The sequence below is a fragment of the Megalops cyprinoides genome, chromosome 2 (assembly GCF_013368585.1).
Source record: "Megalops cyprinoides isolate fMegCyp1 chromosome 2, fMegCyp1.pri, whole genome shotgun sequence".
Classification (NCBI taxonomy): Eukaryota; Metazoa; Chordata; class Actinopteri; order Elopiformes; family Megalopidae; genus Megalops; species Megalops cyprinoides.
The window spans coordinates 13,084,526-13,156,614 of NC_050584.1; the positions used below are offsets into that span (position 1 = coordinate 13,084,526).

General features: G+C 37.1%; 1 protein-coding gene across 1 annotated transcript; it reads right to left on the reverse strand.

Annotated features, from left to right (window-relative positions):
* Positions 1–11,014: 11,014 nt before the first annotated feature.
* vstm2a (V-set and transmembrane domain containing 2A) lies at positions 11,015–54,729 on the reverse strand. Its single transcript, XM_036522377.1, has 5 exons — positions 54,419–54,729; positions 53,012–53,178; positions 20,922–20,972; positions 20,243–20,579; positions 11,015–11,320 (listed from the first exon to the last, which is right to left on the reverse strand). The coding sequence occupies exons 1-5, from the start codon at positions 54,495–54,497 to the stop codon at positions 11,244–11,246; spliced, it is 711 nt and encodes a 236-aa protein (XP_036378270.1). The 5' UTR covers positions 54,498–54,729; the 3' UTR covers positions 11,015–11,243.
* Between the last annotated feature and the right edge of the window lie 17,360 nt (positions 54,730–72,089).

The window sequence follows — 72,089 nt, forward strand, 5'->3', positions numbered from 1 at the left end:
GAGATTAGTTGTATCTTCCAGAGGTGTAAATAGCATGGAATTCAGACAGAAGCAGTATAGGTTCCTCATATCTGAGGAGAAATGTGTATGAAGAACTCAATAACGCATAAGACATAATTTACAACTGCAATACTTTACACTTAAAAATGAAAAGACTGCAACTGTCTCATGGTTAAGATCTACTTCTCCATTAAATTTCATTTTCCATAATCTCTTCTTATGTATATACTGTAGAATTTCTTCTATTTCTTCCTGATTTAATGAGATATTCATGATGGAGTAATTTTCATTAGTAGTAACTTCAGATTTTTTTTCTTACTCTACATCCATCTACCAAACCTTACAGAGGCCAATTCAAAAGCTCTCTGACTTTGACCATAATGATGTATTCTAGGCCTAGTAACAAATTTCTTCTATGTTTTAATTCCTTTTAAATCTCAGAAAACAGGAAACCTTCAGAGGCCCCTTTTAGCTCTGGAAGCAGCCATTAAACTTCCAAAAAGCAGAATGCTGGTACAGATTTGTTCTGTTGGATAAAATACATTTGTGTACAATATGACTTTGTTCTATGCTATTAATGTTAGGGTATAACTTGTTTTTATTGTTTTATTTCCAGTTCCCAGTTCCAGTTTCTGTATATTTTTGCACCTACTGCGTTTATGCTACAAAGACTATTTTGTAAAAACAAGGCACAACATCTCTTTACTTTGTGAAAATGTGCCAGTGTTGATACATTTGGCTTGCCTATTTGGATTAGATTAGAAACTGAAAATGAATTGAAAGTTCATTACAAATGTGAGGGAATTACTGTATGGGGAAAGACAGGGAGAGAAATCTTTCCTTCAGTTGTCACTGTTCATGTGGAATGTCATGGAATTTGACCAACCTGGCAAGCTTTGTAGACTGGCTGAGATTGACACCTGGGGCTCACCCGGCACTTCCCTTGAAGGACACTCAAGGGAGTGTAGCAAGTGCCTTCGACTGAACGTTCACTGATCACCTTCAGGGGCACCAGGCGGGCATGCTGCCGGTTACTTCATCTTTTGGAAGTCTTCTAGCAAAGTGTTCAGCTAAAATGTATAGTTTCCAGGTTTGTCAGAGTGAAAAAACTGTTCACACTTACCATCATCACTCAAATCCAGGAAAAGTCTATCATTTATGCATTCTTCTCCTTCTTCAATGATCCTGTTGTCAGCACTGTTATAGCAACCATATGCTGCTTTTGTGAGAACATAGTATATGTATAGCAAGTCACATGAACAATGTATATAAATATTTTTCCTGATAAATCAGTACATAAAGATTTGCAGAAATAAATTTAACATGTTTTATTCAACTTACAATTTGAAGAGAATCTCATTCTTAAACTTGACGTGTCACATCAAAATTGCTGATATGTTTTAGTAGAAATAAGATACAATTCAGCTTTACTAGACTGTTGAACACCACTTATTTACATTTTTAGGTATAAACTATATTTTTGAACTATGACATACCATAAAGACCCAGAATTTTGGTTTACCTTGGAAAAAACTCATGCAGTTACATTTAAAACAGATACAAATTCACACATTTCACAATACCATCCAAGGACATTCATTTTAATAAACATTTACAATTTTATTTACATTTACATTTATTTATTTAGCAGGCGTTTTTATCCAAAGCGACGTACAAAAGTGCATACAGTAAGTATAGCGACAGTATGGGGACAGGATGTGTACAGTTCCACAATGAGACAGTAGTTCTCAGCTGAGAGCAAGGTCTGTTTGAGGACACAGTACTATCAGATTTGTACAACTACAGCGTATAGGGCAACTAATACGATACACCTTCAAACAGCAAACTTCAACAACTTCAAACAGCGCAATGAGTGTCAGGGTAAAGGTGGCGACAGGAAACAATTTAAAAAGCGCAGCAATTTACGACAGCACTGACTGTGGTTATATACTTCAGTGATATATTTTTCATCACTAAATGGTTAACCGGTCTGGTGTGATGGTTTAAACACAATAAATCAATGGCTTATCAGCCATAACCAAATCTAAAGGAATGGATTACCTCAATTGTCTTATCTTTAAAAGTTGTACTGATTGTCTGCTGTTCATATTTTTTCAGTAGGATATGTTGTGAAGCTTCATATTGTCTTGAATAGTTTTACTGGAAAGTAAATTTAGTAATCTTTGAAACTAATCATAAAATATCCCTTGTCATATGAATTGGAAAATGATTATTAAACGTCTTGGAATTTTCTGCACACCAAAGTGGTTTTTAATCTTAATTATCTATAGTGCTGGACTTGTGGACTTGTGTTTGTTTTTAATTTGCAGTCTCTGAATTGGGCTAAAACTAAACCATTCAGTACTGATGATGGATATTTTGTGGGTGGAGATATATTGTTGAAATAAAGAAAACAATTTAATTTAAATTAATTTAGCATAGTTTCCCCATTTCATTTTAAGGCATGTTCCATATGTTTATGGTGCATTTTGCTTCAGTAAACTATTGGAATACATGAAAATGCGCACTAAAAAAGTTTGCCTTGCAATTTATTGTCCTGGCTCCAACAGCTCTACATGTCATCACCTTGCACTTTCTAATGGGCATTACTGTATGTCAGGAAGACAATATGTCAGTAAAGAGATTCCCCAGGATTCTTCATGAACCATCTATAGCTCTACAATCTAATAATTGGTAGCTCCTACTGTAAAATGATAACACACATGTGACTGTGTGTGTGTGTGTATGCGGCGGGGGTCATGTCGCAAGGATAAAATCACTACAACTGACACAATATATAAAAAAATAGGGTGATCCTTTTAAATCTATGTATTTGTGGCATTCTTTTTCTTACAATATGCTAAAGCAAAACTGCCACTTTTCTTTAAATGAAAAAAAATGCTATCTTTGCAATGACTGCAGCCTCATTATGATCCATGACTTTCTTCACCTTTATATATCACAACAGACATAGACTGTGTTGTACCCTAAGGAAAATAATTCAGATCTACTAGTCTTACAGAAATTGTCTTTATTGAACTTTAACTGTACATTTTCTCTTTATAACAACATTAAAACATGTCCTGAAAGAACATATTGCAGGTCACTCATGAACTTAGGCAAGTGATAAAATGATTTCCATTTCTCATTCATACAGCACATAGCAGAGCACATTTCTTTTTCCAAACAGAACAGTTCAAGCAACAAAAATGAATCTGCACAACACTCACAGATAGGCTTTTGTTGCTACCGAACATTTCTCTCGCACCAACATCAGTCATTATGAAATAGATGCTTCTGTTCTGTAACAGCAGTGACTCCTTTGCTTTCTTTATGAGAAAAAAAAATCAGAATTTAAATTGAGTTACATCCATGGCTTTGTACGTATTCCGAATTGAATTTCATCTTCTTGGTAATGTCAAAGGGTGTTTGGGTGTTGTACTCATGAATGCAATACCACAGCTGTGCATTTAGTCAGCTAAAGAAATAAAATGTGATGTTGAGTGTAAAAACTAAAAAATACTTTTTGGATATACAAAATAATAGAAACACCAGCTGAAAAGGACTTGTGTTTTTAAATAACTAAATCACTTTTATTAAAAAGGAGTCTATGCATGTTTCATATTAATCTTAATACTAATTACCAACGTCTTTGTGCTATAAAAGATAAAAAAAATCAAAACCTTTAAGATGTTTTTGAAACTTTAAAATCAAAACTTTAAGATGTGAGTTTCTAAAGAGACATGAGGGATCAAACAGATTTTGAAATAGGTCAATTAACTGGTGCCCAAATTGCAGGGGCATCAGTCACAGACATGAAAAAACTACTGAATGTGTCACAGAGAACAGTGTCAAAAATTATGACCGCAAAGGCCAAACAAGAAAAAACTGCCATTACACCAACTGCCATTTGGAAGCCACGTTAACGAAGGCCAATGAACAACAATGCATAAGCCTGTGTATTGAGCACATATCCTGGACTTCTGACGAGTGGAATAAAGTAATATAGTCATCTTTTACTCTTTTTCCTACATCTGGATGGATTTATGTCTGAAGAAAGCTAAAGACGGCCTTCAACCCACAACGCCTGTTCTTAACTGACAAACATGGTAGTGGATATGTGTGGGCAGCCATCTTGTGGGAGTCATTGGGTCTGCTTATCACTCTGGAAGATAGAATTACGAATCCGTTTTATATACCAATTGCATCCCATGGTGCAAACATTGTTTCCTCAAGATGTTCCCATATACCAAAAGTATAATGCCCTCTTACACACTGCCAAATGGATTTCATCAGCACCAGACTGAATGCCTTCTATGGCCTCCCCAATCACTAGATTTAAGTGTCTTTGAACCATTATGGGTGGGTCTGGAAGGTAGATTCCCACCTCCTTCATCTCTCAACGAACTGGAGGGTTTCCTTCTTGAAGAACGGATCAATATCCCAATAGAGGCGGTTCAAAACCTGTACATCCCAACTCCTTATATAATAAATGTTCATATATTGTGTGGTGTTTCCATTATTTTGGCTAACTCCTGTATATGGTATTTAACCAAACAATTTTATCTGAATGCAGTAACCAGTAATGCAGTAATTTTATGACTGATAGTTCAAAATGCTATCTAGAAATTTAACAACCGCTACAGAAAACAGGAAGCTGTGAAATTATTCAAATACTACATTGATATTGTCATTATAACGCAAAGTGTCACACTATTCTGACAATTATTTTCACGCGGTATATACAAAAGAAAAAAAATATATAATCCAAATTCTCAAAAAAAAAAAAAAAACCAAAGCAGTCACAGATCTTGAAAATAACTGTACAGCTAAAGTGTGTAAGTTCATTCATCATTTGTACAAGTTAACATAAATGTTAAAACATCTTAATTACATTAAGTAAAAAATGTGCATTTATGACACTCTCTGAAATATGTTCAGTGTAATATGCAATTCAGTTTTCACTGGTTTTCACTGATGTTATGTTTGGAAAGTGGTGTCCATACTTTTGATGGAGATTTCATCCACTGTAGACTGAGATGAGAGAAAAAATTAAAACCCAGATAAAAGAGCTCACATTAGCATGGATTCAGATCCTTCATTGAGCTTCTTTTTGATTATCATCTTGGAAAATGATATGCTTGGATTGTGAGACCGAAGCTGCTCTGTGTGGATGCTCTGGTTGTTGATTACAAAAAAAAAAAAAAAAACACTGTGGCATTGCCACCAGTATGCCATCTATTCTTCAAAATGGAGTTGAGAAAAACAGACAGGGGTTAAGCCAGAAAAAAGCAGGTTTACAACAGATGCTGATTCAGCTGTTGAAAGTGCTCTTGAAGCTATGGATCATAACGTAGTCATCTGAACATGACAAAAAACTTCAGTAACACCATCACTACAAATACATATATATTTCTGCCTGTTAACATTTTATAAAAAGAAATAATCATACATGCAATTGACATCCTTTACAAATTTACAGTAATATGTACAGTAAAGAAGTTTGTACTCAGCCACACTGCACAGTGAATCCATAGAAAAGTGCATGCAGAGATTTTATGTGTCTTAAAGTCCATGTCTTGTATGAATCGTCTTCTGAGTATACTTGGCAATTTCTCACTATAAAAGTTGTCAAAAATGGAAACAATGTAATTTGCTCTTCAAAAAGGAAATGGGCCTTACTGTATTACGATCCATGAACCCATGCCAAAGCCATGTTTTATGCTTGTGTCACATCTTCTGCTTTCAAATGAACTTCCTTTCCAATGAATTTCCATTCTATTATGCCATTGATTTCTGTTTATTGTACTTTGACAATTATTTTTCTTCTATGGCATCGCTGTGTGATGAGACGAATGCAAATTTATTCTAACAATCACACCATTTACTGAGGGGTGACATCACTTTGGTTATGTACCTATGTGCCTCACAGAACAGACACCAATTGCTCACTACCTGGCTGACATCCCGCTCCTCTTGAGCCCCAATCAGTGGTTTATGAGTAACGGCTATAAGGCTCTGATCAGAAATATGATCTCTACAATGAGAAATGGCCTCTTCTCTCAAAACACAGCACTGCAGACACACACCCCAATTTACAGGGAGTGGCTTACTGATAGCGCATCTACCAACAAAAGTTGACAGCACCTGCACCAAGATTCACAGTAGCCAGTTACAAGTTCTATAAATGGCTGGAACCCTCCTTACATTCTGGGCATAATCTGTCAGACTAATAGCGTGAGCTCCTACCATGCCTACCAGGGATGCTACAATATACTAGATTCAGATTCTCATATATAAAAATATACAGCTGATGTGAAGTCATGCTGTTGCTGTTCAGATTTTAAGCATACAGATGCTCTAGCCTCCAGCTGTATTGTACCTATTAACAATTGTATTCACTGTATTCAAATGAATTTGAATTAGTATCCTCATCGTCGTATATATTTTTAATATTTGTTATATTTGTTTTATATTCTGGACATTCTGGAGCACTAAGATGTAAACCACATGTAAAGTTTGACATAAATAGGAAATTAAGTATTTTGAAAAAAGTATTGTTCTTTGACAGTTTAAAAGTCAATAAAACCATGTTAAAATATGATAAGTGATCATGTGTATCACAATATATGCAAGACTGTTACAAGAAATTAGAAAACAAAGATATTGGTAAAGATTTCTACATCACATTCTATGCCCAGTTGGCTGTCTTTGGTTGAACAAATGTCTGACAAAATCATACCCTTGTTAGTAATGATAAACCGGCTTATATGAATGAAGGGGAAGATGGTGGTAAAGGGACTGAAATATCAGTTTTGTTGAAAATGAATTTCAAAGACTCTCCTTAGAGTCACAATCATAGCAGTAGTGTAATGTAGTGTTTCTGTATGAGACACCTACCTCAGGCACACATAGAGTTTAAACCAATGTTAATGGATCCCCCAGAGTGGCCAGTTTACAAGTAAGATTCTTCAAGACAGAGTTACCACTTCATTGAACACAACTATATTTTACATTACTTCTCAAAGTGTAAATTCAATGTATGAAATATCAAGTATATACACCTTTCTGCAGAGGCACTTTACCAAAGTGAAAAATGGAAGGGAGTTGTTATGAAGAACTCTGTTCAATCTGACCACAATATGCTTGTTTGTCTTTAATTTTGAACTAAGTAAAAAATCAAATCAAGTGTTTTCATTTATCACACATTAGCGACCAGGAAACACTTCATTTTGTGTAAGAAGGGAAACAACACCTGCTTAAATCCCTTCCTCCAAGTTAAGGACACAGTAAAATGATTAGACTGAGTAGAAAATGAAACAAAAGCTCACAGACAAGAAGTTAATTTGTAAAGTCTGCTGCCATGCTTGACAGTAATTTTGCGTACACCCATTACTAGTACCACTTCAGAATGGATTACATATAAGCATTAATAACTGCACTGCAGAAGGACCCCAAGACAAGGCTAGAATGTGCACTGTTCTGAGCCATATTCTACCATATTTTCTATGTAGTACAATCCATTTGTGACGGTGGACCATATAGTTATAGCCATTATTAATTTTACATGATTTATTTGCTTAGCAGTTGCCCTTATCTAAGGCTGGTTTCAAATTATGTATGTGCATAAAACAAAAGAAAGGAATTGGATTTGTTCCCCGGACAACTGAGATGAAATACCTTGATGAAGGAGAGGCTATACCAGTGTGCCAAGTGGAGTTCAAACCCACATCTGTCAGGTCCTCGGTCCTGTGCCCAAACACTAATCCCCACAATGTGGCACATCATGTACATGAAGGGGAGCCATAGGTTTCTTGCTATATTTCCCTATCATTTACTCGGAAATATACTTCCAACCTCACAACTTATGGTCTCTGCAAGCCATACAGAGTGTAAAGGGTCTCAATGGCCTTGCAACATATACAGTGTTGCACTCAAAAGCAAACACTTCAGTTTCCTTTGCTGTATACAGCATACACGGTTAGCTGTTTACCTGAAATGACTCAACATTTTCAATGATTGTCAAAGCATCATGTAAATCAGCAGTAATGGCAAAACTTGCAACTGTCTTTGGACGAATTTAGGACGTGCAAATGAAACAGAATTTTAACACTTCACAATCTTTCAAAAAAAGTAAAATATTTAAGTAAAATTTTTGCCCAACTCAATGACATGCTATCAGTGTAATGTTCCATGGGGACAGGACTTATAACTGAACTTGGGGCTGTACTATGGAAGTAGTGCTGGGCGGTATACCGGTTCATCTGGTATACTGGTTTTAATTTCCCATGCGGTATGAATTTTTCATATACCGCCATACCGTAGCATAGCTGAAACAACTCACGTTGTAGCTGTCGCAAGCACACAAACTACAGACAATCTGCGTTTTAACCGAATACGAAGCGGAATTTTGCACCACGTCACAGCAAGCATTTTTGATTGCCAACGCTGCTGGCAAGTTGCTGAAGAGAGGGGGGCGTGGCTTCTAGCCCTACTTGAAGGTGATTGGCTTTCGCCAGGTGAAATTTTCGCTCGGGTTGAACATTTTTTAACTCAAGCCAAACGTTGCTAACGCTCATTTCGCGTCGCTGGCAGTTTTGCCGCGATTAACTCCGCCCATTTGCCTCCTGCCATTACCTTTTCATGCATTCAGCCGGGTTTCAAATGCAGATTGTCTGAAAGTAATGATAGATTTAAAGGTAGTGTTTCCGCTTCCCCTGTTTCCAGCTCACCAGCTGCCACTGTGTAAGACTAATAATTGTACGTTTACAAAATTACACTGCTGAACAGCATACTGGGTACAGCTTGCAAGCTAGCCAGGTAGCTTAACAGTCTATTAACAGCTGGCAGAGGCTCCGTCGCTACGGTAGATAAAGAACAGAAAACAGAGATGGAGGATGAAGAAAGTCAGACAGGAGTTGGAATGTTTTATATGTTAAATGGAGAACCATTTAAATACTTGAATACCTTGGCTTGAAGGATAACATATTGTGAATTAATATTAAGCTTGTTTCTTACTTGTGCAGTAGAACGTTTGAGAAATATCTCTGAATACTTAAACACTTTGAGTATTTTAGGTCAGTTTATAATATTTATAACTTAAAATCTTAAAATATTTTGTTTTGAAAAGGAAGCAATGTTGAGGTTCCGTTTTTACTACGTTGCAGTTTGCACAATAACAAATTGTTTACATTCTGCAACTGTTTCATGCATACTGATTCCGTCATATATTTTATCATTTTGTGGGGCCAAGCAGACCCTAAAAAATCGTGATATACCGTGAAACCGCCACAATCTTAAAAACTACCATGATACAAATTTTTGGTCATACCGCCCAGCACTATATGGAAGAAACTCCAGTCTACAAATCCTACCTTATCTTTGATCTGTCTTATCACATATGGTCAAGACAGGTGGTTCCTGACTTCAATGTTAGTACAGTGTTGCTCTCTCTCTCTCATCCACCCTATCCTAAGCAATTCAAGAATATCCTGTTAGAATCTTATTTGTAACACACCCCAATTTGTCTGCAAGCTACTTATATTTTTGAACCGGTCAGTATAGCCCTACACACATTCCTTGTCTCTGCATAAATAAAAAGGGAAGGGTTTATCAAAAAGTGTAAGAGTAGCGCCAACATCAAATGTAATTATGGGACTGAGAATAAGGTGGTGAAGGATGGTGAGGGATGGCATGCCTTCATAATTTGTGACATGCTCATTTTTTAAATCTCATAAAGGGACGGATTGTTGAGTTTATTCACCTATTTCTGTCTCCTGTTCATTTAGGCAGAGAAAAGGAGCTAAAATGGAAAGCAACTGAATAACAGACTCAGGATTGTGAATTTGAAAATTGTCTTGATCAGCATCACGATGAAGAGGAAGAGCTCATGACTCTGTTCCTTACATTCCCGTACCTCGGTATGGCTGGCACACTGACAGGAATGATGACACCACTGTAGCCAGTTGAAAATGAATGGAGACCTTCCACGCTATGTCCTGTATCTTTCACAGTATACGTCCTTCATACTATATCATAAATTTTAGGATAATAATGCAGGATGTGAAAGATTTGGTACCCATGTGTATGCACCAATTATAATCATATCAATATTAATAAGAAAATATTGTTAGCACCACTTATACTACAATGACAGGTTGATCTATATCCAGTCTGTGAAATAAAGCAGGATTTGAAAATCAGGTTGTTCCTGTAATATAACCATATGATCCAAGAGACTAGAATTCATACTAGAAAATGGTTGTAATTCAGTTTTGGATGTTTTTGTTTTATGACAGAACAAATCATAAAGTCAACCTGTAGTAACAGTAGGTTCCATGTCCCCTTTAAGTGTTCAGAATATGCCATTGTTCCAAATGCCTCATATTATCATTCTGACATCATGTATTGTCAAAGTGTTAACAAGCACAGCACAATAAAAAAAAAAAAACAACTGTCAAACAAACGTATTATGTTATAGTGATCACCAACCCATTCTAACCACTGTGAACACTCATTGAAAAAGAACACTGGTTCTTCTTCAGAAAAAAAGTTCATATTTATTATTTTAAGTAATGACCCAAACAAAGTATGTACGGTTAAGCAACACAGAATACATCTGAAAGAACATAGATTATTTACTGTAATTGCAGATTACATATCATAAAACATCTCACATTGAAGCAGAACTTAATCAGCAACTGTTGAACCACAATACTTACTCATGTTTTATTTCTTTTTTTTCTGCTGGGAGAAGTAAAGAAAATATGAATGTGTACCTTGGGCAATAAAGGGCAATAAATCATTCTGTATGTGTTTGTATATACATATATATATATATATATATATATATATATATATATATATATATATACACACACACACACACATAAAATACAAATGCAGTATAGACTGTTTGAAACCTTCAAGCAATGGTACAACAATACATATGTAATGCAGGAAAAAAGTATTTGTGAAAGGTTATAAATAATTTGTGTGAACATTGGCAGTCCCCTTTTGTTTTGATTGTTGGGAGCGTTAAATAAATGCTCAGCACAAAAGTTTTTCCTTCTGGCTTGCCTTTGGAAAAAAGGTGCTTCTGTGTAGGTAATTAGAATGCATTGGGTGCAGAGTGGTGGTTGGAAGTTAGGGCCAGCTGTGCTGTCCACTCCGTGGAAATAGCAGGCAAGTTTCTCTTTGCTTTAAGAAGAGAAAGTGATATTGGAAAAAGTCAGCACTTGAAACTATAGTACAGCACCCCTCACAAAGCCACAAACAAGGAGCAGGACAGCAAGTCCATAGCTTGTAGCTATCCTCGTACCTGTGGAAGAAGTTAAAAGACATTTGCTTATCTTACAGATTTTATTTGTTGCTTATAAAGCCTTGTAATGAGTCTTCAGCATGCACTGTAAATACAATATGTCACAGTAGTCCTACAATGTGGAACATAAGAATATATCTGAGGTTCATACATGGGTTTATTACATAACATTACATAACATGCAGTCCCCCACACCTCCCATTTATTATTCCCGTTTTTGTAAATCAGTTCACACTATGTACTGACATTAAAATATGTTAAGATAAAACTGTTGCCCAAAATGTCCAGAGACACTATTTCAGTAAAACAAATCCAAAAGTATTAATTACCATGGACTTAATAGCCTTCTCCTGGGCATGGCTTTTTACAAAGCCATCTTTGGTATACCATAATGAGAGATGTTCCATCTGTCATTTTTGCCCATGGTCACGCTATCAACCACTAAGAAATGACAGTGATGCTCAGTTTTGCAAGTACATTTTCATTACATTGCATATTAACTACATCAGTGCTGAAGAGGTTACACGCCAAACACAGATGCAGACTGTGCAAATTACAATGAAATAATTTACGCTTCATGTGTAGAAGATAAACTAAACTTCATCTAGTAAGCATAGACATCATCTTATTGTGCTAGTTAATACAATTCAACAATGCTCTGCATTTAGTACATATTGCAATAAATTACATGACCATTGAAGCTATTGCATTTTGAAATGCCTAATCCTTTGTGTGAAATGAAATTGTGTTTAAAAAGTCACTTCTGAAGTTCAATCAGAGATTCCCCAATTGTGACAGATTTGGGGCCGTTAATAACAATACAAAATGCACAAATCCACTCACTTACCTTGAAGAAAACAAAACAATTTAGTAACTTTACAAAAGATAAGAAAAAGTGTATTCTGAAAAGGCTGAAAAAGCTGCATATGAAGAGCATCCACTGCCCAGTCTTTTTAAGCAAACATTCCTGCAGGCTGTTCTGAGTTTTGACAAGCATAAAATATCTAACAGCTGTGATACAGGATATCTTAGCAGCCTTACATGCAAGTACACTGCTGGGTGTTTTTACAGTATGTTTTGAGTCTTGTGGATTTTGCACTTGAATAGATAGGAGTGTTCTTCAAAAATGACAGCTATATAAAATTTGATTTGTCAAGAAATTTCAGTCCAAAAGGAATGAAAGAATATTTTGGGGGCAGTTTTCCAGTGAATGCCTTGAAGAAAAGTATGGCATATTCTGAATCATTGATCAGTGCTGTCTACTTTTAATTACAACACTATATAATACTTAAGTATGGTGGGGTGAAGATATCTAACATCTTTTTTTATAATGTCCTTTGAAGTCTTAAATTGAATGAGCTGCAAGGTTCAAAACATTGGAAAGAAATCAGTACACTAATTTGTACCTGTGAAGACAGGAAAAAAAAGCCCCACAGGAAAGTAATCCTACAACACAATGCAACACTCAGGGAATGGAAAATGAAATATTCACTAAATCATGGTGACATTTACTGGATTTTCCATCAGAATAAGCACAGCAATGTTCTCAGAGGAGAATCATCTGGGGACAGTTTCGTTCGGCCAAGCTCAATATCGAAAAAAAAAATGGATGCATGTGACCTGGTGTTCTTCCCTGTCAGATTTAATTTGGCCTTGGGTGATCAAGTGAACAGGAATACCACAGAGAGGCTGCAATCACGTCAGATAGGGTAATCGGGCTGGAGCATCACCATCATGAAGAATAATTATTTCTGAGGGTGACTTCAGGCCCAGGAAGGACCTGAGCCCAGACTGAGTCTGAATGCAATGTGCTTTGTCATTAACTTTCAGTGGAGAGTATAAGAAATGCAAAACATAAAAGAAGCAATACTAGATCACATCGTTAACTTTAAGTAAAAGAAAAAGTGAATTTCAGTTAGATTGAATAGAGGCCATTGACATTACATGCAATTGAGCAAATTTAATCCTTGGCACATGCAAACTTAAGAATCCAAGTGGAAAACCTTGGAAGGAACACTGCTTGTACTTGCACAAATTTATTGTTAAGGACAATCAAAAGGCAGTGTATTATTTTGGTGGCCCCGATGCAAATATTAATGCTGGCCACAGTGTACATTTACTTTGCAGGGATGCACTTTTGTACATCTTCTGCCACAGCAAGCATATAATCATTCTAATGAACCTGACCCCTATTAAATCAAAGTTGAAAGGATAATTGATTACATCTGATGAAATCTGCTTAGTGTTAATAATTAAATGGAAATGGAGGCATGAGGTGCCCTGAGTAAATTGCAAACAGGCATGAAAATAAGCCACCTAGAAAGGAACCATGACATGTTTCAGGAGTAGGGGTGAGTATGAACCTTTATTCCCTAATAGCATACAGCTGAAACAGTGAAATGTCATGGCAATTAACAAAAGTGTGCTGCCGGAATGACAGACTGTATTCAAAACTGCATCACTTTGTCCATGACTAAAAAAGCTATGTCATTCAATTTTCCACTTAATTTTGGATGAAATGTTTTTGGTTTATCAAGTTTTTTTTTTAATTGAAAACAGGGAATACTCCTTCCACTACTGTTGTTATATAAATTACTGTTGCTAAAATTGCTGATCTGATTAAAAAAAAATAGCAGTTGAGTTTATTAGTACATAAATGGCCCTAGTATGAGTACAAATATTTAGTAGCAGTATGGTTTATTCTGAGGAGGGTTAGGGTGGAGTCTGACCACCAATGGGACAAAACTCTTCAAGTGCCATCTGACCGCCTTAATGGTATTAGCTGCAGAATATTGCAAATGTAATTCAAACAGCAGAGCCTGTCTGGGGGACTTCAATTAGCAGGTGTTTTGTTTGTTCTGTAGTACTCACCTAGAGTTGAGTATTGTTCTGACAGTCTCATCCACAAAGCAATGATCCCTGACTGAATAATGGGTAATGTATAGATTATATACTGTTTAAATCAAAGACATTTCAATATGGTGGTTTGTTTTTTGTCTTTAAACTTCCACGAAACACAACATAGTTTCATTTAATAATCCAAAAGATGAGCATTTATGGGGGTTCAGCTATACTTTGCTTTTCAAATGTGAGAGAAAATTAATGAAAGTAAATAATTCATATGTTGCTTCAGTATCTTACACATCTTTGAATTTTTCTTATGAAAAATAGATTTCATAATCCACACGGCTTTACATGCAAAAATAATCTTGTTGCAGAACTTCTACGTACCACCATACTGCACAGAACTTCAGGTTACCCTGCAGTAACACCCAGCAAACTGTCCCAAACATGATGGGACTCAACAAAACATACTGGGTTGGAACCAGTTTGGGTCTATAATTGTGTCATAGCACTTGCACTTCAGGTCAGGTCAGGTGTTTCTGTCAGGTTTTTAATGCACTGCTGTGTAATATCTAGGCTAATATCTCATATACAAAGGGAATTTTTGTTAAGGCTACCAAAATATCAATCTTGAATGGAGGATTAATTATTTACTTCCTTGTTTAGACAGGAAAAACTTATTTTCAATTAATTGGGCTCTCTGTTTTCATCACTGTTGGGCTGAATTTTCCAGTTTTTGTTTATTTGTAGAGATTTTGTTCACTATATAGTGCACTGTTTTCGCAACCACGCCAGGCCATAATGTGTTCATTTGTTAAGCTCCTAAATGGTATATACTGTGTGTTTCATCTGCTCTTTTGACCTGATCTTTATTCACTGATTGCATTGTGTTTTACAGAAAGTTTGGAAAGATAATTGTCACATACACAATATGCTGAAAATGATTTTGATTTGATTTCAATATTCCCGATAGCCTGATTACTGATTGCTAGCATTCTTGTGCCCCCCTAGCTAGGTCAAGTTTGGGCTGGGTTGGGTAACAGGTAACGTTATCATCTTTGGGGTCATGTTCAGGTTCAGGTATTAAAATGATCAGTTCAGGTTGGACTCAGGTTTCAGTTTCAGGCCTGTGCAGACCTTTAACCTGCAGTGCTCTCTGTTGTAGATTGTAAAATAAATAAATGATACATAATTCACTTCAAAACATTAAAGTAAACAACTGAATATTTCTAAAACCTGTCAAAGACATGCTGATATATGCAATCTAGACCATTTCACCTCAGGTTTTATGAGACTCATCAATCACTGAGGAAATTTCCTAAATCAATGCAACTGTAGTCATTTTAAGTGTTATGCACTTTTCATTTCATTTTATTTTTCAGTCAATGTGCCTTTTAATGACACAATATTTATGATGCAACACTTATGAATATAGCTTTATTTTTCTTTATTCTCTTTATTATGAGTAGATTCTTATTCAGTTGTATTGTGTAAATTCATCCATTTCTGGTTTGACTTGAAATAGCAAAGTATTTGAAATTGTGACACACTGAAATTGGATCAGTCCATATTTTAGTAGAAAAATAAATAAATAAATCATAAAACACAGGCTGCAGCAAAGTGAGTATAATATAACAAAGGAAAATCCGAGGCAAGACTCTAACAAGAAAGCTGAACTAAGCAATAATGAGTTCTATTAAAAATAAAATTGCAACCACAAAACTTTCCTTACCTCATTTTAAATCAATCAATATGGTGCAGCCATTTATTTAACGGGGTGATATGCATGCCAAAAGCATGTTTTTGACTGTCAGTTTTAATGGTTTTAACACTCCATAAAGCCTAAGCGCCGCTGCATTCATTATGTAGCTGTGACCTCTACTCATAAACTTCTCTAAAGAGTCATTGATAATCAAGGCTATTTCTGGAAGAGCCTAAACATTGTTACAGTCAGAACTGCAGCAGGGAATTTTATCTTGGGGCTGGTGGGGTCAGCTGTTCCCCACTTGATGAAGTGCAAAATAGGGAAAGCAAGTATAGTAGTATGTCCTGCTGTGTTTTAGCACCACTCATCACGTTTGTCATCACTCTTCCCCTTGTGCTGACACATCATTTCCTAACTGGCCCCAAGTGTTATAGACTCAAGTTTCATTCTTGCTTTTTTTTTTTCATTTAGGGAAAAACAAACACTTTGCATAATTTAGCTTGTTGCCATCTTGCAGTATCTATATGCACTATATGTGCAAACAGACTGTATCATTTTCTTGCAAAACTTGACAAGATACCAAGCAACTGGGAAAAATATATATAAGTAGTATCCTTTGTACATTGAAACAATGTATTACACAGAATTACAGAGACGTGCTCAATACATACCTCACAGTGTCTAAATAACAGGCTGAATACATACCTCACAGTGTCTAAATGACAGGCACAGTTACATTTTTATTTTTGCTTTTAAGGACTAGTTCTATGTATTGAATACTCCCACTACACACAGAAACATTTGGACTATGTGAGATTCACATTTAATAAATTCAGCGGTAACAGACTGCAACTATACTCAAAATGCAGTATGATTGAAAGTAAAACCTCTCTACTTTTAAAATGACATTAACTTTTACATAAATTATGAATGCACAAAATGACTTGCTTTTTGTCAGAGTGGGAATAATTTTTATTGTGATGCAGCCATGTTTAGATGATTTTGGCATCATCAAGTTTTTGTTCTTTTCTTTTAGTTATATTTATTATGAGAATGAGTGCATCAAAGTTGCAGATGTTGCTTTAAAACCAAACTATTTTGATATTTGCTATTTTGGTGTCCAAGATAACCAGTTATTCTTGCTACTTTTTTTTGTTTTCATGTTTACATGTAAAACATGTTTTGTAATAGTATGAACCTCCGGCAGAATTTGTCCTATATTTTCATTCATATTTAAATGCAAATTTTACTTTTTTCTTGATAAACACGCACAAAATTAATGAAGAAGAAGAATGGAAATAACCCTATCATTTATTATTTATTTTAAAAGTCAAATTTAAGGACAAATGTTGATATATTGCTGGGGTAGGCATTCAATTCAAGACAATGGACAAAGGTGAAGTGCAAATAATGAAACAATGTTATGAACAATTTTATCTATTACAAAACATTTTATCTAAATTGATATATTGACATAAGGGAATATAAGGGATATATTGATAAAATGGAAACTAATTGTAACTGCAATTAGTACAGTGACCCTATCCCTACCATAAAGGAAAATGATGAAATGCTATGCACATATGATAAATGCATAAAGAAACACTAGTGTAAATAATCACATTCCCTGAGCATAACTTCAGGAAATAATGAAAATGTGTCACTCATCTCCTCAGAAATTAAATTCATCATACAAATATTATGTCAAGCAGTTGAAATTAAGCTCAATGCTGTGTTAGCAATATGATTTTATATTGATGTACACGTTTAATCTAATAGTATTAGATTAAAGAACTGACTGTGAATTATGTGGTGCATACAGTGTATGATAGTCTGACTGTGAAATGTATACAGTAGATGTATTACTATACATGATGCAATATGCAATCAAGAAGAACAAGCATGAAGAGAGAGACCAAAGGAAGTGATAAAAGCAAGGCATAAGGCTGGAAAAAGACCAGACTAGTATTAAAAGTCACTGAGGTAAGACAAATAATTTATATAATTTTTAAAGCATGCTCAGCCAATACAATCCAGTCCTAGCTTTGTCTGGTCCATGTTTATTCAATGTTTATTTGCTTTAAAACAAACCAGACTCACCAAATTTAAAAGGATGCCATTTAAGACATAGATTGCATCTTAAATAGATACGGTTGTCTATAAAGGCAACTGGTCCAAAATGGAGCTGCCAGGCTCTCACCTTTCAACCAACCTCTAATTAGTCACTGTGGGCCATGCGACCATAAGCTACGAGTTTGACACTGAGATGACTGCTGACAAAGAGAAGAGCAGCTAAGGGATTTAAAAGGACAGCACTGACTTTTGGAAATGTTTTTAAAATATGCACAATTTCATGATAACAAAACTGTACTTTTGCACCTTACTTAGAAAATAAATTCACTGTTCATCTTAATGGATCAGACTCCTTGGACTTATCACAGATTGTTTTTCTGCTTTTGAATGCCAGGGCGCACCTAAAATTAATTTAACAGTACAGCCATAAAGGGTAGCGTGTGTTGTGACACACCAGGCTTTGAACCATATCTCTACAGTGTGTACCTTTCAAATTATTAGACTTCATTTAACCCAAATGAAAAGAGGTGAAAATTGCAGATTGCAAAGGTGAGAATGGAAATTCTTCTTCAATTCATCACACACAATGTATGATGGAAATGTGCAAGAGGGAAGGACTCTTGCACTTTTGGTGAATTTAAGTAATAGTGGTTGGAACTAATGGTTAAATAAGAAATTGACATAAGTTTGCATTCAAAATATTGCCATTTAGTGTAAAGTTTTTTATAACAACTGTTGTGAATTTCTTTCCTTTACTCCTATTCGAATTTACTCACAAATACCTGTGATGGTTTACTACTTTAAGTAGACTTTAACAAAGCCAATGAGCCATTGAGCCACAGTGTTTGTATATGTTGATTTGAACATTTCTGGCTCTGTATGTCATTTTTTCAGATTAGATGTCTTTTCGCTTTTTTAACACTTCACAAGCATAACAAACTAAACTGCGAAGTAGCGGACTGTGGCTATTCCCACAAGGGTCTGCAAGATAGGGCTAACCCTGTCAGGAGAAGCCAAGGTTTACTTATCCTCAGGAGTGAGTCCTCCCATTCTGGTTCCCTTCCGAGTCCACAGTAACTACCTCCTAAAAAGATCCTTGTGTTCTTTTCTAGTTATTGACTAGTTTGCGGTTAGCTTGGGGTTAGTCTTAAAAGCTAAGCTAGGGTGGGAGTGAGGGTGGGTTTGCAGCAGTGTGTGCACCATGAATGCAATGAATATCCTTTTATAAATATCTTATGCACAATACAGAAAAATTTAAACCCCTGTAGTGGATCCTCAGACCGTGCTTGCTTTCACAGCGTTCTCTTTGAACAGTCAGGGACCCAATACTGGCAAAATAGACCATCAAATAAGGAAACAATGGCAGTACTACTAATACTATCCATCAACTACAAGTTTTTGCATCGCTTCTTGTATGATTTTGTTCTGGCGTATGAGTGTGCTCTTGGTATGCAAAGCGTGTACAAGTTGGCTGGTCTGTATTTTAGCAAGTTACAGATTGTTGCCATAGTAATGGCCCTTGTGCTTAATTTTTTTTCCAAGGATCTGAGTACAAAATTGTTTTCACCATTGGGTAGTCAAGCAGTGCAAAAGCCGGTCATGCCCATCTTTACTTGTGAATGCAAGGGCGATGATGATGAACAGGAAGAGGCCCGTGACAGATATTGTAAGTGACATATTCATTACGAATACCAGTGAACTTTTGCTGAACTGTTTTCTGACTGCATTCACAGCAGCAGTACTTATCACCTGGAGAGTCATTATCCTAAACCTCTCTGTTACAGTGATAAACAACTTGTCCCCAACCTTTCTCAGCTTCAAATGTTAAACTGAGCCCATTTCACAATACCTGCATTCAATCAAACGCTTCCCCTCAGCATCATAATGTCATCATTCAGGTGAGGCCTGACTCCCTGGGACTAGATGCCTCTCAGCGTTTACAAGTGTGTCACATAGAGCACAACAGCGCCAGAAAACACAGGTGTCAGCACATGCTGAATGCATTCTAATCTTACTCTCACGCTGGAATCGATAGGATTATTTTTTTTTTAAATTGTCCAGATCTATCATAAGCAGGCATCTTTGATTATAACCTTTGGGCCTGAAGTATTATCTGTACTCTGACTGTACCCAAGTGAATAGGTTACACGCACACAACACACACACACACACACACACACACACACACTACATATACATTTTAATAACTGTATAACTCTTTATGTAAGATTATATCATTGCTGGTGTTTTCACAAACAACTTTCACAAGCATGTGTGTAAGTGTAAAGGAAAGTACCTACCTGACCCAGGGCTGTGTTTTGCTGTTTTGGACGGTGTTGTCTGAGAACTCGAGGTAGAGCGGAGCCTCTGGTCAGAGCTCATGGCGCTGTCCTGCGCAGCTGCAGAGTTATTTTTCCGGGGCTTTTTATCCGTCAGGTGCAAAGGCGATGTCTTCTTAACTGCCTTGTTCCGCGGACGAGCAGTGGCGTTCACCTGAAGGTAGGCCTGGACCTTGTATTCCCGTAGCTCTCCGTAGTTGGCATCCGTGACTCTGCACTCATATAAACCCTCATCACTTTTCTCGACTTTGGAAATCTGCAGCTTGTGGGATATATCGTTTCCTTGCACTTTCACTGTCTGCAATGACACCAAAAGACAGGGCTTGCACGATGTGGGTTTCTTCTGAATGACAGTTCCGCACTTCTTGCATTATTGATCAGTCACCACTATTTCTGAAGTTTACATATGACAGCAGTCTGTTCATGCTGGTTTACATTTCCTGTTTGGCTCTTTAGGAAAACAGGTGTTGTGCAGTACAGAGCACAAACTTATTTACTTGTGTGTTACACTGTAATTTTATCTAACATTTTTTTAAATTAATTTTAGTAACATTTGTATAATTAATTAATATTTGCATGGTATTAAATTAAAACATCAACATGCATGTACAACATGAACATGCAGACTTATGAGACTTACACTTATTTTAGTCCCCTCGTCATCCGGATCAATTTCGGGCACGATTTCCATCTAGAAATGAAATAAATAAATCATTATGAACTTAATTCCAGGCCATGCATATAAGGTTTACACATCATTTCATGAAGCCTTTCAGTAAAGTTTCAGTTAAGACTTTCGACATATGGTCATGTATGTTTCTAGCCAAATAAATACCCCCACCAACTGTAAACAAAAAACTTCACCAGTATTACAGTGTTACAGACATTACCAGTAACTGTGCCTGGAAGAGTCACAGATCATCACATCCCCAAGCACTCCTGGAGAGCCGTACCTTTAAAAGTGCACTTTGTAGGATAATGCAGTTTCATCAGTGTCTATAAATGTTTTATGGATGCATCAAGAACCTGTCTGTTTAAAAGATGGACAGTACCAACATGGGTACCTACTACTCAGGTGTCTAAAAAACCCTACATGAGAGCTTTTAATGTTATGAAGACTTTTTCAGTGGTAATTAGGCTGACAATTTCATAATTCAACTATATACTTGTATTATTTTTTAAAAAAGAAATTAGTAGTTGTGGGGTTTGTACATTTTAATCCTGACCATTAGGTAATTAAGGGTGGCCAGACGTTGAATAGATTGGTTATATGTCAAGTAAGAAATCATTGAATATTATCTGGATTATCATCATTGAGCTTTAATCCTTGGTAGTTTGCACTATGTCTGAAATGAATTATTTTAAGACAGGTTTTGTGGAGGTTTAAAAGGGGGAAACATTTCCAAGTAAAGAAAGGCCATTTTAAAAGATTGATTTAAAAAGAAAAAACAAGGACCATAGTTTAAACTACATAAACAGGACCCGACCTTGCTACCAGCACACAGCCATGCAATTTCATTACCCAGTAAAAAATCAATCCAAATAAAACTATAAATTCTGATTGGTGGCCAAGGCAAAGAAAAAATGACTACCCAGGGGCAAACCTAATATGCTGTAGGTAGAACATTTAGGTAATTGTGAAAGGCTGGACATCTTTTAACCCTAAAAATATCTTTTTGCCTTTAATGACAAATGCGTTTCACAGGAATTTGAGAGCACACCTCGTGCTTGCAAAGTCTTCAAAGCCTATTAAAGTCGCTACAGTTTCAATTCAAACTATGTGAATTATGTCAAAGTGGCATCACTATAAGACTAACCAAGCTTCTCTGGAGGAAGTACATCTCAGAAATACACTTTATTGAGACATATATTATTTCAACAAACACTGCATGTAACAAAAAGTAACACTGAAGCCTTAGATGAAAGCATGAAAGCAATTTATATTAGCAGAGCCACCATGATGCAGGCTAATCTTTTGGTCATACTTGGCCTGGTTAGGATCCCCAGTGTAAAATACACCAAAAGTGAAGCCAAATAAAAACCACACAAGAATTTTTCACCAATGTTATGAGTGTTTTCCATAAGGATTATACTGGGTATAGTAGCGCTACACATTGGAGAAGAACAAATTCCAACAATACTTCAGCAGATAGAATAGTATAAGTAATTAAACCATTTGTACTTCTACCTTACATACGGCACACCGATTTTTTGGTCAGGCTCTAATACATACATAAAGGTTCATTTTTTCCTACATTTATTTATTTTTTTATTTCTGTAGTATGACAATGATGTAAGCTGGTCTTACATGCCACTAGTCTATTGTACACTCAAGAGAAATTACTCTCAACTTGCTTAGGAGTGATGCATATACTGCAAACAATCGCTACAAACTAACGTTTGTTGACAGTCATGTAGTGAAAGAATGAAGTGGACAATCATGCACCCCAATGACTACATTCTATTTTGCATAGATGGCTTCATGGAAAATCTATCAAAGTTGCTGCAACAGCTTATTTTTTTCAAGCTCTGCACAATAAACTATTCTCCTGCTGGGTAGCCAATGACATGCCCAGACATGCCTCAGTCAATGAACAGTTTTTTTTAATCTACTCTTAATAAACTATTCCTAAGCGTTGGGTTTTGCATCACAAGCCGTTTGCTTTTGCTAAAGAAGTTACCATTCACTGTGTTTCTGGGAGACATCATCCTACGTGACGGATGTAAACTTGTTCACAAGAGAGGCAGACGTGCTACATTCGCAGAGAAAATGGATAGGATAAGTCAGGAGCTGAAAACCGGTGGCTCTGGTGCCACATGTGGATTTTTGGCTGCCCCTCTGTAGCTACAAGGCGGGCAGTGAGGACATCTGACAAGATCGCTTTATCATCAAACTTTGAAAGGTCTATACGCACACTTGAGCAACAAACAGCAGAAAAAAATCACTTTTGCTAGTGAGATTTTAGTTTAAATTTCTCAGCATGTATGTGCTATATTTTTCATCCTACAGATAGCTTATCTGCAAACGGAGGGGCTCAAGCTGATCACCAACAGTGAAATTTGGTGGCAAAATGACACACATTAGGACATATTAGAGTCAGTATTAACCTGCACACGTATGACCTTAAATATTGCACAATCATTAGTAACAATAGCTATTATAACACTCTTATACTGGCTTTATCTTTTTGGATGTAACATTAACTGGCTTTCAACCTGTCTTCCAGATTTTCAGCTTGCTAACAGCCTGCTGACACTAAGTGATGGACATGACCGCAAGCAATATGCATCTTTCTCTGGGTCATGAGATCAAATATAGCACAGTTATTGTAATTTTACTATTTTCAACATAAGACAAGCAGAACAGGCATGGACATAGGAGCTTCAAAATAATCTCCCTTCTTCTCACAACAAGGTAAAATCCAGTAATGGGTAATCAATATGAAATTTAAATCAACTAAAATTCTACTCTGTATTTAAAACAAAAAGTATCTTAGTTTCTTTCTTGAGGTTCTTAAACATTAATATCTGTACTGCTCTCAGAATGTCATGTTATCGTAACTTTTTTTTTTTCTTTAATGGCTTTTCCTGTTAGGGTTGCCAACCCCTGGGAAAAGTCAACATATGGCTAACTAGATAACTAGCAGTGCAGAAGCACCTACCATCTAGTACTTACAGTACTTAAAAGCTGCTGCTTGATGTCAGTTGTACCAGTGACTTGATAGGTAAGTACAGAAAGAACTTAAAGTTATCAAGTTGGTCTGCCACATCCCATGGCATTTGAGTGAATGGGTTCAGAACATTTATACAAGCTACAAGGAGTACAATCGTTTAGCATTTTGATACCCGTACATGCTTGACCAAGGCATTCATCAGAATCAGGTTAGCCTGGCACACTATCTTAACATACTGCATGCAGAAATACCTCAATGAATAAATGTACAAATTTGGACAGAAATGAACCATATTCATTTAATTATTTACTCACTTGTGTATTTAATCTCAAAATGTATTTATTTAATTATCTATTTATTTATAAATAACTCAGCTTTTTCCTTCACATGGGGTAGTAATAATAATAATAATTACAAAGGAAGTTTGAAGACAAACATTACGTTGACTGGCAAAAGCCCAGCATGGTATTCGCTAGTAGTTACGAGCTTTGCTCGAGAGGCATCTGTATTTTTGGCTACTGTAGCGGGCCCACTGTGACGTTAGCTACAAGCGCAGAAGAAATAAAAAGAAGAGTAAGTTGGCCTTTTAAGCAAAATTAATGGTTGTACATGTAAATTAACACAGGGCCATGTAGTCAGAATACAACATTATATATCAATGGGCACAATTACATTAAGATTCTGTTGTACTGTGTAACAGTGTGATGTTTATGAAGAGTTGAGTGTGAACATAAAGGCTGGTAGCATGCAAGGGATCAGACCTGGACCGCAGAGCTCAGCACACAATTATATTTATAAAAATATACTAAATTTTGATTGCAAGGTTTAATATACCATGAGTGTGGTTGGATAGCAAAGTTTCCATTGCACTCAGGTTCAGTTAGGTAGGCTATCATTTATCATATACTCAATAAGTGAATTTGTTTCAACAGAAATGAATTTGTACTGCTGTTTAATATCTTTTGTCAGGTAATCCTTTGGCAACAGGTTAGGCAATTGTGTACTGAATGTCAGATACTTTGTAAAGTATATGTTATATGTTACATGTATAAGTATATGTTGTATGTTAATATACAGTTTCATGTTTTTTTTTTTTGTTCAGATCATGATGAATCAGTCCCATAATCAGTCCCCTAATGTTGTGTTAAAGGTGGAATAATTTCTTTAAAAAGTGTTTGGTTGACTGGCAAGTAAAGTGAACTTTTGTATTGTAGTTCTTGTTGAAAAAACACTACAGCTCAAAGCACAGCTTGATAAATGCTGGAAAAATTCTTAGAAAAATAAAAGTTGATTTTTGTTTCAGTTCTGATGGTTTTTTTCAAAGCATGCACAATTTTCTGTCTTATTGCCACTGTTTTCTTCTCACTGTAATGCAAATTATAAAACATATGTTATAAAATCAATGTTTTGGATTTTTTGTCAGTTTCCTTTGTCAGTTTACTGTCTGCTTAATGTTATTCCAGATAGCAAGGATAAGCAGTGCCCGTAAATGAGTTTGAACCTCTTTTTCCTCTCATGCAGTTTGTAACTAGACTTCTTGACCTAGCTATTATACACAAACACAGACCAAAATAATATTATGGCTGCAAGATCTGTAGCTAACGAAAGCTTTGTAGAAACTAACGATAGGCTTCTTTTAAATATTTAAATTTCTTATTTCAAGAGATGTCAAACACACTTGGAAAAAAAAGCTTGACATTTTGACATTTATCAGTGATACAGTGGGGCTTTTACCCATATTTGAAAAAAGTGACACAACTGTAAATGTTAAACAACTTCAGGACTCAAACAATGAATGTTACTTATGGCATCACTAAACTAGGCAGCCTGGCTGTACCCAAGATGGTCTTTAGTGATACGACTCCTACCAGTATTTTAAATTAGAAATATACAAAAAAAAAAACTCCTTTTGAAATGAAGTGTCATCAAATAAAGGGTTTGGTTTTGTCTGCTGAGGGCACACTGTATTGGCTTAACCCATACTGTGGACTGAACACTGACCTAAGGATGTATCACTTATTCCTTCTAAAAGAGAATGCCAAATGGACTTGTGCCCGGAAAACTCTTTTGCTGACTCCAGGCTTGAGCAGTGCAGCATTCCCGCTTTCAATCAATCTGTGGAAGAAACTCCGAAAGATAAACAGTTCATGCTGATATTTCTTAAAGGTTTCAAAATGGGGGCAATACTCTGCTCATTAAACGAAGTAGTGTGTTCTCCATGCCAATTAATTATTGCATATGACAAAACAAAGGTGCACTTTGGAGACAGGAGGCTTCTGTTAAAGGATGCCCACATCCTCTGTGCCATTATAATTTCCACAAAGAGGAATCCAGCTATATTCTTATCTCAGCCTCCTTCTGGAGAGTATGTCTTTGTATTCTCTTTTGTGTAACTGAACTATTAAATCTAGGCAGGGAGAGCTAAAGTGAGCTACGGAGAGTTTGGCATGGGCTCCTCAGATTCACACAAAGTAATCAGTCTCGAGCTCTCACCCCAGGAATGCAAAATCCAATCTTTACTGGCCCTAGGAGGCCAATATTAGACAGGAGACGAGACTAAAGCTATCCACTTTCAAACGGCATGACAACTCTCTTCTCCCAAATAGGACAATCGACGTGGTACTCAAAGCTCATTGGCCAAAAACTGAGAAAAAAAAAAAATCACCATGTAAAAGTAATACATCATAATTTTATGATTTCCAAAGTAAAAATTTCATAATAAAATTAGCATATGTTGTTTTATGCCTGCAGTACTATATATCCTACCCTAACCAAGATGCCATAATGTATGTAATGGAGTCATGTGAAATTAGTTACAACAACAAAACAAGATAAAATGAGGGTGGTATGTGGAGAGAACAAGAGTGCTGACAAACATCTACATTCTGTGCTGTACCTGTTTCACATGCTGTATTTTCATGTGTTAGCATAACTAATACAAATCTGAACCTTAAACAAACTGGTTTAAGGTTCAAACTTACGGGTTTACCATTTTATCATTAAATAATAACTAATTGATAGTTTGTCTTTCAAAGATTCGACTGTAAATAGTATCTTGTTAAATATATCCATATGTTAGAGTACATGTATGCAAATATGGAGAGACTACATTTTGTCTGCCAATGAAAAACGTATGGGTGGTAGTTTCACACTGATATTAGAATATTTTTTTCATACAGAGTTATTAATGCATGACATAGCATTAATAACTTGAGCTTTGACTGCTCAAGACCAGACATGGCTCTGCTACAGTAGCTGTACTCAAAACTACTGCCAAATCATGAAACTTTCTTGCGTTGTTATAAATGACAAAAGATTGAAAACTACAAAGTATTACTGTGAGAGATGTTGTAGGACCAAATCATACAGCTTTGTGACACCATTATTCTATGTTGAAAAAGTTGTTGGGAGAAGGATGTCACATTTTCACATCTCATTCAGCTAAACTCAGTGACTTCAATTCATATTTTATTTGAAATTCCAGACTTTGTATTGCACTGAGCAAACAATTTCTCAGCTGTTTTGACTATCCCATCTGTGCACTGTTTTCTAGCCTCTTTAATACAAAACCACTGACCATAACATGCTGTCATTCTTCATTAAGACTGAAACTGACTCCTTGTGAAAGGTGTCCAGTGGTCATTATGCATAATGCATGGGGGACCCAAGTCTCTGCTATGAACACATCATTGCGATTAAATTATCTTCATATGACAAGAACGTCATCATTTATATTGGAATAAGGCCATTCTCTGAATGCTCATGATTGCACAGTATATTGCATTACACTGGGTCTTTAATGTAATGAGCATTAAAAAAAACCCTCCAAAGCTTTAAGAATGTCATTAAAAGCACCTTTGTTTCTCATGTATATGATGTAAATGTCTTGTTTTTCCACGTGTTGTCTACAGTTTACGATAACAAATTTAAACCTCACGCACTGAGAGGCTTCCATATCATTTTCACTTGAGCTGTGTTACAAAGTATACAGAATGTGATAAACCAGGGCTCATTAGCCCTCAGCAGAAATGAAGTCGTCATTGTGCTTGTTTGCCTTGAACATAGTAGTCACTAATTATACCACTAATATCTACTTAGTTGGCTTCCCAGTGAGGTTGGCTGGGGGCCTATAGTTAGACTAATTATTTATACTTAATTTCTAATGGTGGAAACTGCTTTGCCATTGCATCAGTTTAAGGTTTGTGTATGGGCGCATCTGAGTGTTGCTGCGCACGCTGTCATGTTTTTTCAGCCTTGTTTCTAGCATATACAAAACGAAAACAGCGTTCAGTTATATAAAGACCCGGGGCGCAATCAGGATGCTCGCAATGGAGCAGTAACAGCAGAGGACGCGACCCCTTGCTGCTGTTACAGCATAGTCTGCTGCCCAGGTGGTGAAATGACCGTGTCTGTGACGCCCTGGGATTAGCAAACTAACAGCAGGAATGAAGCCCTTTCAAATGTCATTTTTGTGGATTACCGACAGACTCTTAACCTACTTTCTAAACAGCTCTTCAAAGGTTTTGAGCAACTGTAAGCAATGCACAGCACTGAGGGCTTCGCAAACTGTGAAGTGTGCAAGTATGCAATTTGCAACTGATTGACTTTTCTTTTGGAGAAATCCAAGGTAACACAATGTCACTGCTACATACCAAAATTAGTCCACTTCAGCACAGTCCATTTTCCAGGCACAACAATTCTTTTCCATATTTTGCACTTTTCCATAACTCTTCTGAAGTGAGCATGTGGTTTTTAGATTATCTGACAAATATAGAATGGTTACATGGCCCTCATACATATACTCTGAGAAACTGTCCAGACCGCTCTCATACTCATTATAAATGGCAGCTGTCACTGCTATTCTTGGACAGGCCAACTTATGGACACTTACGATATCACTTTTATGAGGATGATTTATAAATTTCCTGATTCATTCAATCAGGTAGGTGCATTGACAGATATATTCCTCTTCCACAAAAAGGTACTGTTGTGCATTCCAGGAGGTCTGCATTTTCTGTGTTAAATGTACAGTAAAAACATAAAATATGTATAAATAAAAAAGAGGCTCAACAATCGAGCTAGCACCATTGATAGCTGCAAGGTTTGGTATTGCACTGAAAAAACAATCTAACAATTAAGTGGCCCACCAAGCCATCAGGAGGTTATGTGAGTAGAGGGATAGTCTCTGCACTTATTGCGAACTACGATGTTATGTTGGTTAACTGCAAATATAAAAGGCAGGTTAATGCAGTCATATCCAGTGGGTGGGTTTCTAACACACCATACAGGCCAAATTCTAGCGGAGCTTAAATGGGCTCTAAACCTCAAAGCAACTATTTGCATGGTGTTCCTTACTGTCCCTTAATATCAACACGCTACATGTCCCCATGCCCAGGAAATGGGGAGACAGTGATGTTCGAATTCATCCAAGAATTTAATGCATGATTATGTTATGATGCTATTTATGATGCCACATAATCATAACTTCTGAATAACAGTTGAACACTAGTTATCGTCACAAAGACAATTCAGGAAGAGTCCCACAGGTCATTAATGAGATAAGAGTCAAGTAAATAGACAGGAGTGAATGAATCATGAGTAGCAGAAACATTAGCCAGTGAAGAGAAAGCTGTAAGAGCTGTTTTTATTATAAGGGAGGACTAGCAAATTCTTATGTCAGTGAACTGTATTTTCCTGTGGGAAAGCTAGAGAAGAGTGTAACAGCGCTTTCACTTTTGGTATTTGATTGGCTTCAGATATGTCACTTCGATGGGAAATTAAGTGTGAGAAATTCATTTGGGTCTATATTGGTTGAATGCTCTCTGATTGCTGCCCTAGAGGTACGTGAAACAATGTACTTACTGAACTACAATTTCCAACATGCATATTATTAGAATAACACAATTTATACAGGAAATAACTGTACTTGAAGCAGTGAGATTGCTGAAGGGAGATCGATTATTTTGTTAAGCAACAGGACTACCAAAATACAATAAGTATAGGAGTCACAGTCAACACCATAGATCCAGTAACAACAACATTCCACCAATGTTAAATATGGAAGAAACAGACACTACTTCAATACAAACATCCAACTCAGAAAGTGAGGAGCAGTGGAAAAATGGGAGTTCTCAGGCATCAAAATCTTGAAGATCACAATTATAACTACACCGCTCCCATGAGTATTGCAATCTACTTCCTGCCCATAATGCATCTGCTAAATAATTCAATTGCAAATTCACATCCTCAAGAGAGGGCTGGCAATTAGATGCCGCTGATCAGATTATGAATCACACCAGGTTCATAATCTGTATTCTGAATCGAAGTGTATTTGATTGTTGTGTGAATATGTGAAAGCCCTCTAAGCAGTTGGAGAAGGTCCCCCCATAAGCAGACTAAAGTCTGGTTGTCATGTGCATGTGCCCTAGGTGCATTTGAATGCGACTGTGTGGCCAAGGCAGCTTCAACTTACAGTTCTCTGGAGATAAGAGTTGTAAGCATTTTCATTTTTTTTTTCTTTTTCAGAATTGGGCACATTTATGGAATTGACAAAGGAGGAAGTAGCCTAGAACAACACTATATAAATACTGTGATAACCCATAAAAATAAATTATTTTAATGGCAAACAATTCTAGCCAGACAAAGATATTGCTGATTGTGTGCTAGAAGGTGAGAGAATGTGTATTTTGTTTGAATCGATGGAGGTTTTCTGCACTTTAACTAGGTAGCAAGAAAATAATATGTAAATAACAGAACAAGTAAATAAACACAGCATAACAGAGAGCAAAACTACTGTTTATGTGATGTGATAGACCAAAAGACAATAGAAGGCAATAATATCCATCAAGATTGACCATTTGTGACCAGGTATGACTCTTTTAGTTGGTTAGCTATCGATGCAGTAATTGATTGTTGTTTACCAGTGTGTGAGAGATAGGGAGGAGATGGGGAGCTCATTACAAAGTCCATAAGTTATACCCAGTCAATGTTAAATTTGTTGACTCATCTAAAATTAAAACTCATAGAACTGGATTTGACTTACCACTATGTATCATATGTGATTATACTGCAGCCACTACTTCAAATAAAATGGACAAATAAAATACTTCAGTGACCCAAAGATTACAAGGTAAGTTCTTGTAAATTTCTGCTCAGTTTATACCTAAACTGTTGCCCACCTTTCCATCCTCTACACTTGGCCACATGTCATAGCCTAAATTTATCAAACTCAAAAATATATTTTTGTTCTCAATACTTCTAGTGTTCAAAAAAATAAAAAGTAACTTATCAGGTGTCAACTGGCTCCAGGGGCAGACCCGGTACCCGTAAACCTACACCCTCTTTCCTATAAGTTTTGTAGCTACACCGAATCTCTGAGTTACCCTGTATTACTGGCAGAATTCAAGAGCAGACAGTTGTGAAGGTTTAGTTCCTACGCTCATTTGCAAGGTAAATATATTTGTCCATCAGAACATCAAGCCTTGCCTCTTGTACGTCAGTAGATCTAATGTGAACTATGACCACTGGCTTTGGCCAGAAGTCTGTCTACATCCCCCAAGATGTTCTCCACCTAGGCACTAGGCAGCTAACATGCCATTGTGACTTCTTGCCATGTGTGCACTCTATGGTGCCTATATCTCTTACAGCTGAATACCTCACTATCACTAACTCCATTTTCTTGGAAGTTGTTGCCTCCTGGGTGCCACTGGGACCATCAATCCTCCTGCTCTCAGAACTGTGGCCCAGATCTTCTTCCTGCAAGGGCTGGAAACAGTTGGAAACCACAATTTCTGGAGAAATTACTCTCTTATAAGGCGCATGCTGTCTCCCACAATTATGGCCTACGGTCAACTTTCTCTCTCTCCCTGACTGCTCCACAGACCCCCACCCCCACTGTCATGTGTCTCCCTAAAGGGTGTCCTAACCAGTTCTTGGAACTGTAATAATACAGTATGGATGCCAGCCAGTTGGACCACCAGATTTTAGCTCATCACAACGGTCATTCATCCTGGACATCTTGGTCCAGAAATGCTAATCATCCTGCAGTTCGTACACTGCATTGCTCACATATCTTACCCCTCTTACTAAGTAGTTAACATTCCCTAAATCTGTCCCAGAAGATAAAGATATCAGATCTACAGTGCAGACTGCACTGAAGTGGCTCTGAACAACTGATAATAGAACTGTGGAGAAGAGCAGGGGAAAACTAGTTATCCAGAAATAGCTTGGTTATGAATTGCCACTTGCTGCAACAGAAAAACACAACAAAGTGCAATAGGGACTGAGATACAAGCAAGCAGATCAAACACTATTGGTCATATATATTGAACATTATACTATTGGCTATACAGAATGGTAATCAAGAAAGGCAAATAATTCTCTGAGTTCAGCTTTTGAGCCACACAAAAATGTCAGTCAGCTAGTGAAATGACAATAGTGATTCCAAATGAGTGCCCTTCCACCACTTCCAGCCTAATTAAAGCAGGGGTGTAGTGCAGAATTACAGAAGTCTGTTTGTACCAAGCTTTATCCTTGCAACATCTTCTTTACTGTCAACAGTGCATGTGAGTAAGGAGAGCCCATGAATGTGTAACACAGCTAGCTAGACCACTGTGACTCTCAACTCACCCTCTAAAATGTGTCTTCATTTAGTTACTTCACTAGCATATTCATTTCCAGATCGTTAGAAACGCAATGATACGCCTGATACGTTAAGAGAAATAACAGTGACATGAAGGGCAAAACAGACATATAATATTTTAATTCTTACGTTATACAAATGTGTAAGCAGTTTCATCTACTTCATCCAGAGTGAAAATACACAGTGAGAAATACATCATGTGTCATTTTTTGGCTGTGAAAGACCAGTAGAAGTTGTGCTTGGAAACTGTAACACTCGCTTCTATAATAATACTATGCTACTGTTGAATTATTCACAATTCTTTCTCCAGGTTGGAATGTTATCAAATGACCAATAAATTAATAATAATAATGAAATCATATTACATTATCACACACAGTGGGTACACTGTACAAATAACGCAGGGTTTATTGAAACTGTTAATGAATGCTCAAAATTTAATTGATACAATGTTTAAGAAAAAAAGGCTGTTTCATGATATTTTCATTAACTCATAATATCTAAATTCTAAAATAATACTCTGCCTCAGTGTTCTAAAATCTATAAATTTGCATCATAAATACAACAATGTTATGATATAATGTTAAATTTACAGCACTACGGCCCCATTCTTTATAATAAGTCAGCCCCCTTGCTGAATATCCTTCTTCGTGATGTGCAGTTAATAAACTTCCTGACATTATTCTCAAATGCTTTTTTGCCTGTTTCAGTATAGGTATTGATCTGTGGATGGCCTGTGGACTGAATTGCAGATGATTCTTGTACCCATGCAACTGTTCACTAATACAGACAAACTGAGATTTTGCCTCAGCATCTCTAAACATGACTATGAACCTGATCAAAATGCCAGAGATCTAAACAAACAGCCCAGCAGAGAGACTTCTGTGGATTTTCATTGTAACTGCATGTGTTAATATTAATACAGAAAGTGTGTGATAAGGATGATGAGTAATGACGAGGGGCTTCTGCAACATATCCTCGCTTCCTTAATATTTTTCAAGCAGGAGCAGATGCCTATTTGTAAAATACCCCTTTTACTTTAGATATTGTGTTTTAATGGGTTGAGGCTGTGCAGCAATTTTAATCCAAGGAACTGAAAGCTGAGGAAGTACACCTCAATACACCATCAATAGTTTGTACCATTGTTGTTTAATACCATTATTAAACAACAGTATTATTTTTATGGTTTCTTACAATGTATCCAACACAGTGTCTTTTTTGCATTATTAAAATTCAATTATTTGGTCTGGTTGGTCAAATTGCAAATAGTCTGTGTGTCTGGTCTACATAAAATGTGTATTATTATCAGAGCTGGAAAAGCCATATCAGTTCACACCTATCTGTTATATCAACTTTGTGTGAAACAAAAGTGCCTATAGGCAGAACTAAATCCAGCCACGTATTTTCTAAAAAAATGTTTAAATGAACCACACAGCCCATACAGTTTGGCTAAGGTGTAAAAAAATGATCACATATAAGAATGCTCTATGTGGTTTTGTGCCACACCATTCCATCATTCCATGTCATGTCATCAATCAAATATGAGTCATGGCTGAGGGCAATCTCAGAAAGAAGACAGTACAGAGCAGTTAGACTAACGCCAAAGAAGCCAGCAGAGACACCTGTGTGATTGATACTTCCAGACTCAGCTAGGTTTCTGGTCACAGTCATTGGATTCTCTGACTGATAGCTTAAAATGACTTCTTCCACCCAGTGAAAGCTTCACCTGTCTACAGCCACAGGATGTAATAGAACACATTTTTGCAAGGTATATTTTTGTTCCACACTGTAGCAGGCTATGCATTTCAGTACAAGTGTTTGTGAGACAGCATTCTCATTTCTGTCTGCTTGATATAATGTATTAAACGGATGTTGAGAAGCAGATACAAATGGCATCGTATGCTGAATCACATCTAACATGGTGATTTGGTGTTTAGTAAAATTCACTGCTTATAGCTCCTTTGTCTTCTGTAGAAGACTATGAATGCTACACATCACACACTGTTCCCACCAAATATTTGATGTTAAACAGGTCAGAACTTCATTTCTCAATGTTCAGAAAAGCCCATAACAAAACAGTATTAGTCATCTGTTTGTCCATTCTCAACAGATGATATGTAAATATACTTTCAGCCACACTTTTATTTGCTCCACTTTTGAAAGTGAACAAAATCACAATTATTTGGAGCAGTAAATATCTGCAGTCTGGGCACTCAAACTGCCTAACAATTGGGAACACACATTGTAATCCGGAGCCAATTCCAACCAATGAATGTGTACAAGACAGGATTATTTTAGCCCACTCTGCATAGCCAACACTCTCAATTGCTTGGCACTTTAAGAGCAAAAGTATATGCAGAAAATAGTCATTACTAAAGCTGCACAGATGTTGAGCATTATGCATGAGTAAATCCTGCACCTGACACAATTAACTTGCTTCAGTGCTTAAACATTCCAGAAATTAGAACTGTTGCCTTTGTACTACACAAAATATTGTAGTTGGAGAGGCTAGTGTGAAATCCACTCTAACAGCGACATGATATTGTATGAACATTGAGCAGCCCCAGAGAGTCTGAATGACGTGTACTTTTCAGATTGGATTCTTGCAATAATGAACACCATTCACTTGGGGACAGCTCTGCCATGCTTCTCTAGCTCCCTGCTGTGCAATAAATCAAAGGTTTGGTTACTTGAATTACAGAACATTCCACATTTATTCAAACCTTTGTTAAATGTGTACAAAACTGTGATTCAGTACAAAAAACACACTCAGATAAATTGATAATCGGTTGGTTTTTAACACTAACACCTCCGAAACAATGATGTGTCTTCCAAAAAGAAAAATAATTAAAGTTATGCATGCTCCTACATATGATGAAACCCCTGCAAAACAATCCTGCTTCAACATTGTTTCATCTAAATGCACTGGAAATGTCTGGAAATTTACTGAGGATTTCAAAGGACAGCTGCTCCCACAGAGTATAAAAGTGGATATCACAGTAGCATGGAAACCCTTCAAAAGCGTCCATCATAATTGTTAAGGTCAGCCAGCTCTCTAAAAATTGCAGGTAAAGGGTCCACTTTTGGAGAGATATAAAGATAAGGGAAGACTGAACTCCAGAAAAAAGGGTCACTGTGAGTTGGGTGTTGTCTATGACATTTTTCAAAGGCTGAATTGAACAGTTTCTATTGTGGTCTTCATCACTAACTTCCTTGAGGGATAACAATTTTCATACTGACAATATAACTTACAATTCAGTAATATGATAAAGTACATATTTGTATCCCAATAAAATGAATTGCATTGACTGGTCCTTGTGTGAAGTAACAATGAAGTAAAGCATGTGCTGGACCATTTTAGCCAAATATATTTGACCCTTTGCAAAGATGCTCAAGCTTGGTTGATGATGATTTATGCATACCCCCAAATTTACAAATAAATAGTTAAGCAAACAAAATTATTGCTTTTGGATGTCCATTTCAAACTCTAGACCTTAGTTTAATAGATCATCTCTGCTTTCAACTCCAGAATGCTGTAAAGAGAAGAAAAACTGAGCAAACTGAAGGAGCTAAAGAAAGAATGTAAAACATCCCTATGGAGATGTGCCACAGCCTTATAAAACACTATACTACACAATACACTACACTACACACTACACAATACACATCTCAGTCTCCTCAAAGAAATGATGGATTCACAAAATAATGACTACGGGGATGTATTTTAAATAGACAGTAATTATTTGCAGAAGACATGATGACCTTTCGCATGCTCAGGGAAGTATTGTGGACAGGAACTACAAATAGCCATATACGTTTGGCCAGTCTGTGGTTATTGCACATGCTATGTATCTCTTTGTATAGGAGAAATGTTTTCTCACCATAGAAATATTTGAAATAATAATAAAAATACAGTGGCAATAACTTTTAAAATGTAAACAAGAAACTGCACTAAGGGTGCTTTCACACTAGAGCTTTTGGTGCGGACCCGAGTCCGCTTGAGCCGTTAGTTCGGTTCGTTTTGTTGATGTAAAAGTTGTTTTCACACTCGGGCGCGCACCAAGGGACCATACCCGAGTCCTCCAGAAAACAGTTGTCTGTGGTGCGGTTCACCTGAACTCCAGTGCGGTTCGCATTTGGTGTGAAAGCTATCCGATCTAAAACCAGGAAGTAAACGCTAATTTGCCTCCCTTCTGCGTCATTGCCTAGCGACATTGGTAAATAAAAGCTGCACGTTCCTTACGTGTTGATGGCGTAAATGGACCACGGTTTGCAACCAAAAAATGTGACGTGAAAGGAGACCAGCGGGGGCAGGGGAAGGGGGGAAGAATCACAATTGAGCTCGGACCAGCAAAAAAAGTGTGAAAACAGCCTAAATTCAATGTATGAATCATGTCACACACATCATGAACACTAAATAAATACTTTAAATCCCAAAACAGTGCCATCAGTAGAATGAAATGTAAAACAATCTGGCACCTACAATTTAGAAACTGAAAAAAGTACCATTTTACATTGGTTGAGTATTTTGAGGTTGTAAGTCTATGGCGCCTAGAGCCCTACTTAAGATATAGACATTTCACAAAAAGAAATTCACAAATGAAAACCAAAGATCTGAAGCACCTAGAGCAATTCTGCCTGGGGGGAGTAATCAAAAATGATAGAACCTCAAGAGATATTATAGGAAGTATCATGTTTAATTCATGCCAGGGGAGGTAATTAAAATAGTAATCAGAAGTGTGTAACATTGATAATGTATATATCACTTAAATTCATCAAAAGAGATCACATCATTTTCTAGTTATTTTATCTACTTTGATAAATTGTGGAGTTGATTACTGGAAGCGACTGTTATTGGTAGCATATGAATATGCAAGCACCCTGTGGTTGATAAATGTAGGCTTTGAAACAATGCAAAACATAAGTCCTTTCATATTTAGCCATGGGAATCAATGAAACCAGTCTGACATTTCCATTAATCAAAGAGAATATGGGAGCTCTCATAGACCCATCAGCTTCATTTGCAGATTACTGAAAAAGAATGCTCCTGGTGGACCAAGACTTGACAGCCTGCTGGGTCAATGTCATTCCACCCCTCAAGGGGACAGTCCATGCTTTATGTAAGCAGCAAGTTTTATGTGCAGACACACTGATCTGATTTACATTTATCCAAGATGTTCCACTCAAAATCTCAAAATTGGCTATTAATTTACCCCATTAGATTTTGTGCCAGATTGAGAGTGTTGTGCCAAGGAATTACACCTGGAAGTTGATATGAAGACACAGAATGTCTAAAGGGATTGTTCCCCCTGGGTGGGTGATCTCTTGACCTGGATCCCTCATTAAAGCCTTTGCACTCTCTCTCACCAGATTTGACTGCACATCATTGCTGCCAATGCCCCAGTTTGGATTTTGAGAAAAGCCTCCCCCAATAAAAACATCAGTCAACATACCGTACCTTACTAAATTAGGTTAATCCCTTTATGAATCCTCCTTCTATACAAAGTCACCACTGCATGTGGGCCATGTGTTCAGGGCAGTGGCTTTCAGAGAGATTACAGAGGAACAAGCCTATAATGCCACACAAAACTAGAACTTTCAGTTTTTCAAAATAACCCTTACTGTTGACTCTTCCCAAATTTCCAGTGAGAGTGATTTCTTAGTGATTTTTGACTGGTGACTAAAATGAACTAAATTAAACAGAGAACTCTGCTTTAGTATTGACATTATTTGCTAAGGAGACATTCCTTTACAGGGTGACTTAATATACATACACCTACATCAAATGTCTCATGATTGTCATGAAACCAAATAATTGAAGAATCCAGTTAATAGTAATAGGAATGGATGGGGAATTGAATACCAGGTTAACCCATACGGGCATTATTGCTCGATTGCTGATAAACATATTAATTAGGACATTGATTAATAGTCATATTTAAACCAAATCAATCACAACACTCCTATCTGATTAAAAATATACTTCTGCAAATCTGTAAAAGAATGAACATGTTGAAAAGTGGAGTACAGAGAGAACTAGCAGAGAATTAAATTCAACACATAGGCATCCACGGCCTTGGGATAAACAGAAGCAGATGCATTCTTTTCCTTTTTTAACAAAAAAGGGTGCTGAAAATGGTTTAAGCCCAATTTGACACCATTCAACTTCTGCATATCCGACCTGCTTGCTCCCAGTAATCCTACAGATATTGGACATGCTGGGATTCCATCTATCCGTTCCAAGTTTAATTTCCTGTTGAGCTGAGATTTTCGTAAGCTGTTTCCTTTTACATCAACGCTGACAATCTAGTGTCCAATAATAAAACTCCACTCCCTTTTTTATGACCGCTGGGGTAACGGCAGGAGTCCCCATGCTGATGCCATCACAAGCAGCACATGAGCATGTAGCAAATCAACATTTCAGAGACACCAAGTGCAGATATACCTTCTATGCTTAGAACAGTATTAGCGTATTAACATTTATACCCCTTTTCTCTAAGTATATGTGAAGTCAATCCCAAGGAAATCAAAACAACAAATGAAGCTTTAAATGCAGCCTACGGTAGTTCTCTCAAATATAGCTTACCCATCCACACAACACATTTAAAAATCTTCCTTCAGTGCCCTCCTAAGTGGCGGGAGAAGATCAAATTGGAATCACTCACTAATTGCGAGTACAGCCCCTCTCTGCCCACCATCTTCAAAGAGAACCGCTCCTGTTTTGATCCAATTAATTGGATCGGACAAGGCTGCTGGCTGTGCTGAGGCATCCTTTATGGTCATATTCAACCTCTTCTCCATGGTAGGCACTGGAGCTACAAGCACAGCGGTCAGAATAAGGTTGGAAAACCAATCCCAATACCAATCGTGTCTCTGTCTGACTGTAAACTGATTTCATGTCATATTTCAGGATTTTGGGTTCCTGCGATTTGGACCCAGATGGAACAGCAATGGTGTTTTCCCCTCATCTTTCAGTACTGTCGCTTTCGGACAAACACAATTTTGGCAATTGCTGGAAGCAATGGAAAATACTGGGTGAGGACTGGAAAAATATAATACTTTAGTAGTACTTCATTAGAGTTTCTACTATAAAGCAATATAGTGGTTTGATTTAATCTAGTCCTTGTTATTCTACTTCACTTCAGATATATGTGCAGTCCTTTGAACCACATATTTTCACACACAGTTGCGTGAACATTCAATATCTCCTGGAGAATTGTTTGCTGCCATTCAATTAAGAAGAACATCATACTTCTGTGAACATTCTACATTCAAATCCTATCTTTAGTAATATTGGCTATGTTTTAAAAGCAATGGTGATTTTTTTTGCCTGAAGATGACTTTTAGATGACTTTCAACCACTACTTTAAGGCATTTTTTAATCAATAAAATTAAACATAGTAACTTCATTTAAAAAACCACATCACTGATGTTTAAAAGTAAGAAATTGCTCTATTTTATTTAATGCTTGTGAGTCTTCCTGTTATGAACAATACTGTGGCATTGAATCTTTTAATTATTATTATTTTATTCACAGACTGTGTCAGTGTCACCACAGATTGACTTTTAATTGGATTGTTTTACTGCTTATGATAAATTTAGTACCAATAGCACTGAAAAGCCTTATCATTTTATATTATTAGAAATTAACACTGTTACAAACTAACATCTATACTACCTGAAATGTTCTCCTCAGTCAAAGACTGTAAATATATATTAAATTGAACATATTTAATATTGCTAAACAGATAAATGATTTTTGTAACTGATATATCCCTCTCTCATTAAATAAATCATGTCAACTTAATCTGCATTTCTGTCGATGCCCAACAGGCTCTTGTGAGCTTTTGGTGGGTGAGAATCTATTTCCACGCAAGAGAGATGACTGATCTATTCAATCTATTCACCAACAAACACACACACACACACACACACACACACACACACACACACACACACACACACACATACACACACATTGAAGAGGCAACAGCTTTGAAAGAGCTGAAGTCTCAACAAACTTCCCAAGACACTGTCACACTTTAACTGTGATGACTCGCAATCAATTCCAGTATTGAGTGGCCTCCTGGGTGGCTCAAGAACCCCCACCGTTCGACATCGATGTCTGTTCCCCAAGAGCACTGCGAATCTGCTCTAACAAGAGAAACATAACTGAATTTTGTCTGAGTGACAATCATATGCAAATGTGGCACAGAGTATGTTTTGATTAGCATAATTAGCATCAGTTACCTCTGCATAGATTCCCATACTTCAAAAGTCCTTATAATTCTGTCCAGTATAATTCTGTTTTCACAGGGGCATTCAAACATTTCCATTAATGCCTTGCATGACATTACAATAAGTCTGTTCAACTTAACAGACTGGAAACAGAGACAGGGTTATTACAACAGTTACCAATAAAAGCATCCTTGCCCTATATTTAACAGCTGCAATGCCTTACATATGTTTGTATTCACTACTACACATTAGATGTTAAATTGCATTCAGAGGAGAGTATGTGTTTTTACTGCTGTTGCTGATGACAATTGTTAAACCTAGAGATATTATCTTCCTGATATCTTGGCTTGAGGCCCTGTATCTCTGAACTACTGGAGTGTGAGTTCTTTGCCTTGCAATGAAATCTGAACTTTTGAGTTTCTTGCATTGCTAGAAACAACCATCACCGTGATGATATTGGCATAATGACTGTCAAACATGTGACAGACCCATAATGAAACCTCCCTTCTGGAATTATGAAAGGAACAGAAAGAACCCTGCCACTTTAATAATAACAGTGGGACTTGGGATGGGAACACCACCCAGGAAAATAGGTTCTCACAGGCCTAACTGTGACACATGACTGTGGTTAAACTCTGCACCACAGCATGCATACAGATATGCCTCTTTGAATCACTGCACATGACCACCACAGCCTTCAATTTAAATTCTATTAACTGCCATTTTCTAAAGTCTATGACATCTATTCCATTTAAAGTGCCCACTGGGAACGTGTAACACAGAGGACACCTAATGGAAAATTGTGATTAGTGCTACAGTCCTTTTTTAAACTATTACCTGAACCATTAGCATTATATTTATTATTTCAATCTTGAAAAAAAGAAAGGGAACACATACTACTATAATGCTCCCAAGAGACAACATGGAGAATATTTCAGTCCCTGATAACAAAATTGCAATTCTACAAATTATATCGAACTGCAGAGATGACATCTTGCACATAAACCATAATACAGAACCATCTAAACTGCAAACAGAGACTATGCAAATCCAACAATGGAATGCTATCTTACTATATTTGTACATTTCTCATGTTTACATGTATAGGGGTTAGACAACGGCCATCCTTTGCCTACAGAACAGTTTCAAACCTTCTTAGAATGTTGTTATACAAATTTAGAACTGTTTCTAGTGGGAGACTGGACCATTCTTCACAAAAGGAAAGCCTTCAGTTCTTTGAGACATGAAAAAGGTGTAAATCCACTGCACTAGAACTTCTAGAACTTCTGCTGAAGGTTCATTGATGTTTGGGTCTAGTGACTGGAGAGGCCATGGAAGGTGTTCAAGAAACCACTCTCGACTCTGTTTAGCAGTGTCAAGGGACATCTTGAGGAAACAATGTTTTCACCTGGTCACCCAAAATGGCTTTGTATTCATTGGCCATACTTCTCCCTTACAGAGTGATGATCGGACCCAAAGACTCCCAAGAGAAGGCTGCCCATAAGATGACAGATCCACTACCATGTTTAACAACTGGGAATGGGCAATGTGGTTTGGAGGCCGCCTTTGACTTTTTTGAAATATAAACCCATCCAGATGTAGGAACAAGAGTAAAATATGACTCATCAGGCCACACATGCCCCTCTTCCACCAAGGCAGTTCAAGGGCCTGTTCGGAGCCAGTGCCTAATCTCGAACCAGTTCTTCGCGTTTCGACAGCCAAAGAACCAGCTCTCAGCCTGGAAAGCTGGTTCAAGAGCAACACCAACACTTTGCTGAAAAAACCAGAACTAGTGTAGTGTCTAGTCTGCCTAAAAAGAAGAAGAAAAAGAAAAAACAGAGTTTTATTTTTCAAATATTTCACCTTGTTGCCAGCCAGCTATGTATTTCTTAGCTGTTTAGCGAGCTGCTAATTTCTCACATCAATGTTACAAACGTAACATTGGCTAGCTAGCTGTTGGTCAGCTAACATTACCCAAGCAAGCATAGCTACTAATTTTGTAACATTAATGCGAGAAATTATAAGCTATGCTGGCTTGGGTAATGTTAGCTAAGCAACAGCTAGCTAGCCAGCTACTGTAACCTTGGTAACAGTAGCTAACATTAGCATGCTACTGTCTAACATTGCCATTGACCCCCTACCAACATCACTTAACATTCAGCTTTACAAAAGGCTAACAATGTACAAAGTGTAGTGGACAAATTTGTTTTTTTAAAGCACTGTTCTCTTGTTTTTGTTGTTGTCTGTTCTCGCTAGCGCCAAGCTAGCGGGAAAGCAAAGACATATACAGTGACGTAATGACGTGGCTCTATGGTGGCTCTCTAGCCTGTGGAAAAGCAAACCGGTTCTTATAAAGTTCGCAAGTTGAACCAACTCCGAACCAGCACTAGCACCAGCCCAGAACTAGCACCTAGTTCGCGTTGGTGGAAAAGGGCTAACAGACGCACCAGGTTATGCCTTGGGTACACTGGCCTTGGTTACAAGGGGTTTTCCAAATGGCAGCCCGACCATTTATATCAGCTTTGTGAGGTTCGCAATGTTCAGTTTTGTTGAGATTGAGTCACAGATGTGTAGATTCTGTTCTGTGGTAATTTTTGTTTTGTAGCTTTTAGTAACTATCCTTTAAATTGTTTGTCTATTCTTGTCAGTGAACTTCAGCTTGTGACCACTTTTCCTCTTTCTTGATGCATTTTTTTTTTCTTGTTCATCATATGCTGTCATGATTTTTCACTCAGTTCCCCTTGACACATTAAATCATTTTGCTGTTTATGTGACTGACGCACCTACAATTCGGGCACCAACTATTTCACTTCAATGTTGCTTTAGAAACTTACATAATTGTGTTGATTTTAAGTGTTGATTTTAAAATGTCTGTTATAGCTGTAAAATTGGCAAACAGCATTCACATTAATTTTAAATACATGTGTTGGCTCCTATTTAATTGCAATTTTGTTGCTTCAAAATACAAGTCCTTTTGCATTTGGTGTTTCCATTATTTTGCCTACCCCTTATTACATTCACTTCTCAGACTCTGTTATCCAGAGTGACTTCCAGCACAAAACATCCATTCAAGTTGAATGAGAAACAGTGTCAGACCAGGCTAACACTCCCAAACCAGTGAGTGTGAGCACAGCACTATTCAAGCCCTACCACAAATTGACTTGCGAAACCTGCCAAGACAAGGGAACCCAAACATACTACCATACATCACAGTCACTAGATCACGGAATCTAAAATGCATTGTGACACTACACATAAAATAAACAGCACGTATTACAAGTAGCAGGTGTTAGGAGGTGGGGATGCAGTCTGTGTAAGTGGTGAGGGGGTCTTTATAGGGGGGTCATGTTTACATTATAATCTTTCTCTCTCTCTATCTCTCTCTCTCTCACACACACACACACACACACGTGGTGAACTCCAAAAGAATTTGAATAGTGAAATATTTTTTGGCTCTGTACAACAATGACTACGGGGCTAATGTACTGACTGTTAGCTTTACTTTGAGGGTATTTTTGTCCATATCAGATAAACAGATAAGAAATTACAGCATGTTTTGGGTACCACAAGCATTTGTATAGATTAAGATTGTAATACAATAAGCAGTCATGTTAAGTACTTGGTAGCATATCTTTTGCATGTAATCACGGGCTTCAGTTCCTCCATGTGTTGGGGGCTTTTTGCCCAAAATCTTGGCTTCAGCATGTGAAATGCATGCTCTATTAAACTGAGTTCAGGTGATTCACTGAGCTACATCAAGGATTTTCCACTTTTTGGCCCTGAAAAACTCCTTGGCTGCTATCGCAGTCTATTTGGGGTCACTGTCCTGCGGCATAATGGAGCACCACCCAATGAGTTTTGAGGCATTTGGTTGTATCTTAGCAGACACGATTTCTCAGAACACTTCAGATCTCATCTTGCTGCTGCTGTCAGCAGTCACATCAATGGCTGTGTCCCAATACAAAGTCAGCTGCCTTAGTAGGCAGCACTTGAAGGGAGCATTTTCACTATTTTCACAATTTGGCACACTTGCCCTTCGTAGGCATGTCCAAAACTGAAGTCATCATAAAATGCGTCCTTCTAAGTTGCCTTATTTTGGTTAAATTTGAAGGCAGCATCCGATGTACCCTTCACCAGCTAGGGTATCCCATAAGTCTTTGCAATTACCTCAGGCTTCTCAACTTCCTGTAAATTAATAGCATCTGATAACACCACAGAGGTAGATGTGGTGGTAGCAGAGGAGCTCATTATAAATGTTCGTATACAGTGAACTCAATAATTTGTTGCAGTTATATCTAAAAAATACATTGTAATTATTTAATACACTAGAATAATGTACGTAATGTTTTTAAGCCGCGGTGAGCTTTCCTTGAACTAGCTAGCTAGCTTGCCAGTAATCACATTACTCTCCAACAGAACAAGCTAGCTGTCTAGCTAACGTAGCAGTAGTTGATTGTCCATCAAACAAAGGTGAAGTCTTATACAGCTACTTAAATACTTAACATGACAATCTGATTAAACTGAAAAAAGTAACTGATCTAGTGGCTAGTTATTTAGTTACACGAAGATTAAACTAACTTTCTCACCAGGGACGTGAACAATCTATGATGTCATCCTGCCTTCAAAGTGTGTCCGGATTTTGTTGCCTTTTGAGGTTCCTTTTCCGTTTGGATGGTACCTTATAAGGGAGCTCACTTCTAAGGATGCAGGCAGCAGGCAGCTGACTTAGTATTGGGACATTGAAGCCAATGAAGCCAAGTGAACTAGTTTCAATGGCAGCCACACATGGCCAAGTCACAATACTATCATCACCATATTTCACAGATGAGGTGGTATGCTTTGGATTATGGGAGGTTCCTTTTTCTCCAAATTTTCCTCTACCATCACTCTTGTACAGGTTAATATTTATCTCATCTGTCCATAAGACCAATAAGTTCCACAACTCCAGGCTCTTTTAGATATGTTTCAGCGAACTGTAACCTGGCCATTCTGTTCTTGTGGCTCACTAGTGCATTACATCTTATAGAGTATTCTTACAAGTTCTGCTGGGACAGAATTTCTATGCATCTTCCTCTAGGATATAGCTATGCCTACATCCTGGAGAGTGTTCCTGATCTGTTGGAACATTGTCATGATGGGCAGCTTCACTTGTATTGACACCTTCGTTCTTATGTTGTTAGTCGCTACCAACAGACTCCCAACACAAATGTAAGGAGTAGAATCAAGACTAGAAATTGACAGCTCCCTTATGCATCAACTAATGATGTAATCAAACACACCTGCCTTATAAAAGACAGCTGTGAAACTGCTTGTCCAAACACTTGTGGTACCCTAAAATGGGGAGACTATGTGAAAATGTGCTGTAATTTCTGAATGGTCCATCCAATATTGATAAAAATAGCCTCAAAAGCTGTCACTCAGCACTAAGACATTACTCATTGTATTATTCGAAATCCACAGTGGTGGAGCAGCACACACACGTATGTGTGTGTGTGTGTGTGTGTGTGTATAATGAAAATATGACATCCCATGCACATGGAAAATTAGAACTTCCTTTATGCTAGTACTGAATACACATACGAGATGTTTACTGTCTAACCATTTGCATGGCCTAGTACATTTAACCAAGTTTTCCTAAACAACATGCACATGTACTGATCACCACATACATAATCTTCCTATGTTTCTGTGACTCCCCAAAACAGAACCATGATTCATTTACAGAGGTTACTAATTAAATTATGCAATCCTTTATCTTTGCCTTTTTGCTTGCTGTGAGGAAGCCAACACTTATTTATTTATTTATTTATTTGCAAGCGCAACAGGCCACATGACAGCAAGCCCTTAGGAGGACCAGGAACTGATATAAACGGACACGAAGCGAAAATGTGATCTCTGAAACACTACATTGATTACAAATGTGTCCTCTTTAATGAGATAAAGATCAATAGCAGTTATCAAGGCTGTGCATTCTCATTGACTCTAAATGTTATTATCTTCGGCAACTGGGAGAAAGAGGCCCATGGGGAGATGGAGGGGCCTAGATGAACACTGAAGTGAGAGAGACAGAGGTGTATGGATTTCTTATTTTTCTTGTTTGAAACAAACGTTGAATTAATGTGCTTTCTTTGAGCCCTTCTGCATAAAAGTGTATAAACCTGCTGTTTTTGACCTACCCTGAGAATTATAGCTCATTTACAGCACTCTGAGATGCAGGAACCTCAGGGAAAGCCTGTTAGTCAGTTATCCAATAAGCACTCCGCCTTCAGATATTGACATACAATATAGCACCTTTCCTAATATTAAAAAAAAAAAAAAACAAGCTGTCATCCTGGCATTTGAGACGTTAAATCAAACGTGAACAGAATGTGGTCCATTAAAGGTGGTCAGCTGAAAACACTTGACATCTGAATGAACAAGCTTCCCCATGGTGGCCAATTACTATGACCTGTGTGATTTGTTTTGAAATTCCATTTAAACAATCTCTTTGAGTCACACAGCTAAACTGACATAGACCACCTTCATGAAAAACTAGACAAACTGCACCATATAAAAAAGACAGACTGCATCTAAACTACACTGAACAAACCATATCTTCTGTTTCATAGGACTCTAAATGTTGACAGCACAACATTGCAATTGAATACATCAAGGCATTGAATGAAATACATGCATGAAAATAGTGGCACTATAAACTCAGGTGACAGCTATCTCCAAAGGATGCACTTTCACATGTGGAATGTCAGGTCAACCACCATTGATATGATTTTTTTTTTGTTCATTGGTATTAGGTATTCATTATTCATGTATTCATCGGCATTGGTATTCAGTACTCATGTTAGTATGTTCATGTCTTTACTGAATGTATATTCTGTGACTCTTTTACATATGCTGGTACTTATTTTTCATCCATTTGACATGGCTGTGGTTGTGGTTGTTCCTTCTTCAAGTTGCAGACTTTTTTTTATGAAAGTAAATTGAAATTCAGTAATGCTTCTTGTCTGTGTGCCTTTAATAAATAAATGAAAACAGATTGATCTCATTAATCTGTTTGTCATGTGACTGTTACTTGAAAATAAATGCCCTTGCTCAATTCAATTTTAACCAAAGCCCTGAAGTTCTTTGGGCCCAAACATTTGCACCTTGCACATGCACTTCATATTTCAATAAATACAGCAGTTTTCTATCTTAGTCTTGGATGTTTTTATTTGTATTTCAGTGCAAGTACCTTGTGTTGCATACTGAAATTTGTGCTGCTCTTTGGTGGAGATTCATTCGTTTTTTTTTTCACCAAATGACTGAGATTTTGAGAAAATGAAACAAGCCATGGCAATTATCTTGTCTGTTATGAATACACTGGACCACAACACTCTAATAAGGCATGGTAATAAACATCTAGAAATGATGGGCTCACTACATTCACTTGTGCCGTCTGTTTTTTTTTAATGTTAGCTCTCTAATCTATGTACCTTCAGCCATGAAAATAAAAAAAAAAAAAACTGGCAAGAGTACTAGAAAAGAAAACAGCAGCAGTCCATCTAGTAGGAGTCCATTATATTAATAAATACATATGGCTTGTAGGCTTTTTTCACTCAAGAAGTTTACTTCAAGGTGTTTTCACTTGAAAGCAAACTGTCTGTGATATACTTAATATCTTTCTACATGCTGTACTGAGAACACCACAATGGTACTATTCTTTCTCTGCATAGTGAAATCTCATTGACAACACCACTAAGTGCGTTTCAGTTCATCTGTATTATGATGTAAAAATAGATATTGGATTTGATTTCATGCTCATGGGTAAATTCATTTTGTTACAATATTTGTTTTTCAATTTTCAATGAATTACCATTGTTACTCTAAGAGATAATCACTGTTTTTCTTAGCTACCTTAAATCCCACATCAAACAGAATTAGCAGTGAGCTGGATTGTAAAGATTTTCTTCATAATTGATGTGATAGCAAACAGCTCCTGTTAGGATTAACTGGATGGCAAATGAATCCTTGTTGGAAGAGAATTGAATTTTCTCCTCACAGTAAGTCTGGAAGAAAAGATCATCATCCCACCTAGTCAATCGTTACAGAACATTGCCCTCTTCATGCGGACAACTATCTCAACAATTAAGTGGAGGCATGGGTTCTTCATGCCTTGGTGATAATAACCTTGGGTATTACAAAGATTTGCTATTCACACACTTCACAACTTATGGATGTAATTCTGTCAGAAATTAAATTTGGTAAGGCTTCATCACATTTGAATATGGGATTAATTCAATTCAACTTACTCCATCATTTCACGTCTGCAGATGTGCTAGAATATAAATTGTGCATGTGCACACATTTCACCTTTTAATGTGCAAAGGACCATTTAAAAAAACGGTTTCATAAGAATATTACAACAATCACACAGTTGTATGCATTTCTCAGACTTTCAGTGCCTAAGAACATTTCTTTGTGGCTGAATGATGGTACTGCAGGTAAGAAGAACAAGTTCTATCCTTTTGGATAACTGTATAATAACAATGTTAACAAATAATTATCAGACCCCTGAATTTACATAAGGAATTTAAAGTGCCTAAAAATAATATGAAAACTTATTAGCAATGTTTCTGACACACAGCTAAAGTACACAGTAAAAAACATTTTAAATTTTCAATTGTGTGTGCCAGTTCGCTGATGCAGAAAGAAACATGTCAACCGCTAAAAGTCAATTAAATAATTTTGCATCCAACCAAAAAGAAAAAAAGAAACATGAAAAAGGTTGTTTTGCACTTTTGGATCAATGGCCAGTGCAGCACATGAAAGAGAGGGTCCTAAACTTATTTTTGTTTTTTAAAAATAAAAATCAATCGTTTTATTATCCAAACGGTTAATGTATCGTTATTAACCCAATTAAGACTAATACATTTAATAAATGTAGTTAATGTATTAATATAAGTCATATAATTATTCCTGATTACCAGTTACAAATTATTTCTTGTTTTTATACTTATTAATAGCTGAATAAAAACTGAATAGCTACAAGGCACTAAGACTCATCCACTTCTTTTACTATGCATGTTTTACCTACGTACTATAGATATGATGACAAAATATTTGCCAATATTAATCCATGTTATCTATGTCCTCCACCCTAAAAATCCCTAATCTTACAGATCTTGTATCTATATAGTTTCCTACTTTGATCAGTTTTTGCCCTTCCCAGCTTAATTTAACACCTTATTCTCAGGTAGAGTTGCATTTCTGTGATCCACCATGCTCTGACTGTGTACCCTCAAACCGTGATGATGGAGAATTTTCTGTGGATTGCTAATGAACTCCTAGCTCTCAGAGGAAGAGACAGTTGACAACCAATTTGGTTGTTATGAAAACAAAGAGCCAGTAGGCCCATATGCTGGTTATAAACACCCATTTACATTATGTATATGTGCATAAGTCAAATGCAATTGGAATAATGACAACATAATGCAACTGTGCCAAGTATACCAAACCATGGCAGAAAAAGACATAGGTAAAGCCTCAAATGTCATGCAGCTGGACTGTAACATGTAAAGAATATGCCTTCTCAGGGATCCAGACAGGCTGTCTGCCGGATGGCAGCCATTTCAAGAAGCATTTTGTTTATAAGGTTATGGCTGGGAAATGCAGTGCCAATGTTTCCAATCATATATTTGTTGAATTCCTATGAAGACTGCCATTTGCCCATCATACAGATAATAACAGGAGCTACTCTGTAATTTGCTGTTCTCATACACAGTGTCTGTCAAAACCATACTAAAGGTTTCTGAAAGATGCTGTAGTGCATTAGTAATTGTATTGTGATTGCCCCATGGCCCTGATGCGTGCTCTCTGTCCTCAAGCATCCAATGGCTTACATTGCCAAAACAACTGGGGCTCCCAGCTGCTGTGTACCTACTTGTCTGTACACACATTTTCAATACATTGTATTAATGAGACATGAGAGAGCTTTAATATGGCACCAAGGTTATGTATGGGTCAAGTGTAGATCAGAAGAAGCTAGGGCAATATGCTCAGACAGCAGCAACTCAATGAACCAAACAAAAATAAAAAAAAATCAAATACAAATGTGAAATGCTTGTGAAATGCTGCCTTATTTATATCTATTGCATGTGGCAATTTTCATGAATATTTGAGAGGGCCAAGCAAAAGTTGTGCTGTTTTTACATGGAATGACTGTTATACCCATTTAACTGTTGCTTGTTGCCATAGAGAATGTTTTCAAGCTATTCATCTTTGCTAAGGGGTGAAATACAGCATGGAGAAAATGATATAAAGGAAGTTAATTGCATGTTACTAAGGGGTCATGATTGGGCAAACCCAGTGCTTTTTAGTCACATGTACTCTCATTATATAAGATAAACAACTGTGGGGTGCACCCCCCCCCCCCCTTTCACCTCCACAGATATTTGCAGCTGTGTCCCCCAGACACACAACTATTCAACGATACACCAACCACGCTTTCCTCCTAGGCTTTTCTAAGGGTTTTGCTAGATCTGAAAGTTATGTCCACTAATTTTGTATTCTGTTGTGTCATATAACAAATCCTGTCATATCTCCACCTCTTTCATCTACAATGTGTTTTTAAAACCCCAGTAAATGCAGGACGCACTTTCATCAGCTATTATATGTACAGCAAAACCATATGAAGCACAATTGCTATGACCACAAATATCAAACATTGAAAGATCAAAGATTTGGAAATAAATTAAAGATGAGTCACGAAATGCACCAGTTAAAGCTATTTAAAGGCTGTATGAGTTTCCAAGAAGAGGCTTTTCCTCAATGTGATACAGCTAAAAAAGCAAAAGCATTTATCAAAGGAAACATCCCCCTGTTTGATACAAATGATGACAGCTTGCCAAACACCCCTTAAATGTACCCACTGAATACAGAATACATTCAGGGAAGATGCAGACATCATGTGACTGATCACAGCATTATTCAGCTGAGGAACAATGCCTGAAGCTCTCATAGGTATCAAGACAGCAGGAACACGCGCCATTTTACATGGGGATACTAAAATATGCCATTACAATGCTAAGTGCACTAGTGTGCCCACTGAATAAGTCTTTATGTCTGTTGCACCATTTTTTTTTTACAATGCTGAGACTGTCTCATTGTAGCAGTTATAGAATCATGATGATCAGTACTTTTCGTTTACTTTTTGTTGCTAATTACAATGAAAATGTGAAGCAGCTCATTCTTTGTAACTGCTGTTCTAAAACGTACATTTAAATCTTACAATATTATTTCCTTTCCTCCCCACAACTATAAGGCTATTTTCATGAGTGTAATACAGTTCAGCCATCACCATGGATACAATTTATGATTAATTGTTGAAAAGAAGGTGATGGACAGACTCTTAATGTATTTCCCTACTCAATAAACCAATTTCTTCTCAAGATGCTTTTAACGTCAATACATTTATTGATTCTTGATAAACATAAACTGGTGCATTAGAACTCCCTCTCCTTGGTCTGACTGGGAAAATATGTGGAATACATACACAGGGTGCCCAAAGACTTGATCAAATAAACCTATATTAGTATGTATATGTTAAGACACTCAATATGAGGAATATGATATGTCTTTGTATCATCAAAGACAGACACTTGTTATTTAGAGAGAGACAGAGAAAAAAAAAACACATCATACAAATTTGACCACAGTGCTCAATCACTTGCACATTTTACATACTATGTTTGAACACTATGATTGAAATTATGTAAAATGGACATTACAAAGACTGTATATATATATATATATAGAGAGAGAGAGAGAGAGGGAGAGAGAGACAGAGAGAGAGAGAGATTTTATTTTTTATTTATTTATTTATTATATATTTTTTAAGGTATTCTCTGCTTTAAATGATTGCACAGTCCTTTTACATGTTTATTAATTTGACTGAATCATGAAGACCATCCAAACTGCAAGACGCTCAGGAATGAGACTGCAGCATTTTTGAATGTATTGTGAGTGCCGCTGCAATAGTACACGCGTGTAACCTGCACCACATCGCAAAGAGCCGTGGCATGTGAAAGACTGTGGCTCTGTTTCCGTCGTTAAAATGAGACCCACAAAGACACGTTTAATCTCCCAATGCAAAGGAAAGCAAGTCTTTTTTTGTGGCTGTATTTTAGTAAAATGTTTGAGTACCTGCGTGTCACTGTCTTCTTCGCTGGTGTTCTGTTCTTCAGGAGCTCTTATGAACCACCACTGAATCTCCAAGTAAACAGAGGACGTTCCACTTTGAAAGGCGCACGCCATTTCAATATTTTGACCTTCTTTAGCCGTTACATTTGAGGGTAGATCAGTAAACTTCCCTGTAAACCAGAAGTGATAACAAGTAAGTAATACATCACAGAAAGATACCCTCGCATTGCACCCATCTAATTCGGGGGCTTTATCATTCCCGACGCGTGAAGTGGAATTCCGCGATATAAGGGAATCCAGTGACCACAGAGAAAATGCAAATCGAGTTTGAAATCTAAATAGTCTTCGTATATATAACACACAGGAAACGCAAAGTCAATATTTTATTGGTACACACAAAACCATACCTCCAATTCGTGATTTACGACTTGGATCTAAAGTTTTCGTTATTATGCGATGGAATCGCACCACCGGTTGGCTGTGAAGTAGTAACACAGAAACATGCCAAGTGTATAAACTGAATGCAGAACAAACATTTTTTTCAGATGTATATATGTATATTTTTTTTTCTGTAGAAAGCGTGCACTACTTTATATTACAAATGAATGTGGTCAAATAACACACAATATTCTCGAGTCGTGATCTACATACTCGATTATGTGTATCTGTACATTTATGTCGATATGGAATAGTATTTTCTCATACACAGTCATACGAGCAGATTTAACTGCAAACAAAAACAAAACATTTCACAAAAAATATGATACTCAAAGCATCTTTCGATCGTTGGAAGCATAGTATTATTTCAGCGAACAGCTACTGGTACAGAAGAAAAAGTCATATATTACAGTACGGTAACGCTCCAGCTCGTTACTGTCTCAGTCCATTGGAAACAATTTTGTTATGCCAAGGATACCATCAAATTAGCACGTTCGAAACACAAGCGTTCAAAACATGAACGTGAACACGATTAAAATGTGAAGAATACTAAAGCTTTATTACACGAGTAAATGAGCAGACTTCTGACTGAAATAAAACAGCAGTCCTTACATCAGAATGCAACCAGTTTAAGCAAAACCGCTACTTTGAATGCAAGCCGCGTATGTTTCTTCAAAGTTAATCTTTTGTAACGAAAACGAAGGAGCATGTAAACGGCATGCAGTCAGTAGGTACAGAAAACATCAACTGGCAGTCGTAGGTGCTTCACATGTCTTTTTTTCCAAGACTCAACAGTTGCACTTAATTAATTTCTTCTGTCATCTCCTTCTGCCGTTATTTCCACCCATGATTTCAGTGTAGCCTTCCTATGTGAACAATTTCTCTACAAAAACCTGATGCGTGTGCCTTTGTAAACACGTTAACACTGTGCAACAGAAAGAACAACGCAGCATTAAAATATGTGTTGCTTACCTTGTAAGGAGAACCCGATTTGGATACAGAAACTGGAAAAGAAAACAAATCCAACACAGTCGTGAAAGGTCCACATCATTCCAAAGGGAGAGATATCACATCAGCGGATTAGAATCGATCTTCCAAAACAGTTCTGCAAATTAAACAGATGCAACGCAGTTATATTTTGGCACAGAATGCCAAATATGTAACATGCTGCAACTGGAGCCTGGCTTTCAAAGTTCTGTGTGGTGCTACGAGTATAGAGCACGAGAGGCTTGTAATGGTGCTGCCTACCCAAGGTGTTGTGAAGTATGTAATAATAGGCTCTGTTCCTTTTCGGTACGTGACTGTTGATGAAACGTCAGTATGCAGCTCCCTATTGCGTGCTCAGTGCTCTCACCGAGAGCTGGGCCAGGTTGAAATAAGAGAGGACGAATATCGAGAAAAGGCATGTAGAGAACCGTCTCTTTCTCGTACACCTTATCATACCTTGGTATTCACGATATGTTTTACATATGTGGTGGTGGTGAACACTTATTATTATTATTATTATTATTACCCATTTTCTTAGTTTTGTAACAGAGTGTAGTTAGGCTCCCATCGTTTGTACAATAAGTTCTTTATTTCTTTCTGGGCTTTCCCCCCACTACAGAGACAGGTACTCAAGGCAGCATCGCATAAATGAAATTTTAAACTTCACAGACGCCATGCCACCAGGGTAATATCACATATAAAATCATGACTTGAGCTCTTTCCTTGTTTTTAATTTTTACTAAATGTAATCAAACGTGGATTGGTACCTTCATGATGAATACCAATGTATGCTGTACATACTGTTGAGGACCACATACAGTAAAAGATAGGATTTAAGTTATTCCTTTCCAGAGCCTGAGGAGACAGATGGGGGGATGTGATGAGAATGGCCTGTCCTGGCTGCAATGTGTATATGCTGTCATAATTTGCCACATTCACTATGTATTTAACCTGTGGTACTGCTAGACATGCTATAATTAATTATTGTTTGATTACAGCTCAACCCTTGTACTTTCCTGATACACAAACTGAATCTGAAATGGAATTGTGGTTTAAATCTGGACAATCCAGGCTGTTAAAATGAATTTAAAAAGTTAAATTTGATTAAAATGAAGAATGATTTCACACTCAGGTAGTTACTGAAAATGATGACCAGTACATGAAAATTAGTACAGCTAAAATAGTAATGTGGTTTGCTGTTTGCTAATGATTTGTAGTTTGCTAGCTAATGTCTGGCATAAAATATTAACTTATTTTATCTTTCATCTGGTATGTAGTTAAGTATTATTTTCAAAATAGTGCTGCAATAGTGCTGATTTTATTGCTAATCATTACCAGACATGTGCAAATGTCTTAGTAGTTAAGATGATATAGCTAGCTGGCTAGAGAAGCATCACAAGCTACAGAAATCAAAATTTGATGTCCTCTATCATGCAGCCACTTGATTTCTCTCTTCATTTGAGTGTAGATACAGTATATTTGCCACTCATATCTGGTATGCTATCCCAGGACCCCTTTTGTCTGGTATTCCAGGGTATGTGTTTGAATAGACTGCTTCTTGCAAAATTTACAAGAGTTCCATTCAACTGCAGGAAGATTAAAAAAAATCCTGCTGCAGATCAAATTGACCACAAGGAGCATTGACTTTTACTGTATGATTGAACACTTCTTGCACATATCCACAAAGCAGTGGTGACTATGGACTGAATGATTCCAGTTCATTTTAAGAAGGAGTGAACAGAACTAGTGCCAAATGACTGCAAATACAAAACATTTACATTCATTCATTTTGTAGACACTGTTATCCAGAGCAACTTACAAAAAGTTTGCAACGCTTACACTAATCTGAGTCCCCATGATATTTATATGGATGTCAAGAAATTTTTGTCAAGAGTTAGAAAAACAAAAAGCTCACCAGGCTTTTTTGCAATAAACAAGATTTACAGGTGATCTCCCTTTGTTAGAGTGTAGTTACCCCACTGACTTTAATAATAGACAATTTAATATTTAATGTAATTTAATATTTAAATGTAAATTTAAATTGTTAAATTACTAAAACAGGATGCCTGGGGGTCTTATGTTGAAGTCATGTTTTGCACATTTTATCCTTATTGAGATCTTTGTTTCCATATCTGATATTCCTTCCTGCAGACTTTACCTCTGTGTTGTCCCTCAGTTTCCAAACAGTGCCGATAAAGAACAGGAAATATCAGTGAGGTTGAGGGCAGTTTAAAAAAAAAAGTGTGTAATGTTAAAACTGGCTTTCAGATGTTTTCCATTGTCCTTAGCATTATGATTCTGAAATGATGTCCAGATGTGACCCCTGCTGCGGTTTCCATGGTTTCATGAACAGTCAAGCAGATTTTTGTTGAGCTGCTCCAAGTAGCTTGACTTGCCTCATCATGAACACAGCCCTGGAATGATGACAATGTGTTGTGTCCCAAATGTGCTCCCAAACAACACCCTTGCCCTCCTTCCTAAGGTATTTGCTTGCCAGACGTGACGTGGAGTTTACAGTCATTCACTCATTGCCATCTCTTGAGGACTGACATGCAGCATTCTCTTAGGCACATTAACTCATAGGTACCCATGAGAGCCCTAGGGCATAGAGAGCAGAGTAACAAGAAGGACCCTGGCCTACCTATCCACCCTTCCTGGCAGTGTAAAAATAATTGGTTGCGATGTTGTGCACTTCTGATCATTGCAAAATACATGTACAGTAAAACCCCTGGTGTAGGGCATAGCCTGCAACCTGAAACAAGAGTTTTAATTGTCTGAGCCACTCAGGAGCCACAGTTTGATTCAAAATTAAATAATTATCCTACTAGACAACTTAATGAAATTCAACAGGAAACTCAACTTTCAGTGCCAGTCTTGCCTTATTAAGATTAAAAAGCCTGTGATTTATAATGGATTGATCGCATGACATGACCAAGGATAGGTCCATTCATTAACTCTTGACGTTTGACAACCAGGAGGATTTTTTTGCTGATTGTTTGGCAACAGTAAATACAAGCTGTATCTCTAGCCTACCTTCCTCTCTATCTATCCTATTGATTGCTATTTTCTGCACTAGCTTAGCACTTAACTTTGTATTCTACTGACCTCTTGTAATACTTTACAATAACTACTCTTAGCATAGTGCTGCACTTATTTGGAAGTCGCTCTGGGTAAGAGCGTCTGCTAAATGAAGTAATGTAATGTTAGAGAGAGGCATAGAAACATCATTGGTTTCACAAAGGGTAACCTTGTATTATTATTTTGGACCTTTTGGAGTAGTATGTTTTTACATTGTATTGGTTAATACATTAAGTGGACCATTTAATCTGTAAATAGTTACTTTTCTCCTCACACAAAAGCCACATTGATCTTTGATTTGGTGAAAAAGTTGCCTGAGCTAATCAGACCAGAAGTTGGTGCTGTGTAACATGCCTTATATATAAAGTCATACAAATGTTATAAAAAAAAAATGCATCTGCAAGTGGTCATCAGCATGCTGGTTTTCACAGCTGGGTATGTCAGCTTGCTGTACATGTTGATTTGTAATGCCCACTGTCAGAGGGCACTTAACTGGCCATCGTCTATGCCTTGTATTGTCAGTGCAGGTTTCCTCATGGGGCAGTGGCTGCAGATTTATTAGTCGAGTTTTAAGACAGCTCTATCTCCTATAAGCCTTGCAGTGGCAGAGGGTTAGCTAAGGTGAAGGGAGGACTGCCAGGCAGAGGCACACTGAATAGAGAGACACATAATGACAGGATCAAATGATGACAATTTCTTATTTGCTTTTTTCATAAGATAACTCAAAATAAATCCAATTTGGTGCATCCATTTTTATCAATACTTTGATCTGAAAAAGATGTGATGTATAGATATCATTTTTTTTTTTCCAGGCTGAAAATACACAAGACCATGTTTTCACCCATGTCTGATTACAGTGGGTCACTGTAAACTCTGAGCCAGGTGAATAGTTTTTTGCACTTGATACTAAGTACATTTAATGATTGCAGCATATAAAATATTCAAATATATACAATATCAAACATCATCAGTTTTTTTAATAACTGATTCAATCCTTTTTTTTTCCTCTTTTGTTTTTCTTACTACAAAGCATGTAGTAAGCAGATGTTGCAAACTGTGGGCTGTCCCACAACCACCTCCCCTACTCCACACCAGGACTATCCACCCCGGCCCATCAAACAGTCACAGACCAGGTGTGCAGATATAAAATAATAATCTTCATAAATGGTTCATGTAAGGCAAACACAACACTAATAGTGGATAATGGCTTTCTCTCCAGCACTGTTCTGGCTGCCCACCACTCCCCAGATCCCTCCCAGCTCAGAAGTGCCCTGTAAAGCTGAGTGAAAGTTGTCACTACACATGCATAAAGGGATAATTACCCTGGCGCACCTCCTCCTGACAAAGGCTGCCCACAACAAGCCAAGCATTTCACTACATACCATATGACAGCCCCCTATGCACTTCCCTGCCACTAGGCTCTTCGGAGACCGCACTCCTGGCCCGGACTAAGACCCTCCTTCCCACTTGTACACACACACACACACACACACACACACACACACACACACACACACACACAGACACATATACACAGAGGATGGAGTTCCAGCCTGGGTTGGGATCACCATCTGGAACAAAAAAGGAACAAAACAAACACACACACACACACACACACACTCAAATTAAATGCAATACCCCTCTCATCAGCTCCCTTCTGAGATGAATGTGTTTCTGCACCCCCTGTCCTTTTCCATTAACATGTACATAACTCACCTTTTCAAGACAGCACTCAAACCATTCACTGCACACACAAACGATATCCTTCATACCAAATGCTTCCCTTAACTCTACAGAGGTGCCACCCTGGGGTTGTGCTCAGCCCTCCCTGCCAGTATGGCTCATCTGTTGTGCTGCAAAACTCTGCTAGAGGGAACTACCTGGCCATCACCGTCTTCTCCACGCCTAGTCCTGCCTCCAGTTCTGTTGCCAGTGACACAAAATGCCACACAAAGCACTTTCGACACACAGACAGGTCCCATGTCAATACTTGCAAGTAGTTACTAAGTCAGCTGCCCCACTAACTAATTTTCAGATTGGAGACATTTCATTTTTTTGTCAGCTCTGACAACTTTTACATGTACATACACCTTTGTACTATTACTTTACAAGTTGCCCTGGATAGAGCATGCGCAAAGCGACTAAGTGTAATTGTAAAATAGATACCGATAAATTATTAATATGAATTAAACAGGTAAACATTTGATATTTAATTGCTCGTATTATATTCAGAAAACACCCTGTATTTTGAGATTATTATGTAATTACATTATGTTTGCTTATCAGCTTATCCAGAGGGACTTGCATAGCTTATAATTTTTTACATTATCCATTTATACAACTGGATAATTACTCAGGCAATTGAGTACCTTGCCAACAGCAGGGGCCAACCTGGCAATCAAACTGTCAACCTTAGGGTTATGAGCCCTGCTCCTTGCCACTACACATTACATTACATTGTTGTCGTTTAGCAGATGGTCTTTTCCAGAGCGACTTACATCAGTAACAATTTTATCCATTTACACACCACACTCCTGCCTACACTGCCAGTAGTTATACCTAACTATCTAACAGTTATAGAGCAAGAAATATTAAAATATAAGTATTGTATTTCCGTTTACACTCTCCCATCCCTACTCCCACCTGCCTTGTTACAGGTTTACAGATACAGAACAAAACCTTAGATGTAGCCTACAGCTATTCCATTGGTACATGGCTGCCTTTCCCCGAGGTAGTCATAAAATATTTCCAGGTAATGCACAAATTAAATTTGAAAAAGAAAAAAGAAATTAGCCTTTGAAATAATAGCTTTTATTTGATCTTTCAGTACATATTCATAACTTCATTCTTAGGTCATTCCTGACATCAGACCTTACGTCATACTTACGACTCTGTTTGCTTGGCAGACGCTTTGGCTTAGAGTTTTTAATTTCTATCCCTTTATATCATTGCATATATAATGAAACCATATGGGTTAAGTACTTTGCCCAGGGGTAAAACAGCTGTGGCCCACCTGGAAAATGCAAACAAGCAACCTCTGGGTCCTGCTCCACACCACCTACTCCTCTGTAGAAGACAGACATTAATATTCCTTAGCCTACAGTTTCTACAAGAAATATCAAGACACAGTCAGCTCAGTACTTTTACTGCAATTAGAAACAATGACATATCTCAGACTCAGAAAACAAATTTGGTTAGTACTTGAAAGTCTTAAATAATTGTATCAAATACAAAACCCTTTGAGCATAAAATAGTTAATAAACAACAATTACACACTTTCAAGATGATTGTGGCAAAATAATTACATGTAGCTTCCATGACTTTTGCTAACCTTCACTCAACAGTAGACATTTCCCTGCTCAGATAATAGACATCGTAGTGTTTGTGTTAATTTGAAGTAATGCAGAACTTGCTTATATTATTTGACTCAAACTCAAATTGCACCTTTGTGTGATACATATGCGTGTGTGTTTGTGTGTGTCTGTGTATGTATGACAAATTATACAGCACACAACAAGTTAATAACGCATTGCAGTTAAGCATCATGCAGTTGCTGCAATCCAATGCATACTCTATTGGCAAACTAATGGCATATTCACATATACGTTTTGTGTTATGTCTTGCTGTTTATCAGGATAAAGACCACAGTCCACAAATTGGTGAATGGACATCAGTACAGTGTCTATGGGTAAAGGCTACTCATTCTGTGCAGAAGCCAAAATCGTAGACAGTTTCTCTCCTGAACTTGTGGATTAAACCCTGCAGGATGGAGCTCTGCCCCTGCCAGTGATTCATACTTACTCTGCACAAGCTATAAGCCTTTAGAGGTGATTGAGTTTTGACACTTTGTTCTGTACTTTCTCTGTTCTTTCATTACATCAAATTGTGCTGAGACTGTTGTAAGAACCTGAAGCACATATACAATCAATAGTGAGTACACAGTATTTTTTTTAAACAGGTATGTATTTCTTATAATCTGATCAGTAGGGTTTACCTCTGAATGCATGATACTAACAACAGCACATTAGTTACTAATAATTTATCTGAAGGAAGGTTTAATCAAAGATGACTGCAGAAAGCAGAAAAAAGTGGACAACAGGGAACCAAACATGTCTCATAGCTAGAAAGCTAAAATCGTGACCATTTTAAGATGATTACTTACTGTCAAATGTGAATGGCAAATACAACCATCATATCTCACCTCTGATACCCTTGCAAGTGTTATGTTTTTTTTATCCGTGTTTTGATGATCATTGGACTCACTGAGCAATGCTTAAGAAACAAAGCAAGCCTTGCATTCAATTTGGAGTCAAAGTTCAGAACAAATATGGATTGAATCCAGGATTCTGTGTACCTATTAGCACTGTTACATAAAACATATCTGACCTACAGCCATGAAGAAAGTGAGTCCACTAGCGAAAAAGAGCCATCACTGTACATGTATATAGCACAAATTAATGCAGCCTAAACACTTACATGTTCCTATAAAATAGAAAAAAAAACATTATATGGTGAGAAAGACAGTTATATGGGGCCACGAACTGTATACTTAATAGTGCTTCCTCTAGGACTGTACAAGCACTGCAACATATTTGCTATAAAGTATTATGTGGTGCACAAATATTTGCAAGATGCAGCATGGGTCTCATATACTGAATTATATAAGGGTTCACAAACACATCTCACTTTGCTTCTTGTGGTAAATGCTACAGTTTATATATTTTTATATATGTGCACGATGTCTCTAGTCTGAACATTTCCATATAATGCAAGAAAAAAAACACTCTTTTCAAAGTACATTGATATGTTGTATGAGTTTTTTGAGTAAGAGATAAGATTGGTCCTTTTCCTATTATCTTTAACACATTTCCATGCAGAAATTCTGCCCATACTGCTTCTCAATTCATTTGCAAGGACAGCCTGAGGAAACTCCCTGTGCAACGAATGGGTTTTCTCTATGTCCCCCAGTCTGTGACCTTGCATTGTGATTCTATTGCAAATTTTATTTTATTCTCATAGTATAGCTCTGAGAAAATATGAATTTGTAGATCACAGTCTGAAGCCACTTCAATGCCATAAACATAAACATAAAAATTCATTTAAATACTATATAAAGTCAGCTACAGATTATATGGTCTAGAGAAAGGAACACAGATAATGATTAACATGGATCCTTTTAAACTGTTAGTAAAACTTTATGATTGAAAAATAATATTTAACATCAAATGGCAAAACAGATGGAGCAACAATGCTTTTTTTTGTTACAGGTCTTAAGCAAAGAACCAGGCAACAGGTAATGATGTTGGATCAGGAGACAAATAAAGCACAGGATGCAGTTAGCTGTGCCCTTGTATCTACCCAATGTAATTCTGAAGAAAGGTTTATGCAACTGATACTGATGCTGCCCAGGGTCAAGTGTGTTTTGCCATTTAAGAGATTTAGACACTGACAGACTGCACCAAAGCAAAACAACCTTAACAAGACCAACTTGCTAGCCAATAAGCTTTGTATATACAGCATATACTTGTTCGTAATTAACTACACTACCCAGGAAGTGCATTTGCAGCATTGAATCGTATACAATCGCTATAAACACAAAGCAGATTTACTGTTATTGTCCTTTTTGTTTGAATTCTCATGCAGAAGGTTCTGGCGTTTGCCGTCTTAACAGTGCAGCCATATTTAATCCAAAGTCAATATTGTTCATAGTTTACAAAGAGTAATACCAGAGCTACTACAAATAACATCTTCATAAAACAAAAACAAATTTAGCGCTGTTTAAGGACTTCTTAAAAAAAAAAAAAAAGTATTTTGTATCTCTCCACATTGCAATAAGGGGTGAAACTGTGAAGAGATGCCACATGGCTTTCTAATCTTTCATCTGGCAGTGTTTAAATGACAGAAGTCAGGTTTTGCATGTTAAAGCTAGAGTTGAGCAGTCAACTTGATTTGAAATATGGTTATACAGTTAGTAACAGGAATGTTTTCACGATTGTACAGTACATGCTTGGTGTGAATCACTGAGGATGTACTAAAAAGATGCATACATTGTTATCAAAAGTTGTCTATTACACACACACACACACACACACACACACACACACACACACACATGTTAGCCTGTTAGCCTAGTACTCTGCATGATTCAGCCTGTGAATATACACTGTACATTTTGAAATTCAGCATCATAATTGATTAATGAATGCTAATTACCTTTGTACAAAAGGGATTAGCCCACCATGTTGTGGCTGGAAGATGATCTGATTGACACAGAGATAAGTGTTGTGTGAAACCTTGGGCTGTTGCTGCTCAGTTGGAAGGTTACAGTAATGCAATAATCTTGATTAGAAGAAAGATTGTAACAGTGATGGAAATAATTAATTCAAAACACCTTTGTTGCAGTTTATTCAGCCCATCAGTACAAACATTGTGCACTCTGGCTAAAATCCTCCATTTACTTGGGAGAAAGATGAGAAAAAGAAACCGTGGGATTTTAATCTCAGCAGTAACTGCCACAGAACCTGACCAATCAACCAGATCTGTCAACATGGCTCTCACTTCTAGTTGTCAAGGGGGCTACCCAGCATTCTCTTGGCATAAACTTATAGGAATCAAGTCAGTAAGTTTAGAGGTACATGAGCAGCCATGAACAATAACAGACAAAGTATTACCTTTTTACTTTGAAATTGGGAAACCTACAGTAGTAGTTATTCACTATTTCTAGGAGTACCTGTCAATTTACTTATTTTAGTATCCGCTGTGTCTTGTCTATGTCTGTTAGAGGTGTAATATAAGATTAGCTATTACTATTAACAATTAGAAGTTGCTATTAACAGATGAGTAAAATACAGTACAACATTTATATTAGTTGACATTTAATGTGCTACCTTGAATGCTTATGCTTATTACATTGGAAACATTTGCATGAAACACTGGGAATCACTGGAAAAACATTCACTTTTTATCCTACCATCTATTTTTTGTCAATAGAATAAATAACGAAGTCAATATTTAAAGTGATAACATTGTTATGAGCAAGTAATTATAAAGTATTGAGCTTTGTATATAGTATCTGGCCTATATACAGTATCAGAGACCTAACCATAGGTATCCTATGCATATAAAATAAAAGTTAAAATAGTCAAAGTGTCTCTGGCCAAGAAAATTCAAAAATCTGATTCACCTACTCATATCTCAGAGAGGGTTATCATTACACAAACTCTTGGATTGATACATCTGTCCTTGGTAAGCACATCCTCATAATTAACTGTCCTAACAGCACATTCAGTAACCCACATTGCACAGTACCTTTTAAGAAATGGTTTAAGAAGTGACAAAAGTACCCTCAACTACCTAAGCTGTTCAGAGACATACATAATAACATACTTTGCTTGTGTCCTTGCACGATTTTCAATTTGATCTGTCCTTATTATAATCCTTCGCTATACTGAATTATGCTGAATAAAGGTTACATTTTTTTTTATTTTCTTCAATATATTTGAGGTATATATTGGTATATATATTGACCTTTTTGAGAGGTCTGGAAAGAGAGTAGTTAACTACACAATGAACAATTTTACATCAGAAAAGGTTTATTATGTACAGCTCAATCTAAAATGAACTAAAATTAGATAAGAAGATTTCAGAGGGAAATGCATGTGAAAATGCATTAGGGGCATCTTAAATGAAAGCCAGCAGCGGAAAGCATGATGTTTCAACTTTTGCTGGACTGCATCATTGAGAGTACACTCTTACTAATTCAACATTTTACTTTGTCATTTCAGACATACAAAAGTGTGAAGATTCAACTTTCCAACTTTCCACACACACACACACGCACGCACGCACGCACACACACACACACACACAGGCACACTTACATGTCAAATCTCAAAATGGAATATGAAAAAAAACAAGGACAAGACACATTTAACTCAGATGGGAGTTGTTTTTAGTCTTTTCTCTGCTGACTCTATGAAATTTTCATTCATTGCAAATATCACCACGTGACAAAGTACATTCCTGGGACAAAAAGATTGATGCTCTCATTTTTAAAGATCAATGTATTGTAAGTGTTGAAATACAGAGAGACAATACTCAATATTTTTACGATGAAAGAGGGACAACAAACTGTTTTTCAAAAGACGGCAAGAATTAAACAGAGTAAGTTCTGCGTGTAGGTATAATTCAGATATAATGACATAAAGTGGTGCATCAGATGAGAAATGCCAAGTGATGAAGAGACCTGCACATTTTGACATAGCACAGCAAAGCACATTGCCCTCCATTAATATGTTTAACATCCAAATTCATTTGAATTGACTCTTCATGTTGTGTATATATGCAAGTAGGATTTTTGGTGTAATCTCTTTTTAATTTTAGAATACGGACAAAAGTTTGAACAAATGTTTGCAGTAAATAATAGAAATACATGGGTTCTTCGACATTATGAAGTTTAAATGAACTGATTTGGCAAATTTTCTTAAAAAAAAAAATGTTGCCCCATTTGTATTCTCTCCAAGTAGAAAGGTATTAAATGGGCCACAAATTTGCACAGCCTATTTAATTCTTGGACATAATTGCAGGGCTAGCAATCATCATTATATCTGGCATGACGTGCATATAATACAACCATTTGTCAAATATTGCAGGCAGCAGTTGTGCTTTAGGTTTGATTTTAAACTCAACTCACCGCAATGTGGAAGTGACCAGAATAAAACCTTATTTGAACAATCTCTCAAACTTGCAAATAAGTCTCTAAAAGGAGGTTATTATTATTAGTACAAAGAAGTACAAAAGCCAGTATCTGTAAACCTGATAAACAATCAAAAATAAGACATGCAAACAATACAAATATGCTTTCTACCTCCAAATTTTAAGGTAACCGAAGACCAAACGTGCGTGTGTGCGTGCGTGTGTTTTTGTTAAGACGAAGTAAGTGAACACAGTCCACACCAAAAAGCATAGTCATTCTTTTCCATAAAGGTGGTACAATTTGACCACTGATGTGTCGGCTGATTAATAAGGTGACATTTCAGCCATCCTGTAATTTTTTAAATTGCACCAGGTCATTCCCATTTGCCACAAATCGTTTTTACTGCTGTAACTCAAACTTTTCTAGATCTATTTAGCACCACATTGTAGAATTATGACAGGGTAGACTATGCACAATTGATTGCTTTAACCTCTACAGAGGTAGTAATTTAGCTTTTTTTTCCTGGATTATAACAGTAAAACTTGTCAAAATATCAGGCTATTTATAATAGCCTCAGGAACAGCATTTTATTTCCCAGGCACAATTAAGTTTGGTATCCTTGAAATGGCATTCAGATTGTAATGCCCAGTGAGCAGTCTAGTCACTTTTACAGCCTTTGCGACCAACAACTCTTACAGCCAAGGATAAATGGGCCTCAGTAGCAAATACAGCAAAACAACAGCAAAGTCTTCATCTTTACAATGCAAGCTACTGTATCTAGCCATGTGTTCAGGCATTCTTTGTATTATATCTCAACTGTATAAAAGGCTTCAATAGGCACCTCTTAGATCTACAAAAATAGACATTCTATAACAGACATGCAATTAAAAATATGCCATGTTTATTTCAAATCATAAGTCAAACGCTAAAATCAAAGAGGGAATACACATGAATAGTCATACAGACAAAGTGCAATACAGGCAATTGTGTGCAATTGTGGAGACATGGTATACCGGACTTCATTGACCGCAATTAGAGACCAATGATGTACTGAACTTCACATCAATGTGTAAGTAACCTGAAGACACATTCTTTGTTCCATTTTATGATATCTCTTTCACAGGACCTGATCCTCACAAGAACAGAAGAAAATATCAGGAGTGTAACACAGCAGATTGGAATCCCTAAAGGACTTGACGGCCTCTTTTATTACACATCAGTTGCTGTGGCTGAAAGCATCTGTGTTGCTACAGCTCAGGATAATGGATAATGGATTAGGCCAAACATTAAAAAAAAAACAATAAATAAAATGCAAAAATGGAGCAAAAATGATAAAATAGCTGCATGATAATAATGGCATAAACATACACAAAATAAGATGACAGTAATTATATAATAACATGATTGTTTGAACAATAATGTAACTGCATTCCAGAGAAAATAATTTTTGAATGTTAAAAAGTAAATTTAATGTTTTGTTTCAGTTAACCCTCTAAGCCACACGGAGCCAGTGAGTGACCACCTTGTAACTTCATTTTGGGGCCAGTATGTTTTCATATCTCACATAAATCTTGACTGCATTAAAAGGGTATTTTGTAATTTTTGTAATTATGGAGAGTACAGTTACAAACAGGGCTGTCAAGGTCGAGCTGACCCTATATGTGAGATTTACAGTCGAAATTAGTGATCTGGGGTCAATAAGTGATGTTTGTCAGGCTTATTTTTTATGTCACCATTTGTTAGATTCACACTGCATACTTCTAATTACAGTTCTGTGGATATCACACACAGCCTTAAGAACAATGAATATGTTAGTTTGAACTACATGTATACAATGCAAAATGAGAGTCAGATAAAAATGCTTTAAAAAGAGCATTTCTTTTGAGTAGTTTGACAGAGTTTCAGAGTTTCAAAGCAGAGCTTAATATTTTTTCTTTGCTGTCTTGCTGTAAGTGCTATGATGTATGATTTTTAAAAATGTGTTTACACTGTTATATTACACTGTCTTCGCAGCCTGGCACCTGAAAATATAAGCACTTTTCATTATGCTCCCAAAACATTTTTTTATTATTTTAAATATCCTAATGTAAGTGTGAGGTTGGTGGCTTAGGTATGATTGTGTTAAGACCAATCAGAAAGTAGCCACACTATGAGTTATTATTAGTGCATTTTCCATAGTGGTGTGGTGTAAAGGCATTTAAACATCAATGGCATTTGGCTAACAGCAACAGTGATGATATCAGAGGAAGAGGAAGACAGCAACATATGAAAGACCAAAAAAGAATGAATGGAGAATGAAATGGTCTGAATATTGAATATCTTATTTTAGTGAGAAGAATGAAATAATTATTGCATCTTATTTTGTTACACTGGTGAAATGACCCACGCCTTGATATATGTGTACATATAGGTAAATGTGCAGTAAATTAGTGAACATTGCTTGCAGAATCACTGCACACTCCAGATATGAATACTCTGAAATACTGACCACCTTGTGAAGAAAATGCTCTAAAAATAGGGATGAATGAATAACTTTTTTTTTAAATGATACTCGCTACTACACTAGCTTGACATATTACAGGGCTGTTATCTGCTGTGATGCTTTGACAAAATCCAAAAGAAAGTTGGCCATAGAAAGACAGAAAACTGTTGTTGGGGCACAGTGTGTTGGCTAGGTTGAAAGAGTAGTGAGCTAATTCCTGACAGTCAGCATACCAGTGTGTGATATGGATGGCACCTGGAGGTTGACTGAATGGACTACCGGATGGACACATAAATGACAATGTTGACTGAATGACACATGCAGGTACAGCTGATATGTAGAAAGACAAGTAAAGTAGAAGGACAAAGCAGCTGTCCCATTCATGGTGACAGGTGTGTTGTAAGCTATGTAAGTCGTTTATGATAAGAGCACCTGCTACACAAATGTAATGTTGTGGTTAAAGTAAAGTAAGGCATATGAACCAGGGAGATGGGCAAAACACCGAGCATGTTATAGGTATCATGATAAATTTTGTGCTCTTCTGCCACTTCATAAGTCAAGAATTCATTTTTGCTTGGTTGTCTATTGCAAGTGGGTTTTGAATTTGGTCTAGAATTTGCTGTCTTGTAGTGGTTACCAGCTGGGCCTGCCTGAACCATGCCCATTTTGTGCTTTTCTGTCAGTGTTTTCGTGTTATATAAGTGATCCAGCCCTTGTCACACTCGCTCACATGCAAGTGGTGGGAGACGTAAGGATGAAGATGGCAAGCATAGCACTGTTTCATGTTCAGACATCCTCTGATCTTTAAGTGTAGTTATGTATGAGTTAAAATATCTACCTTGCCATAATCAGCTGCAATCAGTTAATCACCTGATTAAACAAAAGTTGATCTAAATAAAGTTGAGCCCTCCACCCCCATGGAATTCAAGGGAGCTCCTAAGTCATGCCTAATAATGTTTTACCTGTAGTGGCCTTTTGTGCCAGAGAAGAAATGTTTAAAAAGGGAGAGGTGACATCAACAAGTGACTAATCCACAATGTGCTCAGCAGGGAGAAAGTCGTGTTCGACAACAATCAATGCCTGACACAAAGAAAGACGGTAGAAACCATTGCAGGTGTTACAATTAGGGCAGATCTTTCATTTGCCAGTCAATTCTGCGAGACAAAAAGTGTCTGGGACTGAGGTATAGTAGTTCTTCTTCCTTTGTAGTTGAGCCCAGCCTGCCAGATGCCATTTTGAATAACACTGGGCTGTTAGTTACAGCTGCCTTCTCAGTCATTGACATTGCCAAAGGCTGTTTTCTGCTGCCACACAAAGGCACCACATCATAAACAGTGCGCTTGCTCCACAGCTCCTGACCAGTACTATCAAAACAATGAAAGGTGGCCCTATTCCATGAGAAATGGATTCCAGCTATGGCTCTACTCATAGGAAAAAACCACTGCAGTCCCTACTCATCTTATTCAAAATGTGAATAAGAGAGAAATGCACAGACTTCCAGAGTGATTGACATGGAGGCAGCTTGCACTGTACCCTATGAAAAAAAAAAACAGTATTGTTTGGTCTGGGAGAGCAGAGTTCATCTGGGATCGTGAGATTTACATTTGGCTCAGATTAGCCTGGAAAGGAACTACACTGTGTCATGTGGTTTTACCTAATTATTCATAATTGTCCATGTGTGAGTGTTTGTTACTTTTTAGATAAAGAACTGAGGAATTGATTTAATACTAAAACAACTGACTGTGCTGATGATGCAGTTCCATTTGTATCTTCTATGAGCCAATCTTGTATATAACTAACAATCCAAAATTTCAGTAACTGAATTTTAATATCTGTAAATAAATGTCAGTCAGTGATATTGAAGAGTATTAGGGAAACTGAGAATGCACCTAAATGCACCACTGATATCGATGAGGATTAGCCAAATTCATTGTAGCTAGTTAGCTGCGTTTGCCATTAGTACTCTAAATGATAGCCACACTGATAGCTATTCTGAAGTCATCACTTCAATTTTTTCTTGAAATATTATTTTGTCTTTTTCATGTATGAATATACACTTTGTCCATAATACTCTTTCTTACAGGGAGAACATTTCTCTCATGGAAATACACATTCATTTGTAATATATTGTCTTTACCTGAGGGTCCATGTGTCCACATTGTGATTAAGCATAAGCACATGACCACCATGCATCAGAAACCCATGAAGATCAATTTGGCACAGTTAAACAAGGGGGTTATGGAATATTGCCTGCAGCAGTGTTAGACTGGTTGGTTTAACAAAGCAATGTCCTTTTTTAGGCTGTCAAACAATGATGACACACATCAGGAGAAAGTATGCCGTTGCTTTCTCTTAGACATTTGTCAAAAGTTTCTGAATGCCACATACTGTCACCTCATGTTCAGCTTCTTTGAAGTTTAGTAGGTTTTTGGAGTATCTTTGTGGCTTTATGAACAGAAGACATGGGACGTTTGTGAGCAAGAAATGATTCTGCAAAATCATGTACAGGGTCAACCACTGGATGGCCTCACGTTCTGTTTGTTCCACGTCTCATGTACTTAACGTGTTCCACCTGTATTGATTAGCTAATGTTGTCACCTGTGTTGTCTGCTATTTAAGCCCTGCCCTTTGCCTTCCTTGTTGCTCAGTCTTGAGTTGCCATGCTTTGTTAATGCGCTCCTGTGCCAAGCCTGCCTCTGCCTCTTGAGTCTTCAGTAAAGAAAACTTTGGTTTCTTTGAACCAGCCCTTTTGTGTCCTGAGTCATCTCTGGATTTTGATTCACCCTGCTCCTACTAACAGCATCGCAATCAGTTCCGCAGGCTATGCCAACAACCCCCGCTCCCCATCCACTAAAACTGGTACTACAAATCCCTTACCGCAGAAACGATAATAATGAGAAAAAAAAAAGATTTCAATCTGGTGTGTGCAAGTCCAGGACAGATATTCAAATCACATCAAATCTCAAATCACAACACTGATGGAAGCTTTTTTTCCACACTCAAGCAATGAGGAAAGTAACATAATGACATCACATTAGTATCCTGATGATGTCAATCTGACATTTGCTATGTCACAGATCACACACTTGCATACTCTGTAGTACAGTTGTCGAGTATACGGAGCCATCAAGTCAGTTCACACATAATAGTACAGATAGTGTGGTATGCTTCAAAGTACCCTAAAGTAACACTAAAATCATCGAAAATAGGCTACATCGGCTGCACACTATCCAGAAAGTGTTTCACGTGTCTAATCCCGGAATCCATGAACAAATAAAAAGGCAGAGCTTGTTGGTGGAGTGCAGAATGTGTTTTTGTCGATGCATTCTCATTCAATTTGATGTGTCCTGATGTATGCTTATTTACTTTACCTCTCTAACAAGCCTTAATTGATAATAGTG

Excerpts from the sequence above, each read along its gene's own strand:
- vstm2a (XM_036522377.1), bottom strand. The coding sequence starts at position 54,497 with ATGATGTGGACCTTTCACGACTGTGTTGGATTTGTTTTCTTTTCCAGT. Across the intron at positions 20,580-20,921 it reads ACGAGGGGACTAAAATAAGT|ACAGTGAAAGTGCAAGGAAA; the intron begins GTAAGTCTCATA and ends GTGTCATTGCAG. Across the intron at positions 11,321-20,242 it reads AAAACACAGCCCTGGGTCAG|GTACGAGGATAGCTACAAGC; the intron begins GTAGGTACTTTC and ends CTTCTTCCACAG.